General features: G+C 46.0%; 1 protein-coding gene across 1 annotated transcript; it reads left to right on the top strand.

Annotated features, from left to right (window-relative positions):
• The first annotated feature begins 4,704 nt into the window (after window positions 1-4,704).
• Window positions 4,705-15,862, top strand: Cmpk2 (cytidine/uridine monophosphate kinase 2). The gene is made up of 5 exons (XM_028883166.2): window positions 4,705-5,820; window positions 7,205-7,319; window positions 9,946-10,147; window positions 12,556-12,789; window positions 13,984-15,862. The coding sequence occupies exons 1-5, from the start codon at window positions 5,146-5,148 to the stop codon at window positions 14,099-14,101; spliced, it is 1,344 nt and encodes a 447-aa protein (XP_028738999.1). The 5' UTR covers window positions 4,705-5,145; the 3' UTR covers window positions 14,102-15,862.
• The last annotated feature ends 46,527 nt before the right edge of the window (window positions 15,863-62,389 follow it).

The raw sequence follows: 62,389 nt of genomic DNA, 5'->3' as shown, positions 1-62,389 counted from the left end.
TAATGAAGCCAATTGTGCCAGGGTTATCTGACCCAAGTCCTTGAAACCCGAGGAAATAAAGATGCTGTAATCTCTGGCACAATTGGAGAAATGCCTTCTAGGAGGTCACATGCATATGACGTCAGTGCAAGAGCTGGGGAAAGGTTTCAGCGGATAAATCCTAGCTGAGCTGGAATCACACGCTCTGGGATAGATTTCGATACCTCGCAAGATCTATTTTATGTCATTCTTTCAGGTATTAGAGCCTGTTTACATCATGCTGTCTTCCTTTCTTTGAGGCATAGTGATTGAGAGTGCCCTGTGAAGCTGTCATATGTAAATGTCATCAAGTATGAATGAAATAAGAATGTAGTAGTTAACTTCACTGTCCACTTGACTTGATTTAGTATTATGATGGGAGCATCTGTTCATTGTGTTTAGGTGAGAGGTAGGTCACCTCTCAGCTCCAGACCCAGCATTCACCTGTCTGAACTTCTGATACATCTGGGAAAAACAGATAGGCGTGCCTGGCTCACACATGGCATCATAATATCACACGTGGCTTGGTGCAGGTTAAGCATGAAGGGCAGTGATTGTCATGAGAGAGAGAGGAATGTCTGTTCCTCTTGTGAGCCTGGCGCTGTGTGGTAGTTTGCACGCTGATTCATGCTACAGCTTGGGACACCTACCTCACTCAGGGAACAAGATCTCAATGGGTGTTTAAACACTGGCCACACTGCTCCATAACTGACTGCCATAATGCTATTACCTTATCTTTGCTGGTAAGACTTCTCTGTGCAGGCTGGTTTCTTCCATTCATTTCATTCATTCATTCTTCACTCATTCAGGTATCAGACATGCTTTCATCTTTCTTTCCTTCTATGTGTGTTTCTGAGCATGTCCATGACTATATCCTATAACCATAGCTAATATGAATGAAGCTTGAGTGTGTGATAGTCTTCTTCAACTCTATAGATTTTGATCACACGGGAAACACTTCTGTGTGTGTGTATTTCAGGATATATGGGAAGTTTAAGAAGGAACAATCAATTTCTGAAGGTCGATGGAACCTTCCATGGACAGAAGGCCCAGACTGAATAAAGGAGGAAAAGGAGAAAGAGATTCGAGCCCCAGAATGCATCTCTTTCTGCTTCCTGACTGCAGACACAATGTGACCAGCCCCAGACACAATGTGACCAGCCCCAACATGCTCCTGCCTCCATGCCTTCCCTACTATCACCCATCACACCCTGAGCCAATAGGAATTCTTTTTTCCTAAGTTAGTTCAGGTCAGGTACTTAACCACAACAGAGGGAACAGTAACTAATACAACTGAGGAAGTGAATCCCTGGTGTCCAGAGCTCACAAGTCAGTCCTTTGCTGTTTCTGAGTGCAGGCCCGGTCTCTCCTAACTCCTGTTCCAGCGGAGAGTAGAGATCAGGAGAGGGCACATCCTGTTTCTGTATAATTTAAGGAGTTCGTGTGGTTGTGGGGGTCAGAATACAGCCTTGGGTGTTGAGCCTTGTCTTCCACCCTGTTTGAAACGGGGTCTCTTGTTTCACTGTGTACTTCAGGTTAATATGTCCACAGATATCTGGGGATTCTCTAGTCTTCGCTTCGCATCTCCTTTAGGAATGCTCACACACACACACACACACACACACACACACACACACACACACAGAGAGAGAGAGAGAGAGAGAGAGAGAGAGAGAGAGAGAGATACACACATACACAAGTACGCACACCCCACACTACTTGGTTTTGTGTAGGTTTATACTGTTTTGGCAAGTGCTCTTTATCCCTAGGCCTCTCCCCACAACTCCAGACTTCCTGTAGAACTTATGGAAGCATTTGCCTTGAGCTACAAGACCATGGTGGGTACTAACCAATGACCTGCACAGACACCTGCAACTTGTAAACTTGACCTTTGGGCTCATTTACAGTCCAGCTGTTGGCAATAGCTTGAAGGCCAGTGCTGATGATGACGGCTGGATTCTAGATCTGTTCAGGACTCTCCCCAGACCCCCTCACACCATTTTCCTCCTCCATATTCTAGCAAAGGCTGTCACATGGCTGTTGTTGCCTTCCCACGAGGAAAACAGCAGCCTTCAGGGACTGAGATTCACTCCTAGTCATGGTTTGCAAAAGCCAGGGTGGGTGAGCAGATCTTCTGCAAACCTCTGAAGGTGGGAGTGGGCCATGGCTGACATCATGGGGACCCTTGTTGGCTCTTCTCTCCTTGGGAGTCTCACACTGAAAACAATTCAAACACATTGTAACAGCAGCCAGAGGTTCCAGCATCTCTCCTTAGCCAGGGATCTTACCCCTGAGCATATGTGCATTCCTAACATGCCCCATGCACTCTGGTGGGGATAACGCTCCAGCAGGGGCTGTGATGCTTTGCTGAGTTATGGAATCTGTCTGCTGAGTTGTGAACGTCATTGTCTCTAGGAAATCTGCCATGGAATTGTCACAGGGAGAGCAAACCTGTGATCAAAGCACAGCTTCGGGATGCTTCACCTTGGTGTCAGCTGGGCCTGGCTTGGAGTCACCTAGGAGACACACCTCTCTCCTGGATATTTGGTACTTACATAACCGCTCTGAGCTTCTTAACCCTTTCATTGTATTCGACATGAATTTGGACTCTACAGCCAACATTCTTTGTGAATCTGTTTTGTTGACTTTGGTTTTCCGACTCCTTTATATCATGACAACTAATTCATTAATATGTAATTATGTAACATGTTCTCTCTGTGAGGAGTCCTTGACCCTCTGTGGCTCTGTGTAGTTATGTGTTCTCACAGCTCTGATTTCTTTTGTCTTATTTCTTAAACTTAACTGACTAGCTAAAGCATAGGTAACCAGTGCTTCAAACCCTGAGCCATTTTTCATTTTATATTAATTACTCTATTTAAATGTCTTGAACTTACTCTCCTTGTCTCCCTCCCCCGCCCCTCTTATCTGTGAATGCCTAGAATGATTTCATCTTTCCCTTTGGTCTGACACCAGGAAGTTCTGAGCATGGGCCATTGTTGTGAATGGAAACAGAAGGTACTTTGCCTGCTTTGGGAAACTGAAAGCAAATTCTCTAAGTGCTGAAGGCAATAGGTCTTCCTTAGACTACATGCCTGCTTTCTCTGAGTTCGAGGCCAGCTTGGTCTACAAAGTTACACAGAGGGAAAAAAGGAAGAAAAAGAAGAGTAAAAGAAGATTACATGACTGCTACTCATTAATTCATTCACTCATCCATTCAGCTTCTAGTTTCTCATCTGTGTGCCCCCATGGGCAAATTGCTACAGGCACAATCATTCAATCCAAACCAGATGGTGCCACCAGGTTCTCTTTCCTAGGAATCTTAAATTGGCACTAAAAATTTGACTTAAATTGGCCGCTGTTGTCTATTCAATAACCATGTACACAGAAACCAAGAGCTGCAGTTTCTATTGTAGCCTTGGCAAGCATTCCCTCTGAAGGGTCTCTCTGTTGGTGGTTAGAGATGTTGTGTGTATTTGCATGCCTTACCAGCTTATTCCAATGATTCCACACAAAGGTCAAAGGTCAAAGCTGATCACCTCATTCTATGGAGAAGAACCTGGCATGTTGTTATGGGTCCTGGCTTCAGTATGTCAGAAATAATTTTTTGTTTTGCTTTCTATCAAAGGTCACTAAGCTAGCTCACTAAGGGTCAACATTCTATAAATCTCTCAATTTTGTTAAACTTTTGTGCAAAAGCATTCAAATTGTTTCATCTTCATGCAACTTTTTAAAATGAAAACCCTATCCTCTACATTTCTGGAACCTGATGGCCTGAGACACTGATTCCTTGCCCCCTTTTCATTCCCTTTGCCCCCCCCCTTTTTTTTAAGTTAGCTAATCTGGAAAGGTTGGGCACCAGTCAATGGGAAAAAAGACACAGCTATCACCTTCATTAAAATGACTCCAAGTAACTTCTCTCCTTGGTGTGCTTCCTAGCCAGGGTTAGGGTCTTGGTGCACCCCCCCTTTTTTTTTTTCCAGAAGCAAATTGTCTTTCATTGTGTTTCTTTGTGTGACACCCAAACTACTTATTTCTAAGAATTACAACCCCACACTCTGATACTCTATCAGGTGTCCTGGGCTATGATTTCACAAAGCTCACCCTTGGAGGTGATGTGATCCTTGAACAGCCCACTCCAGATTCTATTGCACATCACATCTTCCTGCTCTACCAATTCTATTGATGGTTCTCACACCATGACCTTAACCCCTCCTGGTGGGGCAAATCCTAATTTGGGAACACCATTGAGACACACATCTTTATTGTGAACCAGCAAGGTGAAGGTGATCTAAAACACAGCTAGTACACACACACACACAGAGAGAGAGAGAGAGAGAGAGAGAGAGAGAGAGAGAGAGAGAGAGAGAGAGAGAGAAATTTGAAAACACCAGACATCAATGCAGGAGATTTTAATTGGCAATTATTCAATGTTTCAACCTGGCCACACATCCCAGTTTGCAAGAGGATTCCATGTGAGTACGGAGCCCACTGGAGGAGTCCTTCATTTGCAAAGCTGAAAAGCTGCCCAAACTGGTTGCAGGACTGGCTAAGTGGGTACTACACGGTAAACTGAGGTCAGATACCGCTAGGCACCTACCTGAAGGTCTCCGGATCAGGTGCCTGAGTACGGGTGGGTCATGAAGCTGTGTGTGTGTGTGTGTTGTGTGTGTGTGTGTGTGTGTGTGTGTGTGTGTGTGTGTGTTTTCTCTGAGAGGAGATCCCTTTGTGCCTCAGTCTCCAGCTTTCCCAGTCCTCACCGATCAGGAATTAAGTAGCCTGGAAGAAGTTTAAAACTCGGACTGGGAGCACCTGCCCCTACAGAACCAAGCCACACAAAGCTGATGGCTCCGGAGAGGCTGGAATGCTCAAGGGCAGGCGTTGCCAGGGGACCACAGCGGCGATAGCAACGCGCCAGAGTCCCAGGGCCGGGAGAATTTCCTAACCGCCCGCCGGCGGTTAAAAGCGCGGCTGGGGCGGGAGGCGGAGAAGCCCAGGCGGAGAGTAGCGCGGCCACACCCGAGGTCCCGCGGGCAGCCGCCTTCGCTTTCGTTTCTCAGCGATCCCGGGTCTGTGGTCACCCGCAGTTTCGTTTCCGAGGCGTGGCTGAGGGCGCGGCCCGGGACACCCATGGCCTTAGTGAGCCGCCCTCGAGCCCCACTGTGGCTTGGGCGACTGTCGCGGCGGCTGTGCGCGCGGCACCGGGCCTGCGCTGGGACCATGGCTCGGCCGCGGCGCTTCGCGGTGGAGATGCCGGATTGCTCCCTGACTCACTTCGTCCTAGGGGACACGGCGGGCCACCCGGACCCACGCCTGGCAGCGCTGCTCGGGCCCCCGGGGCGCAGCTACGCGCTGTGCGTGCCATTGGCCCCGGGCACAGGCTGCGGGCCCCGGGTGCAGGCGGCCCGGATGCATCAGCGTCTGCTGCTGCAGCTGTGCCGGGGCCCTTGGCAGCGGTGCCGGATGAGTAAGCTGCTAGGCTACGGTCCCGGCGACCAGGACGGTGAAGCCCAGCATGGCTTCCTGCTGCGCGACCCTTGCGACCACCCGGACACTCGGAGCGCCTTGCTGCAGCTTCTGGGCTCGTGCCAGGAGGCGGAACACCCGCAGTTAGCCGAGTTCCAGGCCGACTCTCAGGGTTTGCTGTGGCAGCGCATGTGGGAGCTGCAGGGAGACAGGCAGGTGCAAGTGGACTGCGCATGCGTCCTGCCGGCCCCTGAGCCTCATCTGCACCCGTTGCTGCCAGATCTGCTTAACTCTGCGGTGTTCCAAGACCGGGATGCTGCACGGGCGGTATTGGAGGAGGTAAGTAAGAGGTTTTTTTTTTTTTTTTTTTTTTTTTTTTTTTTTTTTTTTTTTTTCTCTTCGGCCCTGAGTGGAGCTGGGTGTTCTGCCCCAGGCTGGCCAATCAAGTGCTTTCCGCCTGGTTTATTTATTCTTATTCATGAGTCAGCTGGTATAGACAAGCTGTGCAGGCTCTGTGTTAGACACTGCCGTTGCCTTCAATATTTCCTGAGCAGGTTTCTGTCAACCGAGTGCTGAGTGCATGCAACACCTGGTTGAGCAATGCTTGCTAGGAAGACATTCTCGAAGTCCTGCAGGTGGAGAAAAGAGTCCTCTGGGAATTGGGGAGAACGAGGCCAGCTAGTTAAGGGGACATTTTGCTGGATATTTGCTTCCAATCTGGGATCTTGGGGGCGCAGAAGGTATACTATGTGGGTTAGAGGATGTAAGCATTTAACTGGTTTGTGGACCGTATGCGGTCCCTCACTGCTCAAGCGGGTTTTTTTGCCTTTATCTTTTCCATCATCTGTAAATGTTCCTGTGAGGGAGGACAAGAGGTTTCTGGCAGTCTCCAGGGAAAAACCTAAGGTTCCGTTGGTGCCTGGGGCCGGCAGATAGGGCCTGCTGGTCTGTGTAGTTAACATTACTTTTTACAAGCTGTCCGACAGGGCTAGAGGATGGTGAAAAGCCCGTGGTCAGCCAGGGAGGTGATGAGATTCCTGGCATTTATCAAGAATGCACTTCCAGCTTGCTTCTTCTCTAAGGTGGTAATAACAGAAGCATTCGCACAGACTGGCTGGCCCACTAATAAAGCTCTTGGGTGCTTGCCTTGCTCACAGGAAGCGTATGTATGCATGAGAGCGGGCCTCAGATGAAGGTCCTAGGGGCATGGGGTGTGGTGATGGAGAGTAAGGAAGTTCCGATTCTCAGCAGAATCTCAGCTTGAAGCTGTACCAGCTTGGAGCACCGTTGTCAGCTTTCTGGGCCATTAGGAGGATGTGTGTGTGTGTGTGTGTGTGTGTGTGTGTGTGTGTGTGTGTGTGTGTGTGTGTGGTGGGGATGCAGGGTAGATGCGCTTACCTGGTTACATCTACAGGGTGGTTCACATACCTCCTGTTCTCAGCAGGGCCTGGAGTTCTGTTGTGGCTATGGTTGGAATTGTGTGCCCTTCCTCTGGGGTAGGCTAGCCAGTGAAGGATTGAGGTTGTGTAACACAGACATTTGCAGCCCCCCCTTTTTTTAGTGTGTCTCAGCTTCTAAACTCTAGGAACCCATGGGCCAGGCATTATGTTCAACCTAGAAAAGGTCTCTTTAGCACCAGGCAGTGCTGTCTTTGGCAGAGTCACAACAGGTTCCCAGAAGCCCCAGCGCTTCCCTGCTTATGCAGTTTTTCCTCCCCCTACAGTGTACATCCTTTATCCCGGAAGCCCGGGCAGTGCTTGACCTGGTTGACCAATGCCCCAGGGACATCCAGAAAGGAGAGTTCCAGGTCATTGCCATCGAAGGACTGGATGCCACAGGTAAGTGAGCACTGCTTTCTAGTCTCTAGTCAATACCATGGACCGCACGGTTGCAGGAGATCGTTCTTACAATACTAAACGCCACACAGAGCCTTCTGTGAGTCTCTACGCCAGACTGACCATGGGACGCAACTGTTTTGTGTGTGTGTGTGTGTGTGTGTGTGTGTGTGTGTGTGTGTGTGTGTGTTAATGGGCCTCTTAGGAGGTCCTGTTTTGCTGTAACTTGCAGAGAAGACCCAAGGTCATACCCAAGCTGTAGTCTAGGAACAAACAAGAGCAGTCTGGGTGGTGAAAACCTGGAAGGTGGAAGCAGTGGCTGGGCAGAGGTCCAGTGCTTTAGCAAGCAGCTTACGTCCAGGAGCCACAGGACATCTAGAGGCCCCCGATAGAGCAAACTGGGGAAGAAGGCCACGGAAGCTTCCTGAACTACTCAAGAGGGGTCAGAATATAAAAATGTGTTAACACAGTAACTAGAACACTCAAGCCCAGGAGAAGGCCGATGGAGGATGCTATTATCTTTGGGCCTCTCCTGCATCCCTTGGAGGGGTGAAGACGGCTGTCATACTCTTTGTTTTGGTGGTTGCATTTGAATTTTTTTTTTTTTTTTTTTTTTTTTTTTTTTGTCAACTAGACACAAATCAGGGTCATCTGCCAACAGGAGACCTCCAATGAGAAAATGCTCCCATCAGATTGTCCTGTGGGAACGTTGGTGGAGACATTTTTTTCTTGATTGATGATTGGTATGGGAAGACCCTACCCACTGTTGGTGGTGCCACTGAGGGCAGGTTCTGAGCTGTATGGAAAACAGTCTAAGCAGCACAGGAGGAGCGAGCCTTACCCAGCATTACTCCGTGGTCTCTGCTTCAGCTCCGGCCTTGAGTCCCTAACCGGTTTTCCCTCAGCAATGCAGCATGACCCGGGAGCTGTAAGATGAAAGAACTTCCTGATGATGGTTTCAGTCAGCACTTTATCGCAGTGACAGAGAGCAAACCACGGTCACAGCACCGATGATTGAGTCTAGGGATTTCTCACATGCTAGGTAAGGGCTTTACCACAGATCCATATCCCTGGTCACAGACTGTGATCTTTAATAATGCCAAAGGTCACTTCCACGTGGAAACTTCTGTGTCTCAAGGAAGTGGCACAGGGGGATGACTGTGACCTGCTGGCCTGGCTCTGCCTGAAAGTCAAAGTCATCAGCGGGAGAAGCAGTGTGCTCAGCATTCAGCACTTCTCATCACCACGCCAAGACCTAGTTGAGGTTCGTTTTTAGCCACGGCTAGAATTTTAACATCAGCTGTCCATTGTGGTTTTTTGGGTCATATTTTTTTTTTTTTTGGTCTGGTATGTCTTTATGGTCATCTATTTTTTTCACTTAGAGATAATTCAGATAATTCTGTGGGACAAAAGGAAAATACAAACCTTTAACCTCAACACACCTATGCCCGAACATGTGAAGTTCAGAAAGTGATAACAAGGAGAGGAGAAAGGGATAGCTTCTATTGCCACAGCAGCATCCTGTGTCCAGCCCTACCAAGGAGGCCACCGTGGATGACTCCATTACCTTCTCTGCTGCTCACTGACTCGATGAGTACTCTTGTGTAGAATAGGGCATTCTGAGCATGCTATCTGTTAGCGGTGTGCTCATAGCACAAACACCAAAATGGTCAGCACTGTTGGGATCTGCCTAGCAGTAAATAAGCAGTTGGTGATGAAGTCTTGGTACCCTGAGTGTTAACTATGACAGAGGGAAAAGGCCTTAAGTGTAAACAGTGGGTGCTCAGTGAAGCCAGTGAAGAACATCTGTCTAGAGTAGATTATGCCTTATCACTGTAGTCCTGTGCTCAAGGCAAAGGCTGGGACATCTGAGATGGGCCCAGGAAGTGGCTCCAGGCAGTATGACACCCAGGGGTGTGCAAAAAAGAGTCCAAAAATATACTTAAATGTACCCTAAAGGGGGAACTTGACCTCTGACAAGTCAGTCTTAGGGAGCTCCAAACTCCAAGCCAAATGCCAGGCACAGAGTAGCAAGAGTGGGGGTGGGGACAGAGCAAGGTGGACCTTGGAGGGGAGTTGAGCAGAAGTAGAGTGAGCTGGACCAGGAGCAGGTGGAGAGGAGCTGAGAAGTGGAGTGAGCTGGCGCAGGTGGAGAGAAGCTGGGCAGACGTGCTGCAAGGCTGGAGCAGGTGGATCTCGAAGAGAATGAACAGACATGGAAGGAGAATGTGAAGGGGCCCTGAAGGGGGGCAGGGAAAGGAGAAGGTGTCTTAGTTAGGTTTCTGTCGCTATATAAACGACCATGATCAAAAGCACCTCAGGGAGGAAAAGGATTATTTCTTCTGACAGCTTGCAGCCCATCATGAAGCAAAGCCAGGGCAGGAACTCAAGTAGGAACCTGGAGGCAGGAGTTGAACCAGCGGCTGCCGGAGGGATGCTGCTTGCTGGCTTTCTCCTCAAGGTTTTGTTCAGCCAGCTTTCTCATAGAACCCGGGTGTTATTTAATCACTCCCATCGAATTACAGATTAAAGACATTTACTCTTCCTTGGCTAATAGGTTAGTGTTAACCTTTGGGAGGACTGTGGAAGCTTCAGCTAAGAAGTGGTCTGTTTTGTTTACGTCCTGCAGGTAAAAGCACCTTGACCCAGTCGGTGTCAGAGTCTCTCAAGGCTGTCCTCTTGCAGTCGCCACCCCCCTGCATCAGCCAGTGGAGAAAAGTCTTTGACAATGAACCTACTATCATTAGAAGAGCATTTTACTCTTTGGGCAATTACCTTGTGGCTTCTGAAATAGCTAAAGAATCAGCCAAGTTCCCTGTTATTGTAGACAGGTGAGTAGCAAGATGCCTTCTCTGTGACACATCATTCTCTCTGTCTCTGTCTCTCTCTCCTTCTCTCTACATATATATTTAGGTGCTCAGTTGTGAACATGCATTATGATTACAAGAGGAATATTGAATTATGAACTACACACATCACACCCTGACATTTTATACTAATATCTGAATAGTGCCTTGGGTAGGTTGGAATCAGACAGTCTCTACAATTAACGAATAAGGAATGTGGGTCTGAAAAGATTGTGTCATAACCACCAGGCATCATTCTTCTTAATATCATAACCAATGGTAATTCCCAGGCTAATGCAGTGGACCTATCATGTGGTCCCCACTGCGCTAGCCCTCTGACAAAAAGTTCCAGAACTATTGAAAATTAAAGGACTGAGGAGTAGCTATGGTCACACAGGTTAAGCTGTCAGCCTTGGAGAATCTTCAAACCTAGAAAGGGTTTTCTTTTTCCTGGGAACCTCAGTTTATATGATAAGTACTTGCTATAGGTGATTCTCCTTTGATGTTGGATATGAAGTTTCATATTTATTCACTTTACATTAGAATGTTGCCTGAACAGGGCAAGAATCTGATTGTAACACAGGCTTGGAGGGTACCTTCCCTAACAACACTTTGCATTAGGACCAGCAGACCCCCCCCCCCATGCTCATTAATGCCTGATGGGTAACTTAAAAAAGAAAGAGAGGGAGAAAGAAAGGAAGAAAGGGAGGGAGGAAGAAAGAAAGGGAGGAAGGAAGGAAAACAAAGAAAGGAAGGAAGAAAGGAAGGAAGGAAGGAAGGAAGGGAGGGAGGGAGGAAGGAAGGAAGGAAGAGAGAAAGAAAACAATAGAAAAGATAATGCTTGGCATCTTGGTCTCCTTTGCTCTGAGTCATTCTGTCTTGTGGCCACCTTTGATTCCAGGACATTGTCTGTATCATGGGTGAACATCTTCCAACAAGGGTTGAGTCTACCCACTCAGCAACAGCAACTCTTTCATGGGGACCACATCTCACCTGACTGGTCCTGAGTTTGTGATCAGCCAGGTCACATCCAGACCGAGACTGACTAGCTATGTGTGTATCTTCTATCCCAACATTTTTACCCTTTCCCTACTTAATCTTGGTGCTCATATCAGTGCCCCCAAGGACAAAGCTAAGAATACAGGTACCTTCTGTCTTCCTGGTGTGACTGCAGTGACGGGAACCCCTTTCCTGCTGGTCACCATTGGTTTCGGTGACAGTGGTTGGACTTGGATTTTCTGGGACACACATAGTTAAGTTCCTGTTCTAGTAATATCACACACTTACATTAGAAAATATTATCTATTGACTTTTGCATGCATGTGTGCATCAATAGCTGTAAGGAGCATTATTTATTACATGCTAATAAATTTCATTCATTAATAGACATAAGAGGCATTCACCCATTGCATAGCTACCATGTGCTGGTTTTGTAGTTTTTATGTATGAAAATACAGAAGTGACTAAGAAGCATTTCCCACTCTGTGGAGAAGACAGGATCTCCCTCCTGAGACAATAGCTGTGGTCGCTCCCCAGTGAGGGGCTCCTCAGTAGAGTCTCCTCCAGGGTATGAGGAGCCAGAGGAGGAGCCTGGATTCTGTATGGGGCCTTCATGGGAGCAGGACTGTGAAGGCAGAGGTGGGACTTCGCTAGTTGAGGGTATCACCCTTGCTAGGAGACAAGGAGTAAAGATGGTGTGTGGTCCAAGCTGGGAGGAAGTTCTATGCCTCACCAGGAGACAGAATCCTTTCCTGTGGGTGGTAGACAGCTGTTGGGCTTCCAGAAACAGTGTGCTGGGTTCTTTTCCATTTATTGCCATGACTGACCTTTCTACAGCTGCCCAGCTTGGTCTCCTCATTGTCTAATCACCGCTGCACAGTTAGACAACTGGGTTTTGTTTTTTATGAAGGGAGGGAGGGTGGCATTCTAGCCTCTGCTCCATGAACATGGATTTCATGGGCAGTTTGAGTTTGGCACTATGAGAAATGGCTCAGGCCTGCCTGATTTCACTAGCTCAGGACATAGTGTTAACTAGAAAGGCACTGCTGAGCCAACCAGTCATCCTTACCCTCATGGCCACATAGAAGAAGTTAGTGTACGTGAAGAAGGGCCAGAATGGTTTGACACCTGTCCTTACGGTATAGGATAGTTTCAGTTAGATATATGATTTCATGTCTAGCCCACTTATTACTACTGTTGTTGACTCTGGTTTTTTTTTTTTTTTTGTGTGTGTGTGTGTGTGTGGTGTGTTTTACACATTAATAATAAATCCAAACGTAGTTCATTTGTGTGGTGCTGGGAAGACTTTAGCAGAGCCAGCCTGGTTTGATGGTTCTCCAATGGTACCCTGACTCCTTCCATAGATGAGAGCTCACGGCTGCCTCGTTTCCCAGGTACTGGCACAGCACGGCCACCTACGCCATAGCCACAGAGGTGAGTGGAGGCCTGCAGTACCTCCCTCCTGCCCACCACCCCATCTACCAGTGGCCAGGAGACCTGCTGAAGCCTGACCTGGTCCTGCTGCTCACGGTGAATCCTGAGGAGAGAGTGAGGAGACTGCAGGGTCGGGGTGTGGAGAAAACTAAAGAAGAGGCTGAACTCGAGGCCAATAACGTGTTTCGTCAGAAGTAAGTGTCCCCAGGGTGATGTGAATGGTGGGGAGTCCCTCTCGTCCCCGAGCCAGGATCAGAACTGCTTTAGGACACAGTTCCTGTGCTTCAAGTGCAAGAGGCAATGTCCCCTAAGACACCCCAGTCTCTATCACTATGCCTGTTACCATCTGACCTTTAGCATGACCAATTAAAAACAATGGGGTTGCTGTGTCAGAAATGGTAGGACTTGGATTAGAACCCAGAGTTTCAGGACTGGGGACGTACTCTGTCAATAATGTGCTTGCTGTACAAGCAAAAGGACCCAGGTTTGACCTTCAGCATCTGTCTTAGTCAGTGTTCTATTGCTGTGAAGAGAGACCATGGCCACAGCAACTCTTATAAAGGAAAGCATTTCTTTGGGGCTGGCTTGCGGTTTCGGAGCTTTAATCCATTATCATTATGTCGGGAAGCATGGCAGCAAGCAGGCAGACATGGTATGGTGCTGGAGAAGGAGCTGAGAGTTCTATATCTGGACTCATAGGCACGGGGAAGGGAGAGACACTGACCTAGCTTGGGATTCTGACACCTCAGAGCCCACCCCTAGCGACACACTTCCTCCAGCAAGGCCACGCCTCCTAACCCTTCCAAGCTGTGCCACTCCCTCCTGACTAAGCATTCAAAATCTATGAGCCTATGGGGGCTGTTCTAATTCAAACCACTACATTCCACTCCCTGGCCCTCATAGGCTTGGAGCCATTTCACAGTGCAAAAAAAAAAAATGCTTTCAGTCCAACTTCAAAAGTCACCATAGGTTGTCACAGTCTCAGCGCTGTTCAAAAGTCCAAAGAGTCTCCTTAGAGACTTGTGGCACCTGTGTAGGGGACTCTGACTGTAGGGTGATCTTGGGGGATGCAAAGCGGGCCTTGGCTGGACTGCCTTGTCTGCCATGAGAATGAAGATGGTCTTTCCCAGTTAACTCAGAGTAGAAACTGAGAAGAAAGGACCAGGAGACCTGATTGGCAGGTAATACGTTGTCAGTTATTATGCATCATGGCTGACTCATTCTTCACCGAATGAACGTCACTGAATCTGTCTAGAGACAGTGATGGCTGCCAAGGTGAGTTAGATGGGGGTTTGCTCCGAGCTGCCGTGACAAGGTAAAAAAGCTGCTTTTTCAGGATGAACTGGGTAGGAGAGGAAGCTGACTTTCCCCCTTCTCTCTGTATCCAGGGTGGAAATGACGTACCAGCGAATGGAGAACCCAAGCTGCCACCTGGTGGACGCCAGCCCCTCAAGGGAGACTGTCCTACAGAATGTTTTGCAGCTGATTCGGAGTGCTGGCCATTAACTGTAGTTCCTCTGGACATGTGCCTCACTGCACAGCACAGAAGAGAAGTTGTGTGCTGCACACAGACAAACACTTGTCATGCTGCTTCTTAGATTCAGGTTGCGTGAGAAAACGGAGAGGAGGAAACTGGAGAATGGGCATTTTTGCTCTATTTCTGACCAACAAAGCCAGCCAGCCACTGCTGGTTCTTTTCTGCCTGGCCACGTACCATCTCCTTGGGATGTGACCACCTAGAAAGATCTTCTAATCCAGTGGTGAGCCTGTGGAGGTCTTCCTGCACCTGGAAGCTGAGGATGTCAAATGTGGCCCACAATGACCAATTGTGATGGGCTAGCCTCATCTCCTCTCACCCCAAATCCTATAGCTGAGTATTGTCCCAGAGTCTGGCTGTCCCATCCCATTTGCTTTGAGCCATTTATGGGTGGGGACACTCTCAAAGAAGCCATTGATCTTGTTCTTTGAGCTCAAAGGCTCAAAGAACACCTTGGACAGTTCCCTGAGGGAGCGCCTCAGACCTGAATAGACACATGCCCCTAAGCTGCTAGCATGCCACCCCCATCTTGTTCTCCTTTCCTTGTCTGTATTCCGTTTCTCTCCTCTGAAATCCAGTTCTGCGTGTAATGAGCCGTCTGCGCTGAGCTGGATGCGTTGCACTTACCCAACACACTGATTTGTTTATATTGATGTTTACGTTGTGTGTTTCCTCAGTGTAGGAGCTCTGAGTCACTAACCAAAACCGAGGGCAAGGAGCTAAACGCAGTGTTGGCTGTGTGTTTTCACAACACAGATTTAATTTATCTTAATAAACCCTGTAGATTCTGAAATGAGATCTCATAGTAAATTGTCTTGCACTTTGAATGTCTCCTGATTGCATGTGAAGTCAGCATTAAGGCCTCTTCGGATAGAGGAAAGAGCCGTGGAAGAGAATCCCGGTGGCTCTGTAGCCTTGACTGAGGCGTTTCACATCAAGAGCGTCAACAGTTTGGTCTGAAAGAGAACAGTTGGTGGGCCAGGTGGCATAACCAACCGTCTGGTAACATTTACTTGGGAGGCTGAGAAAGGAAAATGGAACATCCAAGGCCTTCCTGGGCTGCAGCATGTGTTCAGGGCTAGCCTGGGCAATGTAGTGAGACCTTGTCTCAAGATTAAAAACTACGAAGAGGACTGGGGGTGAAATCCCACAGTAGAACACTGTACTGGACATTCTATCCCTGGGTTCCATTCCCAGTATCATAAAAATAAAAATATAAACAGAAAAAAACAAATAAACATGAATGAGCAATTAAACAATAAAAGGAATTAAGTAATTTTTGGTCATAGGGAGGTGGCTGGCTCAGGCTATAATTTAACATTCCAATTCTGATGTAGATGCCTCTCTACATCATTTTGATCCCTCATCCTATTTCTGAAGAAGAATTCATCCCCAAGTAATGACATGTAACGCCTTAACAGGTTTACCCTAATCTTAAATTATAATAAGATTTAGTATTAACTTAGTAAATATTTTTTTTTTTTACTTTTGGAACTATGTATAACTTATAAATAATGTGTCTATTATCTAAATACATTGTTGGCTTCAGTAGAGCATGTTTTTAAAGCTGATAAATAACGTTAGGGCTCTCTGTCATGTGGCAGCTACTTCCACAAAGGGTTTTGTTCAAGCCTTTCTGAGATGATTGTGACAGAGGCTAGGAAGAAAGTCTTAGTGCTCTCTTCATGAAACCTGTGGTGAATAAACTTGCTGTGACTTTCCTAACCTGATCTGTTATTATGGCTGTGTGACATACTTGTCTGAACATCCCCATGGGTTTGTCTTTCTATAGTCTTATAGTTTATTAGTCTTATAGAACTTTCCATAGTTCTTATATACTTGAGAAGGTGGAGGGTGTGAGTTTGGAATCTGTGGTCAACGGGCTTTGGTGGGGGAATGTTTGTTTCAAACGTTATTTTCATACTATAAATATGGAAGGGATTTTAAAAATTCCATTCTCTGTACGGCTGATAGGTAGATGATTTACATCAGAAAACTCCGTGGCTCTTACCAATGCCAAGATGCATGGCTCTGCTCACTGCAGGATGGGACTTGATCTTATTACAGGGTTCATTCTTTGTTCTCAATAATGGAAGTTCAGCTCAGCATGTTGCTGGTAAGGCCACAGTGTTCAGGTCTGAGTTTCTTGTACACTTAGATGTGTCTGGCTGGCTGGATCTGGCAAAAGGAATGTGAGGAATGTCAAGTGAATATGTTCCCTTTCTCCTTCTGTCCCTGCTGTGATCAGGTAGCAGCCAGGAGGAGATCCTGCAGAGAGGTGACCAGCAGGATAGGTGGGGGTGTGCAGAGTGAGAAGGTCTTTGCTGATTAGGGATATACAGAATAGATGGGATCCGATGTTCATAGGTTTCATGTACCTAAAGCATGACTCACCATGGTTTGCTCTCCCATATTCCTATGCAACCACTTGCCTGCTGTGATGGTTAATATTGATTGACAACTTGACACTATCTAAAATCCCTTAGGATACAGCTCGCTGGGCATATCTGTTGGAGTTATTTGAAGCAAGAACACCCACCCTTAACCATGGTGGTATTATTCCACAGAATGGGGAAAATGAGCTGAGTACTCACAGTCACTGGCCTCTGCTTCCTGACTGAAGATGCAGTGTGACCTCAATCTCTTACCATGCCTTCCCACCAAGGATAACCATCCATCTTCAACTGTGAGCTGAAACGAGTCTCGTCTTTGTTACCTCGCTCTGGTCAGGCATTTTTGTCATGATGATGGGGAAAGTAACCCGTGAACAGTCTTACAGGGATGCCCGGTCCTCCTTCCAGACATGATTCCTTATCTTGAAATCCCATGTAGCTATGTGAGCCTTAGAACCTGGTCTGGCTGGTGGGGTGTGACCAATGGGCATTGATAATAGCATTTCAGGACTGTTGTTTGTACAGAGCCATGCTTGGGTCCTTTGTGCTTTTCTGTCGTCTGCTGGGGGAGGACAATCAGCACAGGAAGAAATGTTTTGTCTTCAGAGAGGGAAGCTGGTCGTGAAGTCAATGATCAAGTGAGTCTACCAGCCGAGACTGTTTACCCTGGAGCTCTATGGGAGAGCACCATGCATTTCATTGTGTGAAATGGTCTCTCATTTTCACTCTTACTCTTTTTTAAACATATATCCAGTATGTTCATTTACTGTATAGTGGGTTGGTATACTGGATCTCTCAGCTGCTTCTAACATTATAATTCACAAAGTAAATATATAATAAAATGCTATTTGATGTGCACTAGGCAAAGAGGTGGTATAAGAGACAGAGAGGATGACTAAGCTTAGCTTTGAGAAATGAATGGTCCTCCTTCAAAATGACTTTTATCTTGCCCATTTGAGACTGTAGATAAAAGGATAGTGTTACAACGAGTCCAAAATACTTGTTCTCTTCCCAGTGTGTGTGTGTGTTGGTGGTGGTGGGGGGTCTCTTGATTTACGTGAGTATTATATTGATATTTATTTTCATCCTTGATGTGACCTTGATTTCCTCGATCTTTTGCAATCCCTGGTATAGAAGTGGGAAAGGCAAGATGTAACTGATAGAGATTCACAATACGCCCCCATGTCCGGCGGACCTAGACACTTCTGCCTAGCCATTTCCTGGGCCAAAATAGCCATTTCTGGGTCAAAATGTCTCACATGACCAGGACCCCGTGGCTTTGCATGGTTGTGTAAAGTGTGCAGCGCAACCATGTGATCTATGCGCATGCGTGGAGTAGCCATATGAGCCTGTGTACACAGGCACGGCCCAGCCTTTATAAGCAAGCGCCATATTCCCTGCGTCTCTCTTTAATCATGTGTGTTTCCACAGGCCTGTCACATCTGTCTCTCTTTCCTATCTTAATAAAACTCTTGTTGGTGGATTCTGTTTCGTGACATTTCCTCTCAGGGTAAGAGCTCACAAATAACTAACAGTAACCACATTTCTGGTTGCAGATAATTTGTTACTTTTATTCTCTGTTTTTTTTTTTCTGGGTTCTGTAATGTCCCTATGTAACAAGAAAACCTTAGTTTTTGGCAAACATGCCTTCTCAAATCATCTGTAATGATTGTGCTCCTGGAGGGCTGAGCAGGCTCCTTTCATATCTGAACTTCCTGGGCATGGCAACTGTATGCTTTGGGGGAAAGGGTGAAATGTTCTGAAAGTTAAAAAAAGGAAGATTCTAAAGATTCCAAAAAATACTTGGAAGAAATGTGGGGTAAAGAATGCCTCTGGCTTTTATCAGAATGGCATGCCAACAATTCCTTCATTTGCTGTAGAAAACCCATAGACCTATAACTATGGACTGAGCCCACTAGAAAGTAAGGGGGCAATCTTATAAAAAGATAGCCAAAAGCCACTTGGTGGTTAAGTGGACTTGTGAACTGGGTGGGATTTGGAACGACTTAGGAGATATCTCTCCAAGCATATCTATGAAGGCATGTCTAGAGAGGTCTCAGTGAGGAGAGAAGCCTGCCCTTTGGTAGGGAAGAACCTAGTTTCCGCCGCTGGTCCAGATAGGCAGCGATCTGAGGAAAGAGCCACGCTGTCCAGCTGCCTCCACTCCTTCATGAGTGGGTGCTTCCTTCTCTGCCACTGGCACCCTCAGTTGGTGTCAGACTGAAGCTTCCCCAGCCTTCCGATGTGAACTAAATACAAGTGTCTCTCTGGGAATCTTCCAAGTCTTGATCAGCCAACTGGGATGGCTGAGACACCCAGTCTTTTGGACTCAGCAGCCACCAGGCTCTCAGCCTCTTTCTTCAGCATGCAGATGGCCACTGTCGAACAACCTAGGCCCTATTGTGTAAGTCAACCCAACATATTACACACACACACACACACACACACACACACACACACAGTTCTGCTTAACACGTGGGAAACCTGATTTATTTTATACATACTTTAAATTTCAAGATAATCTACAAATCATACATGGACTCCATACATATATCCCAGCTAAGGGCAAGATAATTACACTGACCTTTTAAGCCCAATGAAATTACTTGCCAGCTAAAACAACAATAATGAGATTCCTATTGCCTTTAAAGGACTTAGAGGGAGCCCAGAGCATCTACAACATAATGCTCCTCAAATCTAGGATACAGTAAAAAATGACCAAGCTTGCAACAAAGGAACACCCATGTATATTGTTGAAGAAAAAGGAGACAAGTCGTGGAGAGCACCTCCAAGGTGACCTTGAATAGATGGGAGCAACTGGGAATTTAGTGTAGCTTTATACCTGTGCTTGAGGATAGAATGTGGACATGCCTATCACATATCATGAAAAGGTAGCACACACAAAGAGACAGACATTCTGCAGAAGTAAGTCTTGCTCTTAGCTAGAATATATGTGGAGAGTTCGTGTAGGGTTTGTAGATTACCTTGAAATTTAGTTCAAGTACATATACAAAATCAGGGTTTTCCTCATGTGTTAAGCAGGGTTCTCTAGAAAAATAGAGTCAATAGAAGAATGTGTGTGTGTGTGTGTGTGTGTGTGTGTGTGTGTGTGTGTGTGTAGAATATTCATTAAAGTGACTCATACAATAGAGGTTGGGTAGATATTACTGAGTGGATATTATTCAGTGAAAAGAGTGCTATCTAGAAAAACAGGCCACTGATGGATTGAGTTATTAGTGGAGCAAGTGTGTGAAGGGTAGAGTCCAGATACTTTGATGTATAAAAAGTATTCAGTCAGAATAATGCCAGAAATATAAACAAAGCTGTGGAGACCTGCAATATGCAAGTTTGAGTCCTAGAAGAAAAAAAGGAGAACAGAAAAGGAAACATCATATAAAATTAAAAAAAAGGTTTTTCTCCAATAGGATGAAGTATATGTGTACAGATTCAAAGATCTCAGCAAACACCACATTCTAAACACACAGAACACCAGGGCTATGTTCATCGTGGTTATATGTGTAGGACCCTGAGAGTCACATCCTTCTGGGAAACCCAGACCATCCCCTCACGAGGACATAGGATCTTTGTAGATATTGTCATTTACCAGAACTTGGTAATGGAGTCAAGTTGTCTGGATTCTGGATGATTAATGCAGTTAGAGAGAAAAGGTGGAATTGATGCCATATGATGAGTAGCACATGGGTTAGGATGATGCAGCTGATGAACACCAAGAAATGATGGCCAACAGAGGCTGGAAGAGACAGCAGAGAGTTCTACCCAGGACCTCAGAGGGACCACAACGCTACTGACATCTCCACTGTAAATTTCCAGATTCTGTGGATGCAAAATATTGCACTACTTTAAAAAAAATTGTGTGTGTGTGTGTGTGTGTGTGTGTGTGTGTGTGTGTGTGTGTATGTGATGTGTGCACCTCCACGTGTAACACAGTGTGGGTTTCCAGGTCAGAGGACAACATTCAGGAGCTGGTTCTATCCTCCCACCTTTATGGGAGTCTCACGATTTTGTGTCGTGTGCATTGGTTCCTCATTTTGTTGGTTTTGTTATGTTATTATTATTATTATTAAGAAATTTTTTCATTCATTTTACACACCAAAGATTCCCCCTTTTCCCTCCTCCTTCTCCCCCAGCCTCCCCCTCCCAACCCATCCCCCACTCCTCCCCACAAGAAGGCAAGGCCTCCCTTGGGGAGACACATCCAGTAGAGGCAAGTCCAAGCCCTTCCCCCTGAGTCAAGGCTGCACCAGGTGTCCCATCACAGGTAGTGAGCTACAAAAAGCCTGTTCATGCACCAGGGATGGATTCTGATCTGACCGCCAGGGGGCTCTCCAAGCAGATCAGGCTACACAACTGTTTCACCATGCAGAGGGCCTAGTCCAGTCTCATGCAGGCTCCACAGCCATTGACCCAACTTTCATGAGTTCCCACTAGTTTGGTTTGGTCATCTCTGCAGGTGTTCCTATTATGATCCCAACACACTTGCTCATAGAATCCCTCTTCTCTCTCTTTGACTGGACTCCTGGAGCTCTGCCTGGTGTTTGGCTGTGGATCTCTGCATCTGCTTCTATCAGTCACTGGAGAAAAGCTATTTTTTTTTTTTAACATCCTTGATTCAATGTTTCCTCCTTTATTGTTTCTGATGAGAAATAGGCTGTCAGTCTTCTCTTCATTGCTGTGTGTGTGTGTGTGTGTGTGTGTGTGTGTGTGTGCCATTTTTCTGGCATCTTTTCTCTATATGACTGCTTTAAATAATTTGATTATGCTTTTCAAATTTACTTATATGCTTGAAGCTGAGTATGTAGATTTATAGTTTTACTTTCTTTTGAAAAAAATCCAAATAGTTTTTCTTTTCTTCTTTCTCTCTTTGTGAATTCTCTCCAATCATATTTGCATTAGATCATTCAAGGTGGCCACCACCATTTGATAATTCCATTTTTCTTGTAATTTTTTTCTCTCTGCACTTTCCATTGGCTGATCTCTATGCTATTGTCTTGAGGTTCACTGGTCTTTGCTTCCACAGGTAATTTGTTCTCGTGTATTGTATGTTGGTGAGTTGTCACGTGCTGCTTAATTGCACTGAGAAGTGGGAATGCCCACCTTGTCCCTCGGCCACTTCAGACACAAGCATGTTTTCATTGAAGTGTCCTCCCAATCTTTTTGTATGAGGATGGCCCGACCCTCTAACACTGTTACAGGGAAGACAGAGAACATCAGAACAGCTGTTTTTAGGGTTTCTATTGCTGTGATAAAACACCATGACAAAAATTGTAATGTGAGGAGGAAAGGGTTTATTTCAGCTTACATGTCCCAATCACTCTTCATCATGAAAGAAAGTCAGAGCAGGAGCTCATGGTAGTAACTTGAAGGATTGTTACACCCCAGGGTGTAACAATCGAAGCAGAGACCAAGGAAGATGCTGTTCACAGGTTTGCTCCTCATGGCTTGCTCAGCCTGCCTTCTTACACACTCCAAGAACCACCTGCCCAGGGGTGGCGCTGCTCAAAGCAATACGTGCTGTGGGATCCTATATGCTGTGAATATGTGTTGTTCTCATTGGTTGATAATAAAGGTTGATTTGGCCTATAGTCAGGCACCATAAGGCTGGGCAGGAAAGCCAAATGGGAGATACAGGGAGAAGAAGGGCAGAGCTGGGGCAGACATCAGCCAGATGCAGAGGAAGCAAGACATGTAAAAAATAAGGTAATAAGCCATGAACCACGTGGCAAAGCATAGATAAGAAATATGGGTTAATTTAAATGTAAGAGCTAGCTAATAATAAGCCTGAGCCATCAGCCATTTGTAATTAATATAAGCTTCTGTATGTTTATTTGGGATTAGGCAATTGGGACAGAAAGGCGCTGCCTCTGGTTACAGATCTGAGCCCTTCTACATCAATCATCAATCAAGAAATGCATCACAGACTTGCTCACAGGCCAATCTGATGGAGGCATTTTCTCAACTGAGATTCTCTCTTCCCAAATGACTCCAATTTGTGTCACGTTGACATAAAATAAGCCAGCACACAGCCCATGAGTAAAATCACTGTGTCTTTGAGGACAACTAGACAGTAAACCACTTAAAACAGACAATACCAGCGCTTTCCCTGGGGTGTAAAAGCACCTGCATCAGTGGAAACCAGAAACCAGAAGTTCAGCTAAGAGAGAAAATCCTCTTGGAGACTTCAGCTGACTGCCTCAACTTTCTTAGTTGGGTTCTGTTGGATGATTGTACAGCTCCCACCCTGAGGATGTATGTCTACATCTTCTTGACTTCTACTTTTTAACTGGAAGCCTCAACCAGGAGACTATGTTCTACCTGGGACTCTCAACTGGGAAATCCTGTCTTCAAAAGGCTTCCCTGGTTGATTTCTACTGGATGGTGTGAATGTCAGGCTCAAAAGAAACTCAGGAACAAAGGCTAACTGTGGTGCTCATAACATACCAAAATGCATGCAGGCCTCTAGGTTCTCTCAAAATCACAAACACCTGTCACAGAGTCCATGCTGGTATCTTTGCTCTTCTCTGCTCTTTTCATACTGCACCCTACCCTTAACTTCTCTATCTCATGGGCTTCCCTTCCCTCAGATTCTGACTGCCTTATAACCCTGCCTTTTTGGCCATGCTCTCTCTTGGTCCTCTCTTTCATCTTCCTCTTTCCTCTCACGGCCCCGTTCATTCTACTAGTGATGCTTGGTCTTCTACTTTCTACATTCTCTCCCTGCTCTGGACTCCTCCAGAGGCCTCTGACTGAACTCTCCCTCATATCTACAATAAAATCCTTCATACCTTGGAGCAGTTATATCTTTATTTATACAGTGAGTCCCCAAATTGATGATCTCTCTCTCTCTCTCTCTCTCTCTCTCTCTCTCTCTCTCTCTCTCTCTCTCTCTCTCTCTCTCTCCCTCTCTTCCCCTCTCTCTCTCTCCTTTTACTTTGACTTACTCAATACTTAATAAATTCTATCATCCAAAATCAAAACCATGGATCATTGTCAGGACCCCACAGAACATCACTCCTCACGGATTTTCCTCTCAGTTACTGAGAGGTACAACTTTCAAGTATAACATAGATGAAGGAAATCAGAACACTATTTTTCTAGCATCCAAAAGACATACAACCCTCTGAATTCAAGGCATTCCAGTTTCTGGAAAGGTGCTATGAGTCTTATACTATCATGCCTCTCCTTATCTTTGCCATTTTTGGCAAAGCAGCTTGGATGACTGTTTCAGCATCCATGGCAGTTCTGATTAATTTCCCCCTGACTCTAGGTCACATTTTTCTGCTGGTTTCGGTAGACCTACCTAAGATTGGATTCCATCCATTCTGAATTCTACCTTGTTAGGCAAAAGATGCCACTTTTTTTTCTATTAAAATGTCTCGGCTCTGTTTTGGGTTGCATTTTAGGTTCATTCAAAGAGGGGTTGATCTATTTGAGTGTTGGATTTAAGATTTGTTAGATGATACAATTAGAATCCTAGCGTCGACTGCCCTTCACCACCAACACCCCCCCCTCCGGCCCCCCATGCTGAGGCAAGCCTCTTGAAGTATTCTATCAGATCCCTATGTATCCTGAAGCCTTTGAGTCTAGTCAGAAGGTACCACAGCAGCCCTGTGCCATGCTGGGTTCTGTTGCCTCTAATGTTCAGGATGGTCCCCCAAGGCCAGCATCATTCTCTCTCCCCGAGGAGTCCTTATTGTGGGCTGGGAATAACTTTCATTTTCTGTCTGTGTCTTTTTACCAGGTCCAGTTGCCTTGGTCTTGTTTAATTACTGCAGAATGTGTCCATCTTTTTGAAATTTTTTTATATCTTTGTTATCTTCCAAGTAAGAGGCTTCTTTCAAATTCTAGCAATATTTGCCAACTGCTTGTGATTAAGGTGTGTGGTGATTCAATATTATGGAAACTTCTCATATTCCAAGAGGTTGGAACTGACGCTGGACTTCACAGCCAGAGTTTATAATACAACTTGTGGTCATTTAAGACCTAAGACTGTCATCCCACTGTGTGCTCAGCCTGTTTGTTTAAGTGGCCTTTAAGAGAACGTTGTAACAATCAACCTCGCTCGCCTTGGATTTTCCATGGAATCAACTGTTACAATCTAATGTATAGCTGTCATTTTAAGTTATATACTCTTTTGTGCTCCTGACTCTGAGCAATGCCTTTGTGTTATGATAATCATTTGCTGGAACTAGCAAATAGAAGTTGAAAGCAGTCTTACAAAATGAACACTCAACACAAATGTTGAAAGCAATATAAGGATATTGCTTTATAAACAATGATGTTTGTAATACTGTTTGTTGTCCAGGTTATTTGGGGTTAGTTGGAGTGAGTGACTTAATCCCTTGTAAAACCCTGTTAAAGATTTCTGTAAAGTATCCTTTGATGTTTCCCAAGTGATGCTTTCTATGCTGTTCAATAAAGATAGAGCAAACCTCTTTGTTAGGGACAGACGCAGTCAGACTCAGATAGAGGGAAAGATTAACAAGACAGCTTTCAGCAAAGCAAGGCTTCAGATTCACACACTACACAGAGAGGATGGAAGACATGGGGGGTGTAAGACGGAATTCAAATCTGGGCGCTCTCTTGGTTAAACGACACCAAGGGGAAGTGCTTTGATTTCTTTCTGGCACATTCTTGGTGACTTGGAGTTGTTTGTAATACATTCAAACCAACTGCAGAAGGGAAGAAGAAAGCCTTCCCATAGCTTCTCATTTTTCTGATGACAGCCCTCTTCTTTCATATCTTTGCATGGAACACCCAGACGACCCCCGTCTAGAGTCCATTTATCTTGTCTATTCTCTAAAGTCTTGCTGTAGCACGTCCTTGTAGAAAACCTTTCAAGCCCTTCCAGGCCAAGCAAGGCTGTTAGAGTGTCCACCAGGAGGATTCATCCAGGGTGATTGGATTTTACTTTGGAAACTAAACTGTCCAAGCTAAGGATGTGATTCGGTAGGTAGAGGGCTTGTCTAGCGTGCAAACATCCCTGGGTATCGCTTCCTAGTGCTGTGTAAAGCAAGGCCTTGTGGTGTATCCCTGTGATCCCGTTATTTTGGAGGCAGAGGGAGGAGACTCAGAAGTCCAAGGTGTGAACAAAAGTTCCTCCAAAGAAGCTGTGTCTGGCTGTGAACAACAAAATCCTCCTGGAAGGAGTTTTCGTGTCTGTAGAGACTGGTCAGAATTTCACTCCTGTAGAGAGATTGGAGTTCTGTGGGTCCCGAGGCTAACAACTTTACCCTGGGCCAGTTTTAGCCTCTGGAACAGCCATTCCTTGCCTCACTCTGTATCTGAACCAACGCTTTGTGATAATAAATAAAACCCTCTTTGGTGCTGTTAACTTAGGGGAACACCAGCTTCCTTCTACCAATCCGAGAGCTGGGAAGGCCACCAGACAGCATCTTGGGCCTATAAGCAAGCTTTCCTCATTTCCCTCTCTGGGGCACCCACTGATGTATTTAAACCTGCCTTGCCTTATCTTTGTTCTGTTCATTATAAAAAACCCCAGTGAAGCCGCATCCACATTGGAACATGGAGTTTGGGGTCACCTAAATCTGTGTTCCCAGGCCATGGTCACTCATAATGGCTCCAGAATAAGCTCTCTCTTGTCCCTTTAAAGTGAGAGCTGTGGCTTTTATGTCAAATTCTGACTACATTGCAGGTTCTATGTCAGCCCTGTATACATGAGACTCTATCTCAAAACGAATGAATGAATGAATGAATGAATGCAGTTTCCAGCATGGCAGTTACCAGACAACTGTCACCCATTGTGTCCCACTCTCTGATGCTATCTTTTTCATCCCCTCAAACTGTAAGGGGCAGATAATCGAGCTCCCTCAGTGGGGAGGCAGACACCGGTCAGGTGGGAAGAAGAAGCCTTCTTCACTATGGTCCTCCTCTAATGGCTGTAGATTTGTGAGATTAAACCCTTGGTTTGGGGTGTCTGCTAAGGTTCCATAGAGGTAAATTCAGAAGACCTCGTCTAGGATATGCATCATGCATGGAGAACTGAGTTGAAACTAGCATCTCTCCCGCACGGGTCTCTGATGAGTACGCTCCTGTTTCCCAGAGCGCTAGGATCTGCCCAGCCAGTATTACTTGTAGGCGTCACCCATGCGCTCTGCGCTTTCCGTACAAGAACCAATTTTAAGACACGAAAGGATAAAACTAGATGCAAACCATCTCCTTTGGCCTGTGAGTTGTCTTTGAAGACCATGCATCGGCCTAATTCTCCTTTGCAGTTTTTCCGTTTGGAATCAGGAGCTCCTTCAAGGAAGCGCTGTGTGCAAGACGACTTCATGGAAAACCTTCACTCTGGCTCCACGTCGCTTGGCTTGCCTTTTTGCTTGTGGTCTGAGGAGTGATTGGACCCATGAGCGGCAGTCCACTCCATTCCCACTAGAGGGAGGAAAAGCGCAGATTTCCCTCATTTCCAGGGGAGCCGCTCTCTTCGCTGAATAACCACTTCCCTCATTACACAGCCTGGAAAAACAACAGTAGTTCCTTTCATTTTTATTTAAATGTCGTCTCTAATGGGAAAACAAAGGACAGACTGAGGAACATTTCTAGGTCAAAGTAGCAAGTCTCTCAAAGTGGCTAATTTCGTGCTTCAAGAATTCTAAATACAGCCCCGAGGTCAGAAAAATATTCAAAGAAAGGCCATGGTGATCACAGGGTTCAATCTCCTTAATAGTTCTGGAAAATGAGGCCCAGAGAGGGACCTGCCCTGCTTTGGGTCATATAATTTGTAACAGCAGATGCATTCTGGAGTAATAAATTCTTCAACTCTTTCTCTGGTGTCTTTTATAACTCCATGGCTTGTGTCAGCATATTGGAGGGGGGGGCAGTAAATTATATACAACCATACTTATACACACACACACTGTGTGTGTGTGTGTGTGTGTGTGTGTGTGTGTGTGTGTGTGTGTGTGTGCATATTTTCCTCCTTGCGAGGTTTATGATTTGGGATCTGGCATGAAAAAACATTCTCCACTTTTATGTGACCTTGATCATTTGTTTTTAGAATGTCCCTCCCCTGGTCCCCTCATTCCATGCTGCTGTGTGTGTGAATGGTCCTGCTTAAGTTGGATTTTGCTAATGGTGCCTGCAAGGTCTCTGCTCTTGGAATTACTGAACAGCCATCAACATACCAGGGTTTAGAAAACACATCATAAACCTTTTTTCCCTGTGGAGTTTTCAGCATTTTTATGAACATCCACGATTTTAATGGCTGTGTTTGTTTTGACATAATTGAGGATGTGTCCCATTTCTCTAAAATAAGGGTGACATCAAAGTTCACTCTTGGCTTACCTGGTGTGTTGGCTCTTTCAACCTAATTCATTCTTGGTTTATCTCTTAGGTGAGGCAGATTACTTTCTGAGTTTTAACTCAGAGTTAACTGGGAGTTTTGCTCAGAAAGCAAAAACTAAATGAAAGCAACAATGCAGAGTCCCCTATAGCCTGGATGTTGTAACCTGTATTTTTGGCTATTTTTACTTGCACAGAGCTTGCACTAGAAGTGAAGGGTTTAGAGCTGGTGCATTTGAAGATGCAGTTTTGATGTGACATGTGGGCAGAACCATTGAGGTTTTTTCCTAATTAAAAATTATGGATGGCCCCTCTTTTTTTGTGTGTGCATAAATACAAGTTGATGGATGAAGGAACTCCAGGCTGCAAGCAGAGCTAGTATCTTTCTCAACTAGGTGGATATGACCTCGAAGACATCATTCTTTGTCTCTAGGCTTCAGTTTTTCTATTTACAAAATAAGACCAGGCTCCAAGAGGTCCAAGGGCCCCTTGTTTATGCCGGACCATTGCTGCATCTGAATTAAAATGGGATTCACTTCTTCCGTTCTAATGGGTAACAGGACTGTAGCACAAGGTGTAGGTGTTTTTCAAGAACTTGAGAAAGTGTGGATTTTGAATTTTATATTTTCTATACACATCTCTTTCCACAATACCTTTAAATAAGTGGGTATTTTGCATCAATATTCCCCTGTGAGTTCCCTAGGGACAGCGAAAGGACTAGGTGACCACTCACCTCATTCCCTCTTAGTTCTGCACCTTGACCTCCCTGGGGGGTTAATGGAAATCATCTCTTCCCTGTTGGCATGACACTCTACTGCCCCCTCTTGTGGAATATTATTTTAACTAGGCAAAGATGTGTGACATTTGTTTATGCTGTAGAATATTACTTTAACTATGGAAAGGTGTGTTACATTTGTTTATGTAAAGATGTGTTGAATTTGTTTCACCTTGCCTGCCTAAGGCATCTGATTGGCCTAATAAAGAGCTTTATGGACAATAGCTAGGCAGATAGAGAGAATAAATAGGAGGAGAAATCTAGGCTCAGAAAGAGAGCAGAGAAGGAGAGAGAAGAGGGAGAAGGAGAGGGACATGCCCGGGGCCAGAAGCCATGCAGCTACCAGCCAACCAGACATCAGAAGCAGTGAAAGTAGGACATACAGAATAGAAAGAAAAGTAAAAAGCCCAAGGCAAGAGGTAGATAAATAGAAACAGGTTAATTTAAGCTAAAAAGAGGTTGCCAGACATGAGCCTAAGCTATGCTGAGCATTCCAAACTAATAAGTTTCCTGTCATGATTTGGGAGCTGGTTGGTGGCCCAAAAGAAAAAGCCTGGTGCAGCCGCCTATAGTCTAATCATTGAACTGTGTGCAATGGGATTCCTTCAATATTTAATTCTGATCAATGCCCCCACCTGTTCATCTTACTACTCATTCAGTTCTCCTTTTAGCATCACTGTTCACACAGACCTTCATTATTCCTCAGTCTACATTAGTACCTCTCATCAACCGAGTTGGCTCAAACTCATGAGTATTTTTCACATCTATCTTGCTTATATCTGTACTCTATCTACATCCTGATTAGAGTTTCACTGATACCCATGATCAGGTGCATTCCTATGTCCCACCTACACCCATGAGCAAGTCTCTATCTTCTACAATATCTTTCTATATTTTTATCATCTGTATCTCTGTGATTGTTACCTGTCTGCACAACGTGTTGATTATTTCTATTTCCTCAACTCACTGGCCACCCAGCAACTTTATGTTACACATATCTATAATTTCAGTTTCTACATAGCAGCCAACACCCACAAAGCACTTAATAAATGCTTGTCAATGGAATGGACGAGTTTTACATCATGTTTGTGAGGCCTGAACTGAGGTTAGGATTTAAAATCATATAAGGAAGGTGATTGTGGAAGAATTATTTAACATCAAAGTGACTTTTTCACTGGTTTCTAAATAAAAATATCATCCTTTCCTCTGAGATCTGTTTGGAGGATGAGCTGAGATGATGTAATAGAAAGGGGTGACACCTATACCCGGAGGAAAGGCTCCAGGTCTGGTGTCTGACTCCCTCCTCTTCCTACCTCCTTGAGCCAATCAAGGGGATCTGCAAGATTTCCTAGCCCCACTGAAAGTACACATACCAATATTGCTGCTGTGTTATTTTGAAAGCTGGCATATTGAGATTTCCCAGGTTAAACATAACCATTATTTTCCATGGGAGGAACAGTCACAGTGCACAGCAGTTACCTAAGAGTTTGTGATGGTGGCATGTAAGTTCCTTTTCCCATAGCCCAGAACATCGTTGGTTAACGACTTAATTTTACCAAAAGACAACTGTTAAAGTGTTATGAGCCAATTATGTAGCCATGGAAGCATTTTCCTTAGTATCCAACACAAGCAATGCTACTTCATAAATGAGAAACCTTTCAAGGTCTCTTTCTACAGTTCAAGATCGAACACTTCCAACAGTTAAGTGTCTACTCTGGCCAATAAGATGATTCCCACTCAGCTCTGGCCAAGAATACCCAGGAGTCTTGAGACACTTCTATCACAGTTGTTCTGAACTTATGTCATCTGCCCAGGGTTGTGAAGTTGGACAGCAATGATTCTTGGACATCTCATGTGTGTTTGTCTCTATAGACAGAGAAGGAAGGCTGTAGCTGAGATGTCATAAATCAGTGGTTCTCAACCTCCCTAATGCTTCGACCCTTTCATTCCATTCTTCATATTGTGGTGACCTCCAACCATAAAATTATTTTCATTGCTACTTCATAACTGTAATTTTGCTACTGTTATGAATCATATGTAACTATCACAATATGTGGGATGCCTGAGAAGTGACCCCTGTGAAAGGGCGATTTGACCACCAAAAGGGTCACGACCCACCAGTCGAGGGCCACTATCATAAACATTGGGAGAGCCAGCATCAAGTTAACATTCTTGCAGAACAGAGAAAAGCCAAACCAAACTGAAACCCCCGGATCCTTAGAAGAGCACAGCAGCACTGTGTGGCACTCTTTATTGTTTATATTATTATTATTATTATTATTATTATTATTATTATTATTATGGCTCTGGTCTAAGTCAACTCCACCTATTTATCCAAGAATAGCTCTGCTCATTCTTTCCATTCTCAAGAGAAGAGGCCGCTGACAACTCTCCTGGGGAGCACTGGGTCGTAAGAACTAGATCCCAAGTGATTTCAAATCTTGGTTCTTTCCTCACAGTTAAAGACCTATTAATCTATGAATAAAGGATCTTCTTATAGACTGTGTGTGCATGTATATGAGTATGCAGATGGGTGTCTGCATGTGCATGTGTGTATGTGTGTACAGATGTGTGTATGTGTGTGCATTTGTGTGTCTGCTGATGTGTGTATGTGTATGCATATGGAGGCCAGAGGTCAGCCTCTGTGGTCATTCCTTGGGTTCTGTCCACCTTATTTTTTTGAGACCCGGGGCTAGTTAATTTGGCTGTCTATAAGCTGTCTGGCCAGACAGTCCAGGAACATTCTGTCTTTACCCCCTGGGCACTGAGATTACAAGCAAGTGCACACCACTGCACCTGGATTTTTCTTAGTCTCTGAGGAAGGAGTTCAGTAAATGTTTGACTAATGGACCCATCTCCCCAGACGCATAGCACATCTTCCACCCACTGGCCACTCTGATGCTGTCGGCAGAGTACAGGGCTTGGACTAACAGGGGTGATGCTTTATCTTTGTTTGGCTTTCCTCCTGGGCTACAGAGACAGATGGGAAACAGGGAAGCACGCAGAGCTGGTGTAAGCATCTAGATGTGTGTATCTGGTGAGGGATCCCAGACAGGAGCAGTATGGAGGTGTGACACTGGTTGGTGCAGGGACACTGGAGGATGTTCCAACATCAGATGAAAGTGAGGAAACCAGATAGATGATCGTGAAGGCTTCAGCAGAGGGCCAATGCAAATGCAAGACCCTAAGGTGATGGGAAATATGGGTTGTATTCAAAGAATTGCAGCGGGGTGAGAAGGAGGCATTAGAGACTTGCCCAGCTGTTTTGAGAAGTAAATTCTGGGGTTGGCTCCTGTGTGTGTGTGTGTGTGTGTGTGTGTGTGTGTGTAACAGTGGGTGAGGGCCATCAGTAAATTCAGGTGGTGTTGGCTTCAGGGCTACAGAAGAGTAGACTTTGAAAATTAAATAAGAAACAAATGTGATTCAGGCACATGCATGCCTCTTACATCCTCAAACACATTTCCTTTAAATAGATGATTTAATTTTCTGAAGCAAGCAGCTCTGGGTAGGAGTTGAAGTCTCATGTAGCAAGGGTCCAGCTAGCAGCTGTCAGTCATGTTGGAAGCTAAGTCCTCATCTAGGCTCATGCCACCTTTCAACTCTGGCATTCTCAGAAATGGGATTCCTGATCCTGTCTTTTCTCAGAGACTTGGGCCAACTGATCTTTCCAAGGAATGGAAGACTTCCTGGAAGTCATCACTACTCTCTTTTTTTTTTGGTCACATTTCCCAGAAAAGCCCGACTTCTCAGGCCCATATATGTGAATTATCTATAGTGCTAAGAAATGTCAAGAAGAGGCAAGAGCCTCCGTAATTAATCGGCTTCATAAGCACTCAGCGGAAGTCGGGTGATGGGATCCATTTCTCTTCCTCCTTGACATTTACGTAACACACTTTAGCATTTAAAATATATGATCTCATTTTATTGTCACAACAAGCCCATTAACTAGTTAAACATAAAGGACGGCCCTTCCCTGCCTTCCCTGTCCCCCCTTTCTTCAAAGACTGAAAAGTAAATGGATTTGGTATAATAGAAATTCCTATAATCCTAGTGATGTGTGTGTGTGTGTGTGTGTGTGTGTGTGTGTGTGTGTGTGTGTGTGTTTTAAATAAAGAGACATTTTCCATCTATCAAAATTAATTAGTATTTAGGGCCGGGCAATAACTCAGTTAGTAAAGTGCTCGCTTCATGAGCATGTGGATCAGAGTCTGATCTCCTGAAACTACATTTAAAAAATTAGCATGGTGGTGGTGCTTATAATCCCAGCACTGGGGGTGAGAGAGACAGGGAGATCTTTAGGGCTCACTGGCCACCCGGCTTCATGAGAGCCCCAGGCCATGAATCACCTTGTCCCAAACAAACAAGATGAAGAAGGACTGAGAAAGAGACTTGAGGCTGATCTCTGGCTTGTGTACATGCACCACACACACATGAACACAAACAAAATTAACAAGCATTCAAAGAAAACATGTTAACTGGTGGAAAAAAATAGAAAGCAGCAGCCATGGCTATGGGAATGGACAGATACCCAAATTATGGAAAGTTGCATTAGAAAATGTACCAAGAGTTTTAAAACATGTTTACCTTTTGACCTAGAAATTTATAAGCAATTTCCCTAAAGACATATTTAGAACTGCAATAAAAAGCTAATAAACTGAAAACACACGAACACATTGTTAAGAGTGACATCTTGAATAAGGCTAAATGTCCTTGACAGCAGAGCCAGGCATCAGAGAGCCCCGGAATAGTACTGGAAGTTAGCTGTTCACCTGTGTTGCCCAAAGGTAATGGTCTTCTGGCCTCTGACTGTTTGCAAAGCCATTTCAGAATCCCAGAGTGAGGACCAGATAAAGATACAGCTGTGGATGGGCAGAGTCAGCTGGCTGCCATTGCATCTTCTGGAATCCTGAGGAGAAACGGCACCCTGTCAAGGACTGAGGGGAGATGGGTGGAGGGTGGGCTCTTGCTGGCCTACAATGAATTCTTCCCGGGTTTTCTTGCTCCAGAGGGTCAGAACCAGGTTCCTGAACCTGGAGGATTCAAAATAAATTTGGAGAAACTATTTTGACATCCTGTCTGCCAATTTTTTTTCTTTAAAAAATTATTTTAAAATATTTAAATTTGTTTTTTTAACATTTGCATGCATGTATAAAACACACTCTGATTACTCTGACCTCCCACTTCGGTTGGCTCTACCAACCCACCCCACCTTCACCTATAAATCCCTTTCCCACATCTGTCTTTCTGTTTTGAGATCTGCTGAGTTTAGCCCAGGTTTGTCTGTGTGACCATTTTCTCACCCCTAGAGGGTGGATGAAAACTGGAGTTAAGTAAACAGTATTTCTGTGCCTCATATTTCTTATCAGTCAAGGTTCTAAAATTGTTGCTAACTCCTTTGTTTTGAAGATCTGATGGGACAGGGAATGCCATTTTGTCCCTTTTACACACAGGAACTCAAGACTAGATGGGTTAGTCATCAGCTCAAGGCTGTGGTTTTAAACCCAGCACTTCTGACCCTCCCTGAAAACTCCCCAGGTCCTGCCTAGCATTCTGTCCATTGCCTGGAACTCTTTGGTTATTTTAGATGGGAACCTCTTGCTCTGCTTGTGGTCAGGCAGCAGTCACGTGTGTTTTGATCTCTTAAGGTGGGCTTCTGCCTGAAGTTGCCTGTCTGTTCCTTCATAGGAGACATGGCTCATGCAGGAAGCCAATATTCAGGACCCCAGTGTCCTGGGTGTCATTGAAACTTTATGTTTTCAGCTCCTACAGGTCATCAGGAGCTCAAGTGGAATGGGGCTGCTACCTTGGAGCTCATTTACCCCCCTTGCTTCTGGTCACCTCTCTCCTCTGAGGACCCCAAACCACACTTAGAGCTCTTGGTCACTCAGCTTCTCCCTCTGCCTGTGTGTGGATTTGCATAGCTTCAGGAGCTCATCCGTAGAATAAATTCATAACAGAAAGTCTGCAGAGCTCAAGATTATATTTATTCTATTCATTTCTAATTTGTTCAAATTGGATAACCAGCATTGGCAGAAAAAAGCGCATTGGTTTAATTATGCCCACAGTGTAGAATACTCTCATGTTTAAATGTGTGTGAGTCACATATGTGAATAATTTTATTGCATTATATATATATATATATATATAAATTGAGCTTGAGTATCTACATTTTTTTTTCTGGGTCTATTTCTGTCTCTTCACAAATATGCTGATTGTATCCTATTGATTCTTGTCTTTTTAGAAGTTCAAGGCATTTCTTTATCCATGTATAAATGTGGGCTCTGTAGTCCTGTGGGCTATACATATATTTTTCAGTTCAGTGTTTGGCTACTGATTTTCTGAAAAACGGTCTCCATTTGTGTACTGAAATTCATACTTCTGTGCTGTGGTGGTTTGAATGGCCCTCATAGGTTCATATTTCAATACTTGGTCCCCAGTTGGTAGAACCGTTGGGGACAGAGGTGTGGCCTTTTTGGAGGAGGTTGGGACTTGCTGGAGGAGGTGTGGGCTTGCTGGAGGAGGTGTGGTCTTGTTGGAGGAGGTGTGGGCTTGCTGGAGGAGGGGTGACCTTGCTGGAGGAGGTGTGGGCTTGTTGGAGGAGGTGTGGGCTTGCTGGAGGAGGTGTGGCCTTGTTGGAGGAGGTGTGGCCTTGTTGGAGGAGGTGTGGCCTTGTTAGAGGAGGTGTGTCCTTGTTGGAGGAGGTGTGTCCTTGATGGAGAAGGTGTGGCCTTGTTGGAGGAGGTGTGGCCTTGTTGGAGGAGATGTGGCCTTGTTGGAGGAGGTGTGTCACTGCAGGTGGGCTTTGAGGCTTCAGAAACTTCACAGTTTCCATTTAGCTCTCTCTCTCTCCCCTTCTCTCTTTCTCTCTTTCTTTTTCTCTCTCTCCCTCTCTCCCTCTCTCTGCTTCATGCCTATGGATCAGACATGAGCTCTCAGCTGTGTTTCAGCGCCATGCCAATCCTCTGACACCTCATCTCTTTATTTCTACTTTTGTTGACCATTTACAGTGATTTCAGTGTTGGGATAAAACGGACATTTCCAAGTTTGTGACACAGCCAAGACTTGTTGCAATCAGAGGGTCATGAAACACAACCAAAAGGTGTGGATGTGGAAAAGGGGACTTTTGGGGAGGAGGTGGGGGATGACAGGAGTCAGAGTCAACAACGCATTACGTATTTGTATGAAATTGTCACAAATTCAATCAATTTTAAAAGAGATGTGTCTTTTTTTTAAAAAAAGATATTTTTAAAATCACGTGTGGGTCTGCGTATGTGCACACATGTGAGTGGGTGTTTGCAGAGGCCAGAAGAGAGGCTCAGAATCCCTAGAATTGGAGTTGGAGGCAGTTGTGTTGTGAGCTGCCTGATGTGGGTGCTGGCAGCTGGATTGCGGTCCTGGGGAAGAGCAGCCTGTGCGCTTACCTACCCAGCCATCTCTCCAGCCCGTTTTTCTTTTCACCTCTCCTGTGAGCTACGGATGCCAAGAGCCAGGTTTTGCACTAGAAGGCAAGGAGGAAGTGTTCTTGATGGACGTGATACTGAACGCCCCGATGACTGCCGCCAAGATGCGAATTTGCCTTCACAAACATGGGACAGTACCAGGACCACGCGGTGCTGTGCATGGTGCTCACCTTGTGAGCTGGCAAAGGCTCTGGACCCTTGGCCACCAAACGCCAACCACCCAGAGGGCACACACACCGCTGTCTGCAGCACTGCATACTGCACTGCTCGTGAGGTCACACCTCTTAGTGGCAACACGAATCGGACTTGAACCCAGGTTAGTGTGTGTCTTAACACTCCAGGGCCAGGACTAGGGAGGCGCCGGCTCAGGGAGTGGTAAAGGGGGCTTGCTGTGCACATAGGAGGACCTGCGTTCGGATCCTGAGAATCTATATGAAGGCAAGCACATTTGTTCAGTTCTGCTAGCCAGGCCTCCAACAACAAGATGGGATGTGGAGGCAGAAGAACACCGGCAGAACAGGGTAGGTCGGCTTGCCTGACATACATTGCGGCGGTGGTGGTGGCGGCAGTAGCTGGGGCGAACGCGAGACCCCGTCTTAAGGTGGTAGGTGAGGAGTGGAACCCAAGCTTTGTCCTCTGATCCTCACCCACTCACAGATCACACACACATCGCGCACACACACTCCAGGACTTCCTGAGTTGACTCCGGCTGTCAAGGGTAGGAGAGACTGAATGATACAAGAGTATCTAAAGGGACCCCTCTTCCTGACCCACTAATTATAATTCATAATCCTAAAGTTTCAGGCTTTGCATTAACTATTTTTGTAGAACTGGATTTAAACTTCCTCACCACGCACTGAAGCTGATGTGGTTAAGACTCATGAATGTTACATGTTGGCTTCTGTCCCAGGGCATGAGATAGGGCACTCCACGGTGATAATTCCCTCCTAATTGGTTGTAAATAATGCATTGCCATTCTGGAATTTGTCACTTACCAAAATGGACCTTAGCAAATGGACCGTGTTCTCCATCTAAATGGAAATTCACACACACACTAAAACACAGCTCCCTGAGAGGCGGTGGGGTCAGGAGGAAAAGGTAACAGGCTCACCTGTCTTTTTTCTGATACTGGGGAAAGGTAGAAAGAAGCCAAATTATTATTGGAGGGCCTGGGACAGACAGCCTGGCTCAATGCTGTGTGGGTCTCCTGAGTATGTAGGTATTCTTTGAAAGTCTGCTTTCTTATCAATATTGTGAAGAGCCATGGGCACATCCAAGCTTCCCACCTTCTGCTCTGGGAGATCCCTGCTGGCCATGTTGGAGGAGATGGTCCTGAGACAGTGTGGGTCCCAGTGCTTCTCTGTTCAAGCCCACAGGTTCCCATCTTAACCACTGCATCACCTCTTAGTTCTTGGATGACAACATTGTAAACAGTAGTTCAACAGTTTCACCCCCAGGTTCCTCTAGCTCTTACACTATGAGATATGGCTTCCCAAACCCATCTTCAGGGTCACCTATTGGTGAAATTATTAAGACTACTCCATGTAGTTAAAAGGGAGATTTATTTAGTGGCATAACTTACAAATGAAGGGATAGGTAGGTTGCGGGTCCTGGGGAAGATGTAGCGCAGTCAGGCAGTGTTCTCTGGAGAACTCTGCTCGGTCTACCTCTAGCATCCAGGGTCCAGGAACCAAGAGAGACAGTGCATCCAGATCTTGGGGCTTCAGGGTCCTCTCTTGGCCCTGCCTTGTAGGCGGGACAGTTACCGAAGCCTCAATGGGGTTGGAACTTCCAGATCAAACCTGGAATGGCTACCCACTACAGTCACCCTCCTGCAAGCATGTGCTGCAGCCAGGTAGGAAAGCATGAAGTCTCCCCGATCTCTTGCTCAGTGAGGCATGGGAGAGCCAGATCCATGATGCTTTCTGGCCTCATGTTCTTCTCACCAGATGCAAAGACTGCAGAGAAAGAACAGTGTCAGAACTCCAGACTGCTTCGGGACTCCACAGAAGCAAATCAGCATGCCTCACAGGGCAGCAGGCCCATCCCGGGAAAGAAACTGACACAGAAGAGGATAGCATGTCCCTGTGTGAGACTTCAGGGTTGGCCAAGACTGATGGTATAAGAAGGTGCCCACATGACCCAGCTGGCTTGAGTGGACAGCTGATCTGGGCCAGGAAGCCACCACCAACTCACAGGTATGCATTCTCAAAGGGCAGATTAAACACACAGGAGGCATGGAGATGTGTAGAAATTTCCAGATAAGAAACATCTTGGCTTTCTTTTTCTTATACAAATTATCAATGATCTCTAATCTCCCTTGCTCCAAATCCAGTTCATCTCTCTTTTGTGTTCTTCTGAGCTGTGATTATTACTATCTTTTTTAAAGAACTCCAGTAGTCATAAGGTTTCCATCCCAATGCAGTCAATTTGCATGAAAAGTATTGATTCAGAGGAATTCTGAATTCTGGCTGCCTGGGGGACTGGCGAAAGCCACAAGACTCTGGAGGAGAAGCATGCATGCGAGAGAAAGAGATACATGGAAGAAGAGACACAAGGGTCCCTAGCTCCGCCTTTCTCAAGCTGCTGAGCAATCCTAACAATGACCTAAGCTACCTGTTGCCCTCTCCTGCAGTTGAGGATGGACAGACAACTCAACAGCTAAGAGCGTTTGCTGCTCTTGCCCAGGACCAGAGTCTAGTTCCTAGCACTCATGTGACATCTTAAAACTGTCCATAACTCCAGCCCCAGGGAATCTAATGCCATCTTCTGACCTCTGTGAACTCCCAGTACACACAGGCTTTACATTCATACATTCAGGCAAAAACACTCATACACATAAAATTAAAAAAAAACAATAAATCTAAAAAAATGAAAATAAGAGATGTTGGCTAGTTTTAGATTTCAAGTATCTGCCCTCTAAGTGGGTTCTGGAAACTGCTAGCAAAGGGATGGTCTTTTCTTATCTAAGATGTTTGTTTATAGAGAACAGCTATTAATTCACAAAGGTTAAAGCATGCCCTGGCTGCTGTGTAGGTATGTGCTGCTGTTGCTGTCAGGATTTTGTTTTGCGTTTGGCTCCCTCCAGGCAGACAGAATCCATCATGCACACAGTATGGGTTGTCAGCCTGTAATTTTCCTGCACTCGTGGAAAAGTCAAGAATATAATTTTGGAGAGAATGAATGTAAACATTTAATTCTCGAAGGGCAGTTTTCTAACCTCGGATTCCTACCTTTCCTCACTACTGTTCCCAGCAAATCCTCAGCCCTTCCAAACCACACAGAAGTCAGTGCTGGCCCCAGCAAAGGGCTTGAGTTCCCTCACTCATTTCCTGCTGGTTCTGTAAATGTTGCTTCCTGAAGGGTATTGCCAGTGGCGGGATGCCATGCTTCCCACATCCATCTGGAGTCTCTGGAGTTTTGGTGATTCTTCTCACTGCATCCCAATGCCTTTTGTCTTAAGGTTTCTATTGCTCTGATGAAACACCATAACCAAAAGCAATTTGGGGAGGAAAGGGTTATTTGGCTTACACTTACTGTCCATCACTGAAGTCAGGACAGGAACTCAAACAGGGCAGGAACCTGGAGGCAGGAGCAGATGCAGAGGCCATAGATGGGTGTTGTTTACTGGCTTACTCCCCATGGCTTGCTCAGCCTGCTTTCTTATAGAACCCAGGACCACCATGGGCTGGGCCCTCCCCCATTGATCTTGAATTGAGAAAATGCCTTGCAGCTGGATCGCACGGAGCTTTTTCCGCATCTGAGGCTCCTTCCTCTCTGATGATTCTAGCTTGTGTCAAGTTGACACACAAAACCAGCCAGTACATCATTGTTTCCACACTACAACCAGAGACATGCACCAGCCCCAGCTTATGAGGGAGAAAACGGCAAGAGATGTTTATAGTCCGCTAAAGTGGGGCCTCTCTGGAGCTTTTCTATTGTCTTGAGTTCAGTCTCCTACCACATCTGAATGGCCAGCTGGCCTCATCTCTTCTGGAAATGTGACATTACTATTTTCCAGTACCTCTTTTCTGGGCAGTGTGGGATAGCCCAGCTGAGTTGTGATATTCTATGTCCCTCACAAGGTAGGCCTTGGAGATACACACTAGGGCTCCGTTATGAATTTCACAAGGTTCTAACGACAGATTTAAGACATGGCACTTGTTTCTGGTCCATTTTAAGGACACTTATTATATTTCTTACATTAAACATTTGATTTTACTCTTTTGTTCTTCCCTCACATCTTTACTTTTTTTTTCATTTTTATTTTAATTTCAGGAGCAGCAAGATGTATATAGCTTTTTACTATCTTTACCCATTTGTTCCTGACACTCATGTTGCTGGTCCACGTTCCTGTCAGTCTGCAAAGCTAAAACTATGCTCCTTAAGCACCCCCCTCTGACTTTCTGCCCCAGCTCTTGGCCACCATGACTCTACTTTGTACGTGTGATTGGACACTTAAGAGAAGTGGAATCACACAGTGTCGACCTCTCTGGGCCTAGCTTATTTCACTCAGTGCAGAGTCTCAAAATTCATCCATGTTGCAGCCAGTGTCAGAATTTGCTTCCGTCATGTGAACACACCACACCTCCATTATCTGTGTATTTTTTTTAATGAACACTTGAGTGGCTCCCACTTTTGGCTTCTCTGTAGAAAGTAACAACTCTGATTGAGAGGGTAAGATAATGTCAGTTCTGAGCCAAATATGGGAGCATGGCTAAGCAGGCAGGATCAGGTTACCTGGATGCTTGTCTTGCGGAGAGAGGTTACGTGAAGTTTGACAGCCTAGGCGCAGAGAAGGTCCTGGAGGAGGCAGTGCTCCCGGGAAGTATATTGGCAGGGCGTCACGAAGGCAGCTGCGGTACAGCAGAAGAGTTTCCGTAGATGGCAGGTGACCTCTCAGAATGTTCTGGGGTGTTGGTGGAGACAGGCTAAGCTTGGCAATGCGTTGTAACCCGTTTGCCTAATAAGGTGTTAGGTCAAACGGAGAAGCCGTGATAAACTATCCAGACATAAAACAGCACAGAAGAGACAGGGTTTGTTCCAGCTTGATGTTCCAGGAGGGACGGAGTCTATCATGGTGGAGGGGTAACCATAGCAACCAGGCAGAGAAGGTCACTATGACCCATGCACAGCACTTGGATCTGGATAACGGATGCGGCATCTGCCTAGCCCGTTCTCATTTAACAGAGGAGTCATGGTCTTTTCTGTATTTTCAAAAAGATTTCTCCTTCCCTCCAATCAGTTTTTTTTAATACTCCATTATTTTTTTTCTTCCTTTTTCATTGTGATGGTTAAACTTGGTTGTCTACTTGACACCAACTAAAGTCACTTGGGAAGAGGGGCCCTCAGCTGAGAAATTGTCTCCATCAGATTGGCCTATGGACATGTCTGTAGGACATCCTCTTGATGGCTAATTGATATAGGAGGGTCCAGGCAACTGTAGGTGGTGCCATCCCTAGGTAAGTGAGCTTGAGATGTATAAGAAAGGTAACCAAATATGAGCCCATGAGCAACCAGTGGACATCATTCCTCCGTAGTTCCTGCTTGAGTCAAAGCCATCACTTCTCTCAGTGATGGACTATGACCTGGAAGTAAAAGCCAAATGAACCCTCTCATCCCCACGTTGAAAATGTTTAGGGTGCTTCATCACAGCAGTTGAAAGCAAACTTGAACACCTGCAGTGAGTTGAACAATGCTGGCCATAAAGATGTGTCAGAATCCTAACTGTGGGGTCTGTTTCTGGATGGGAGATGGGTCTGGGAGAGATGAAGGCATGGATTTCAGGGAGAGATGACCATGGCTTTCAGAAAGAAAGAGCCCCATGAAGACACAAGCAAAGACTGGTGTTAAGAAATCAGAGCCACAGGAGGCCAGCAGAGCTGGGGGTTAGATCTTCCTCTGGGACTGTGGGAGGGTGCCTGGCCCTGTCGCCATCCTGGTTTAGGACTCGCAGGCAGTGAGTAAGCACCTTGCTTTTGTTTAGGTCACTGGGTTTGCGGTCACTTGCTACAGTATTCCCAGAATTCCTCCCCACTTTCCTGTTTTCCTTCCTTCCCTCCTTTCTCCACATGGCAGATTTCCACTAACGGAAAGGGTTCTTCACGTGACGTGTTGTATAGATCAGGCCGAACAAGCCGGGGGGAGCTCTCAGGGAGCTTGGGAGTATGTGTGTGTGTGTGTGTGTGTGTGTGTGTGTGTGTGTGTGTTAGGGGCTGCTATGTGCTGTTATGCTGTTCCTTGGGTAGACAAGTCTTCCATCTGTTTTCTTGTCCCTACAGTTAGAGAGCAGAGCTGACAGAGACCTCCTTAGTCTGCGAGCAGGCTGGCGGTCTTGGGATTCCTCGAGTTTGGGTATGGTTCCTTTCATGCTATGCGGCTGGTGACCTGAACTTGGGGTCTTTCCCTCATGCTCTCTAGCATGGCCAGTCTTCCATGAGTGTAGGGATTACCAGGTCCTCATGGAGCCGAGACAGGAGGGGGAGACTAGAGGGGCCTTTGTTTTTGTTCTTTCCACTAATTTCTAACCTGTTGCCTATTTCTAGCCCTCCTTGATTCTTGACTTTGTCATCTCCAGGGCCCGAGCCCTTCTGAGGCACCAGAACCCCGGACAGCTATTGCTGGCTGAGGCTCTCCAACTCCATAGCTTCTATTCCTGCCCCTCCAGACACTGTCCGCACTTTGGTTCTCCTTGCCCTTTTAAGCCTGTGTCTTTTGCTCTTTCTCTTTACTGACATTTTAATGGGGTTATAGAGAGCAAAGAACATGGGCTCTGAATGGATAGAAATACATCGCAAACAACTTGCTGACAAAAACTCACTTTTGGGGATAGAACCAGCGTCCACACACTGGTGTTCCCAACCGGGACACATTGCTCCTGGGGTGTGTAGCTATCTAGACACTCTGTCAGCTGGTCACCTCTGGCAAGGCCACGGGCTGTGTCTCTAGACACATGGGACAAGGCTGGGGGAGCCAGCTTCCCCCTTGGAGTCCTGGACCCAGCTATGTTTGAGCTGTCACACGCTGTCGACCCATCGAGAGACAAGGAAGTCCCGCCCTCCCAGCATCCCAGGGGAAGCTCTGCTCTCTGCCCTGTGCTTCACCCTGTGAACGATCATCTAAAGATTGTGCTGCCGCGGTCTTTGCACTCTGCGGTCCCGTCCACCTCAGCTGCACCCGCTCAGCACACTCAGCTGCAGTCAGCCTCCTCCTCCCTCCTCAGGAGGCCCACACAGAGTCTGAGAGAGGTTGTTGGGCCTCACATCCAATGATGGGATGAAATGTTTTAGGGAGATCGTGGTCTGAGATGTATGGAAAGGGCATTCTGGTCAGCTCCTACCCCACTGTCTGCCAAAACCATAGACTTGGGCTCGGTCTTCTGAGAACGCGCTTGGATGAAGCTGCTCAGGACCCTGTGAGGCTGCAGAAGGAAAATCTTGCTGGCTTTGTCTAATGTGTGGTCTGGCTCAAGTTCTAGGATACAGAGGCAAACTCGTCCACTCATTCATTTGCCGTATTTAAAAACAATTGTTTGTTTTTATTGTGTGTGTCCAAGCATCTAGTGTATGTAAGTGTACCATGTGTGTGCAGTGAGTAACCGTGGAAATTGGAAGAGGGAATCCAACTCATAGAATTGAATAACAGACCATTGTGAGCTGCCATGTGGGTGATGGGATTGGAACCCGGGTCCTCTGGAAGATCAGCCAGTGCTCTTAACCACGGAGCCATCTCTCCAGCCCCAGCAGACATTTCCTAACCAGCCATTGTATCAGGACCATAAAAAAAAAAAAAAAAAAAAAAATGGATTTGCTAAAATAAAGTAAAATGGGCAGGGAAAGTGGTTGGTGGGTGCTTGTCACCCCAGAGCTGAGGAGGCTGCAACAGGTGGATCCTTGGGACTCGCTGGCCAGCTAGCTGAGCTTATTTGGCAAACTCTAGAGCTTAAGAGCTTATCTCCAAAACCAAGAAGGATAGCGCCTGGCATTATAGTTGAGTTTGACCCCTGGTCTCCAAGTGGGCATGAACACATATGTGCACACATGTACATATGGGTGCATGCACACACACACGCACACACAGTCCCAGATCTCCAGAATATACCCATAACAGAGGGTGTCAGGAAAAGCAAGTACCCAGAAACTATTGAATAGTGCCACTTGGTGCCACTGTGACAAACAGGTGATTCAGCCATAGTTGTATGTGGAAAGGAAAAGGAAGAGTCATAGGTGTGTGTGTGTGTGTGTGTGTGTGTGTGTGTGTGTGTGTGTGTGTGTAGGGGTGCTCAGTGTGGAAGGCCCAGAGTAGGCAGGGCAGAAGAGGGAGTCTGCAGAGCAGGAAGACTGTATAGAAGGTTCTGGAGTGTTCGCCCCAAAGGGAAGCTTAGGTGAAGAGGCCGCACAGACAGGCAGGGAGGGAAGCAGGCTCCAGAGCCTTAGAAAACCCACAAGTGAGTGTGGGCCTTGCTCCAGATGAAGGGCCTCCTCACTGAGAGGAACGGCTGTGTGCACTTCCACAGAACTCTCTGGTGTGAATGTGAGTGAGTCGGGTGCAGGGGGTTTCTGAGGAGCCGGCACAGAACGGGTGGAGCAGGCTCAGGAAAGATTCTCTAACAACAAACAGCATACATCCTGATCCTACACTTTGGAGGGATGGATCGAGCATTCCAAAAGTACGGGCTCTATTTTATTTTTCTGGATGGAAGCCCTTTTGGCTCTGGGCAACCAGGAAATGAGGGAGAAGCAGGAAGCTGATACTCTTGATGCACCGCAAGAAAATCTCATTAATTTAGACGACAAGTGATTCAGTGAAATAGACCCCAAATTAATTAATTAGGGTTGCAATCTGTGGAAGTACTGCTAAGAAATATAGGACATTCTGCTGGCCAAGGAATCCCCATTCACCCTGTCACCTGATGCTATCTCATGCCAGTTCACTGTAACAGTGGGATTTCCTAGATTTGGCGACCAACGGAAGGTTGTTTGGAACATCTATTATTTAGCTCATTCAGCTTTAATATTGAAATCGATTGCGTTCCTGCCTGTGGCCACAGCCCATGGCTGGATCTTGCAAGCGATTGATTCCTATACTTCAAAACGCTGCTTCCCACACACTGTCATGGTCTGCCGCATATCCTATGTTGTGGTGCCCTTAAATGTATTGATTAATAAATGTAGAATATTCTTCCAGCTTTTTTTTTTTTATCTGTGTCTTTCATCCTTCTGTCAAAGGTGGTTGATGCTCTTTAGAACATTCTTGACCTTGTAATACCTCTTTGTGTGTGCCTGTATGTGTGTATACATGTGTGTGCTCACACACACATGTGTATACGTGGTAGAACATGCACACGTGGAGGCCAGAGGTGGACACCAGGTATCTTTTGTTGGTCATTTTTCATTTTTTTTTTTTTTTTTTTTTTTTTTTTTTTTTTTTTGAGACAGGGTCTTTTTCTTTTTCCTGGAACTTACTAGGTTGGATGCCCGGCAAGCCTCAAGGATTTCCCCTTTCTGTCTCTGTTACCTCAGGGGATGGAGAATGCAGAGACAAACTACTGTGCCTAGCTTTTGATGTGGGAGCTGGAGCTCAGGCTCAGGACCCCACGGCTGTGGGGCAGACATTTTACCGACTGAGTCGTCTCCCCAGCCTCATTATTTCTTACGGACTTGCCGCCTCCGTTCCACTTCTAACCGGTATACCTGCTCTAGCAGTTTCCTGTGACACAGCTCCCACTTGGGTGTGTCCCGGCACCTCCGCCTGACAGCTTCTGCTGCTGTAGTTGACTCACTGGGAACACAGGGAGACACACAAGCAATCGCCGTGGCTGGGCTATCTGATCTTTTCTTTCGGTGTTAAAGTTGGCTTAACCCGGGGCTCGGCTGTGATTAAGCGGTAACGAAGCACTCGGCATCATGGGAGGACAGTGTCAGGGGAGGAACAATGTGGCTCAGAGCAGAGGTGGTGTTGAAGAGCACCTGCAGTTGGGGACTGCTCCCCTGTCCTGTGGCTGGAACACTCCTCCCTCCTCCCTCCTCCGTCCTCCCTCTCCCTCCTCTCTCCTCTTGCCTCTGTCTATCTCTGACCTTTTTTTTCCTCTTCTCCACATCTCAGAGATTGAGAATAACAAGGCCTTTCCTCCAAGGCTGCCCCTCAGGTAGGTGATATCACCCCCCCCCATGTCTTCTCCTGACTGCCCTTGGGTAATCTTTCTATTCATAAACATGAGCCCTCTGTTAGACAGGTCATATCTACCACGTCTATGTCTGCAGCCCCCAGAACTGGGCTTGCTTCTGAGTCTTTGCCAAATAGTACTTACGAATGCTAGGGAAGACAGAAAGCCATCCTGTATACCCAGCAGAACCCTATCTTCCACGGGGCTCCTTTGGCTCTTCTCATGGTTAAGGGCCTTTGCATCTTAGCTGGCAGGAACAATTTAACGAAGGAAGGGTTTATCTTGGCTGTATATGGACCAGCCGCAGCAGGAAGAGGAGTGTCCCACCCTGAGTTTCAGTCTGCTGATAAAGCAGGAGGGTCACTTGTAGGGCATGCCTGCTCTAAGTGTCCAACTCCCCCACCCCCAGCCAGCACCCTCAGCTCTGTCCTCACTACCTTCAGAGACCTTGACTGCATTTCCAGAATCAGAAAGAAAGTGGGAGAGGGGCTGAATGTCGCTCAGTTTGTAGAATGCTCACCTAGCATACACAGCACCCTGGGTTCCATTCCCAGTACTGCATGAAATGGAGAGATGTAATGCCTGTCTACAATCACAGCACTGGAGAGTCAGAAGCAAAGAATCAGGTGTTTAAGATCATCTCTGCCTACAAAGTGAGTTCAAGGCTAGCCTGAGTTACCTGAGACCATGTTTAAAAAAAAAAAACAGGTAAGAAAAGAGAAAGAGACAAGAATCAAGAATCAAGAATCAAACAGAGTTAAAGGTGGCCGAGAGGAGCTAATCTTTGTGGTTGGAATTGAGGACTGAGGGAATCAAAGAGTTTTGTACCATCAAGGAAATGTACCGAGAGAGGGGAGGAGTTAAGCTTCTGTCCACTGAGATTGGAAGAAACATCCAGAAAGACACCGGAAGGATGGATCTGTGTTTATCCAGAAGGTGAGGTGAAGAGGTGAGGGCGGCGGCAGGAACACATATTCTCCTTACTGAGGTGGGAGAAGAGAGTCTTCATGCAGAGAAAAATGATGTGTGCGCGCGTGCATGTGTGTGTGTGTGCATGTGTGCATGTGTATGTGATGTGTGGGTGTATGTGCATATGTGAGCACATGTGTGTGCGTGTGTGTGCATATGTGGATGTGTGTGTGCATGTATGTGTGCATGTGTGTGCATGTATGTGTGCATGTGTGTGCGCGTGCGTGTGCATGTGTGTGCGTGCGTGCGTGTGCATGTGTGTGTGCGTGTGTGTGTGTGCGTGCGTGTGTATGTGTGTGTGTGCGCGTGCGTGCGTGTGCATGTGTGCGTGCGTGCGTGTGTATGTGTGTGTGTGTGCGTTCTGTGTCTTGCTTGAATGCAGGATGCTTACAGCACCAGTTTCACTTGTGCCCTCTTTCGAGCAGAACTCAGACTCAATTTCAATGTTTTCCTTTCTTTTTGGTAGCAGTCTGTCTTGCTGCAGGGCACCCCCTGCTGGCGAGTCTGGGCTGCTGAGGAAGAGATACTTTCTCCCCCTAAGTCTTGTTGAATACCTCTGATGGATTTGGGAAGGGAAGCACAAGCAGCAGTGTTACCTGACAAGAGCAGGGGCTTTGTGGCTGTAGACACTGTCTAATTAAGTGCAAATTCCCCATGACTTTTCAGGGCCTGGAAATAATGTCTAATGAAGGTGGAGAAAAAAAATCTATTAAGCTTTTCTGAAGGATATTAACCAAATGTGCACACACTCAAGCTCTCCCTGAGGAAGCACGGTGACCAACTGGAGTGCAGGGTGGCATTTTAGTTTAGTCTATACTATGTTATTGGGTATGTCCTCAGCTTGGTGTGCCCCAGTGTCCCTCCTTGGTGAACAGAGAGATGCATGGCTGAATGGCATTCTTGCCTGCCTGTCATTGACTGGACCATCTTCAGCCTCCTTCCAGCAGAAGGACACTGAACGTCTGCTCCAATTTACTCTGAGAATAGGCTTAGACTTTCTAAACCTGTGACTGATGAGGGGAAACAGGCACCCAAACACATCCCCACTCATCAGTCCTCCTCGTCTTCTCCCTCACCCCCTCATTCCTCGTGGCTCCTTCTGGAATTTGCCATTCTGTAGGTTGTATCTACAGTTTCAGCTTTCCTGTGGTTCCTACTGATGTCAAAGCAACTGTCCCCAGACTCTGGAGAGTGTGCGTTGTTTACTTTTCTCATTGTTGCTGTGATAAAATACCCTAATGGGATGGCTGATTTGGGGGAGGGACAAAGGGGTAGAGCAACAAAAGAGATACCTTGATAGAGGGGGGCATTCTGGGGTTAGGAAGAAAGCCAGGGAAGCCCCCAGGAATCCGCAAAGATGACCCCAGCTAAGACTTCTAGCAATAGTGGAGAGGGTGCCTGAGCTGGCCTTCTGCAATCAGATTGATGGCTACACTAATAGCCATCATAGAACCTTCCTCTGGTAAATGATGGAAGCAGATGCAGAGATCCACAGTCAAGTACTAGGCCAAGCTCTGGGAGTCCAGGTGAACAGAGGGAGGAGGGATTATATAAGCAGCGGGGGGGGGGCGGTCAAGATTATGACAGGGAAACCCACAGAGAAAGCTGACTCAAGCTCCTGGGAGCTCATGGACTCTAGACCAACAGCTAGGGAGCCTGCACGGGACCTACCTAGGTCCTCTGCATGTGGGTGACAGTTATGTAACTTGGTCTGTTTGTGGGGCCCCTAACAGTGGGACTAGAATTTGTCCCTGGTGTGTGAGCTGGCTTTTTGGAACCTATTCCCTATGGGCCAATTTGAATGCACCAACAATGCTGAGAAACATTAGGTGACTGTCCAGGCTGCCAGCTGTCTTGGTCTACTCTTGCAAGATTCCCGAAAGTTGCTTGCATCCGTCTTCCATTTCTCAGGTACCGTTATATTCCTTCTCAGGTCTTTGATGGGATTGAAGACTAGCAGTTATAGTTACAACTTAGTATATATAATATCTTAGATAGAACTTATTAAGTATTAGGTTCAGGTTCTTTAGGATAGGACACCTTTGAATGATCTTTATAATATGCTGTTTACCTATGCTCTATACTTCTCTGGATTTTAGTATGTGTTTCTTGCTTGATATTGTTTGCATTGGTTGTAGTTACATCTTATCTAGGTCATTATCTCTCATTATTTCTGGACAATATTTGATAACCATTCCTTTGTATATAGTCTTGTATTAGTTTAGAACCTTCTTATTTAGACAAAAAGGGGGAGATGTAGTGGGTAGCCATTCCAACTTGGTTCTGGAAGTTCCAACCCCCATTGAGACTCTGGCAACTGTCACGCCTACGAGGCGGGGCGAGGGGAGGCGCCTGGGGACCCGAGAGCTGGATGGGCCAGCGCTCGCGCTGGGCGCTCTCTCGTGCCGGGACACTGACCAGTGCAGATTGACTGTGTAGAGCTCCGGAGAACACCGTTGGACTGCATTACACCTTCCCCAGACCCTGCGACCTACCCATTACTTAATTTGTGAGTTTCGCCATTAAATAAATATCCTTTTAACTACGTGGAGTGGCCAAAATAATTTCTCCAATATGCCATGCTTTGTTGACTCCCATGGGAGGCCTTACCCTTTCTAAGGAATGGATGGAGGGGGTAGAAAGGAGGTGGGGGAGGGAACAGGAGCAGAGGAGGGAGGGGAAACTGTGGTTGGTATGTAAAGTAAATTTTAAAAACATAAAAACAAACAAGAAAAGAGCAACCTCAGAAAGGAAGGGATTTATTTACTTGGATCAGAGTTCAAGGGTACACAGTCCATCATGGTGGGGAAGGCATGGAGGCAGGAGTTTGAGGCAGCTGGTTACATTGCATCCACAGTCAGAAAGCATAGAGGGATGAATGCTGGGACTCAGCTCAATTCCTCCTTTTTATTCAGGCCAGGATCCCAGTGCACGAAATGTGGCCATCCTCATTTAGGGAGGTCTCTCCACATCTGTTATCCTAATCTAGAAAATCCCTCACAGACGTGCCCAGAGGCTTGTCTCCTCCATGACTGTAGACAGTACATACTAACCCTAATACCACCTGTCCTTGTGACCTGTCTGTGTCATCCTGTAGCTGCACTCCACATCGCTCTCTGAAGTTGTCATTTTGCCCTTCAATATCAAATGCCTGTTGGAAGAAGCCTGATGCTGAGCAGGTGTGCAGGATGCCTCAAAACCCACCATTCACAGGGAGTTCCAGCCAGAGAGGTGTTAGGATCTAGGTTAAGGCAAAAGAGAGATGAACATTCTTTCTAGGTATCAGAGTGACTTGCTGTGGAATAATCCTTTTGCAAACTGGGAAGATTTGTCACTCAGATTGGTTTAATAAAAAGCTGACTGGCCAGTAGCCAGACAGGAAGTATAGGAGGGACAACCAAACTAAGGGCTATGGGAAGAAGAAGGATGGAATCAGAGAGATGCCAACCAGCCTTGAAGGAATCAGGACATGTAGAAAATGAGGTAACAAGTGGTGAGCCACATAGCAGAGGGAAAATAAGAAATATGGGCTCACTTAAATGTAAGAGTTAGCTAGTAACAAGCCTGAGCAAATGGCTAAGCATTAATATAAGCCGCAGTGTGTTTATTTGAGAGTAGCTGTGGAACAGAAAAACTTCACCTACAGCTACTGTTCCCCTTTTTGGCTTGCTGGGGGTCCAACTCACTGAGTTTCTTACAAAGACCTGTCTTGCTCTCTATTTAATGCTATGAAGAATAGTAAGCAAACACCCCCCACCTCCCCCCTACAGTAACTCCTTGTCTTTGCTCCCAGTCTTCAATGCACTCAAATCTTTTCCTTTTGTTCACGCGACTCAGTAAGAGCTCCAACCTGCATCACTATACACAGGGAGTCCCAGTGGCGTTGCAAGTGTCTACACTGTCAGTGGCTGGGGAACCACAGGAGATTTCCATCTAGAGCCCCAAATGAGATGATTCCTCAGAGTTCTTTGAATATGAAAATCTTGTTTTCTGAGCAATCAGGAGAACCGGAGAGACAATGTTTGCTCGTGTGGCAGTAGGCAGAATGCCTGCAATCAGCAATCTTCCAGAAAGTCCTGAGATATTGCCTCTGAAAGCCAGTTGAGCTGGATGAAGGAGTGTGCAGAACAGAGAGAAGAGGCAACTCAATGAAGGCATGTTTTGGAAACAGGTAGCATTTGGAAACAGGAAGACACAACACCAGATGGACAGCACAACACCACAGCCTCTCCACTCCAGGTTATACTGTAAGAAGTCCTTGTGGATGCTAGCACTGATCTCTACAAAGCCACATCCTGGATACTTACTAGCTGCCACCTCTCCCTGGAGCTCATAATATCAAGTCTCCATGAAGTGATTGGCTCAAGCAGATTGACAAGATTCAGATCTAGGAATGACAGGTGACAGCATTTGTGTGTCTGTCCCATTGCCACATGTTAAGAATATGCCCCCATCTAATCAGTCTCCTTCCCTGGACCAAGTCATCGCTGCTTAGGACCATGTGACATATCATCAGAAGTGTCCAATGCAATGAGCGTCAGGTATCACAACCTCCAGAAGGAACTTAACAGTTTTCTATTGCTTCATTTGTAACTAAGTTTTTTTTTTCTCCCAAGATTTTCTTATCTTTGGGTTTTCTCTTTGATTCCTTCCTGCCTTACTGTGTGCTGTAGATACTCTTGCCTTGTCTGGTCTCATTCTTGATGGCTTACTCTGGAGGTTCTTGTTGGAGCCCACCCACCGAGGTTTCCTAATGTCTGTACCCAACAGGACTGCGTGAGAGGGTGATTGGACCACAGGCCTGGGTACCAGGTGTTTGGGAGGGTCTACACTTGGTTGTATCTAACAGGGGGAGTCTTTTTGCCTTGCCCCTTGGCGTTGTTATAAAAAGCCTTTTAAAATAAAGTTCTGGGCTGGTGGAAAAAGATCCAGGCTCACCTGAAGCTATTCTATGTTTCTATCTGTTTCTCTCCCCTCTATATTTCTAAGTCTCTTATTCCTCTCTCCTCAAGAGTCCCTGGGGTAAATAAATGTGGGAGCTGGTCTCCACAGGTTCTGGCTTCTCTTATCCCAGCTATGTGCCCCAAGGACTCTTCATGTCGTTGTACATGGTATTGTCCAGGCTCTCCATGTTCTTTTCATGGGAGAATCCTGTGGTCTCAGGAGATAGTAGACATGAGGTGAATTCACTCCAGAAATAGAAAGAAGAAGGAGAAAAGGAGTTGAGAGGAAGGAGCTGTTTGGAGGCGTTATGGTCAAGGAGGGATGATGCTTTGGTTTTATTTCCTGATTCTGTGATGAAATACTCTGACACACACACACACACACACACACACACACACACACACACACACACAAACCCCAAAAAACCCCACAATAACAACAACAACAACAACAACAAAAACAAAAATACCCCCAAACATCAACAACAAAAATCAAACAAAAACAAAAAAACCCCAAAAACTTAGGAAGAGTTTATTTGGCTCCCAAGTCCAGGTTACGGCCCATCAATGTAGACAGTCATGTTGGTGAGAACTTGGAGCACCTAGTCAAGTTCACAGTCAAGAGTAGAGAGCAGTGCATCCATACATGCATGATTATGTTCATCTCGTTCTCTCTGTGTTAGGGGGTTCGTCAATGTGACTCAAGCTAGAGCCATCTTGGAAGAGAGAAGCTCAATTGGGAAAATGCCTCCATCAGACTGCCCTGTCTGGGGGCAAGTCTGTGGGGGCAGTTTCTTGATTAATGATTGATGTGGAAGGGCCTGGCCCATTGTATGTGATGCCTCCCCTGTGAAGATGGTCCTGAGGGGTATAATAAAGTGAGTTGAGGAAGCCACAGAGAACAAGTCAGTAAGCAGCATTCTTCTGTGGTCTCTGCTTCAGGTTCTGCCTCAAGTTCCCAGTTTCTATTCCTGCCCTGAGTTCTCTGTTTGAGGGTCTGTGATGGGATGTGTAAGCCAAATAAACCCTTGCCTCCCCCAAGTAGCTTTGGTTCTTGTACCCACACACAGCATGGCTTGATCCTGGGGTGCTAGGGAAGGAAGAGAAGGGCAGACATAGACACACTTACAGTAAAACCAGGGTCAGGCAGGCCATGCACACCCTGATGGAGGGCTACACAGGGAACCTTAATGCATTTGATATGTACCGCACAGGAGGAGGAGTTAGCTAGTCTTGGTAGGAGGACCCTACAGTCTACCAGTCTCATGCTGTAAACATCTGGAGGAGGAAGCTGCAGGTGCTAGTCTTTGCTCACACAGATCAATGGTTCACCAACATTCATGCTTGCACATACTGTCAACATTTGTACTCAGACAAGAGGAAGGCTTCACCATCCCCCTAAGACTCACGGATCTGGGATAGGGGTTGGGGAGAGCCTGGTGGGGCTTTCCCAATTTCCCACTGCTCTGGGCAGTGGTTCTCACATGCCCATGTCAACAATACACAATCACTCAGGACTTTGTCTGCTTTTACACATTCACTCAAGACTTCCTCTACTCCCCACAACATCTATCACAGCAAAAGAAAGCAAGCTCATACTCTCTCCCTTCCGTTCAGTCCTGGGTTGTACACAGGGAATGGCCCCACCCACAGTGGGCAAATCCTCCCACCTCAGTTAACGTAATCAAGATGCGCCCCTTCCTGACACACCCACAGACAGTCCCTCCTGAGACTCCTTTCCCTAGGTGATTCTAGACTGAGCCAAGTTGGCAGTTAAAGCTAACCAGCGCAGAAATAGAGGAGGCCACTCAACTCCTCCATCGCAAGCAGCCTTCAGTGCCAAGAGTGACGGTAGGGATGCATTGCACCTGGAAGACAGCCTGAGCCACCTTAGCGCTAGGTTTTTATATCATTGCTACGTTGACTCTCCATCCCATCGAGTGGCTGCGACCTTGAGACCCCTGTTGTGCCCTTGTAGGCTACTCCTCCTGTGGAGCCTATCAGGTTATGAATGGATTGCCCTGGATTTGACCTCTTAAGTGCTGACTTCCAGTTCATGCAATTTGCCTAGTAGAAGCCAAGAAGACCAGCTATTTCAGAATATGCCAATAAAATGGCTCATGGGACGAAAAGAACCCTGGGCTCTTTTGATTTACATTAATGTGCACTGGTGTTTGTCAAACGTGCTCTGAGGTTCTCCTCTTGAAATTTCAGGCTGTAAATAAGAGGAGCACCATTTGCCTAGAGAGTACCTGTCTCTGTACACCTATTCTGATAATTAGCCCAGTGAGATCAATATGGTGGAAACTGACCGCCTGGCAGAATGAGCAATGGCATGGCTGGCCCTTGGATTTAACCTTGGTAAACAACAGCAAGGAGACCGGTGGGTGGCAAGGGAGATGCGGTTTTGATAGCTATGAGCAAATAGCTGATAGATTATTCTTTCAAAGTCAATACAGAGGAGTCTGCTTTTGGATGCTCCAATAAGAAGAACCAAATCATGTTTTGCCACCATTGAGGGTAAATTAAAAAAAAAAAAATCTCCACTGTCTCATCTCATGACATTTAAGAACATTATTTTATATTCACATTCAACTTTTGATTTTCAGGTGCCTGCTTTGATTTTTGTTTAGTTGTTTTGTTTTTGAGATAGATGAACTCAGGTAATGGAAGTTGGTCATGAACTTGCTCGCTAGCTGAAGGTGACCTTGAACTTCTGATCCTTCTGTCTTTACCTCCAGATTGCTGGGATAACAGGCACTAGCTCCCACCATGCCTGCCTTGGATCCCTGTTATTGTGCAGTCATAATTATGGACCATAGATGTTTGGTAAGAATCATGCTTTTGAATTTGGACCCAGATCTTTAGAGTCCTTAGATCTCATGATGACAGATGACATCAATGTGTATAAATAATGCAGTGTTGCACGCAGCAGAGTTATAAATTAATAACCTTCACCTCTAGATTAATCAGATACCGACATAACAGTCACATGTGACATTTTTCTGCTGGTGACCATTTTGGGCCTCATGCTAAGTACCGTGTACTTTTGTAGACTGGAGCTTCATGGATGCAACAGATCTTTGCAAATGCATACAAATTCTTGCAAGAATCGAGTGTGCTGTCTCTTTATCTCCAGTCATAGAACACAACCTTTTGTAAGTTCCATGAAGTGTCTTCCCACTGTCACTTAATAAACCGAGGTGCGTTGCTTTCCACCCCATTGCAGACCTCAGTTTCCTTTCCCTTTATCATTGGTTCTGATAGATTCTATTGATTAGATGCATTCCACGCTCTCCCCATAACTTTCTGGAGAATGTGAGGTAATTGTGCCATCACAGGGTATCTAACTGGGTGGAATTCATTTGTTTGGGAGCTTTTACAGAGCAACCACACTTTAAAAAAAAAAAAATCTGGCCAAAACAACTGACATCTTCTGCATGCTCTCTTGCTGCAGAGCTTGGCCAGTGTTCTCCGGGGAATGAGTGCAGGGGAGGGAAGAACTCAGCAGCAGTGGGGATTGTGTTGTCGGTGGGTGGCTGGGGTGTTAACCACAGCTGGGGAGAACCGAGCGAGATCCAGTGCACAAGACAAACCTGGTTATCAAGCAGCTGCACTGCTTACTGTGCACAGGACAAACCATGCATTTCTTTGTGTGTGTGTGTGCATATGTGTGTTCATGTGTCTACGGTTGCATGTGTGTATACGTGACTATTTAGGTGAGAGGCCAACCTCGGTACCATTTTCCAGGCATTTTCCATCTATTTTACATCTGAAGACAGTCTCATTATGTAGCCCTGGCTGGCCTGGAACTCACTGTGTGGACCAGGCTATCCTTGAACTCATAAACAACCCCTTGTATCTAATCCATGAATGCTGGGATTAGAGGTGTGGGTCATCGAACCTGGCTATCTTTGTGATGTTGAGGTGGAGTGTCTCACTGGTCTGGGGATCCTTAAATAGGTCAGACAGGTTGTTCTGTTGTTCTGCAAGCATCCGAGATTTGGCTGTCTCTGCCTCCCCAGACACTGGATTACAAGTATATGCCACCCTGCATAGATTTTTTTTTTTAATGTGGGTTTTTGTTACTGAATATCCATCTAGAACTTGCACACAGCCTTACTCTACCCATCTTACCAACTTCTATGCCCCTCCTTCATTTCCCTGGTGTGATGATTAATTGCTAATTTGTTGATTGAGAGAGGAAGTCGGTGTCCTAATGTGAACAGTGCCATTCTGTGGGTTAGGGTCCTAGGCTGAGTAGAAAGGAGAAAGTGAGCTGGATGTAAGAATTCATCCCTCTTTGCTTCCTGACTGTAGATGCAACGTGACCAGTCATGCTGAACCTGTGGCCACACCTTTCCCGCCACGATGGGTTGCATCCCCAGTAACTGTAGGTCGAAACACACCGTTCCTTGAGTTACTTATGGTGCTTATTTTGTCATAGCAACGAGCGAATCGACCCGTGCACCTGAGGAGCAAGAACAGCCAGAGATTGCATCCCTGTGTCTTTCTCCTAGTGTCTCACGTCACACAGGCAGCATGCCACTGTGTTTCCCCCGATCTGTGAGAACTTGGGAGGACCACCATAATACAAGATGGACTTCAGTCTGAAGGGGGGGGGTTCCACAGCTCCTCTTCTCAGAGACATGCAGAGAATTTAACTCAGAATTTGAGACCTCTAAGTCTAAGAAGGTTGATCTTTTGAGAGGTCTCTGGACCTCCCACAGTGTTTCCACACCTCAGAGCATTCTGGGAAATATGCTTTTCCAAATGAATGTGCAGCATGACCACTGGCCTCAAACTGGGCTTCTCTTCCTCGCTGTGTCCCTCTGATTATGGACCCCACCTGGCCCAAGCTACACCATCTTTTTGCTTTTATTTATTTATGTGTTGTCTCAAGTTTACTGTGTACCACTGTTGGGAGAATCAAGGGAGATTTTTAGTAAAGCAGTTCACTGAATGTTTGACAATAAATTCTAAAAAATGTCAGTTGCTATTTCTAAGCTTCCTGTTTTTCTGTTCCAGGTGTTGACCATCCAAAAGGGCCCCATCCCAGGAAGGTGTTTAGATCTGCTTTTCAAATGCCAAGCCCCCTGAAAAGGTCATGTTGTCCATGAAAACACACAGGAGGAGAAGCCCACAAGGGCAGCCATGGGTGCCGGCTCCTCTGCTCTGCACCAGTTCTGACTTACAGCTGTCCTGATGGACAGGCTCAGTGGACTTCCCTCGCTTGCTCTGTGCTGGCACAGCACTGCCTCTGGCTGTCACCCCACACCGTTATCTGCACCCCACTATGCTGGAAAGACGTAGACCACCAGACAGACTCCACCTCTATGACTGTCTCTGTCTCCCACACAGATGATGAACATTTTCTCATCCTTGGAGGACCCATGAACAATCTCAAGATTCTCCACCAACCAGCTTGCCTCCTCATGCCCTCCATGTTCTCAGATAGAAGCCTGGCCAGCCTCTGGAAGCACACTATTGGCCCCACTCAAGGAAACTGACAGATATGTTTGATTCACTGTAAGGGACTCCCCAGAGATCCAGGACCAGGAACCCACAGTCCCCTCCATAATTTATTTCTGTTTCTATCTGGCTAAGTGTGTGTGTGTGTGTGTGTGTGTGTGTGTGTGTGTGTGTGTGTGTGTCATGTGTGTGCATGTGCTTATACATTGTGTGCATGTGGGTGGAAATCCTCACCTTTGTGTGTGGATGTGGTGGCCAGAGGTTGACATCAGAGTATTATTATTAATGGAGCTCACCATTTCAGCTACGCTGGCTGGTTAGTAAGCCCCTAGGGTCTTCCTGTCTCTATGCCACAGCACTGGGGTTTATTACACCCTGCCATGCTGTTTCTTTATATGGGTGCTAGCATCCAAACTCAAGTCTTCATGCTTATACACCAAGCATTTTGTCATCTGAGCCATTTCCTCACCCTCTCAGTTGGTAAAATCTCTTCTGTCTTGGTGACTCAGCCGCTTGGTCTCCCATGGAGTGTGTGGTATGAATAAGGCACACTAAATCGGAGTTCTGTAGGGGGAGAGCTGCATGGGATGTGTAAACATGTAACCACGTTCCTCTGCTGCTGCGTGTCTTTCTTTTAATTCTGGTGTTGAAAAGCCCCCGTTACCATGGGTAAGGTAAGTTAAGAGAGGGGACCTTTGTGAATTTCATACATTTTAAAGTAGGAAGGGGCACATCTGGTGTTTCTGGTGTAATTAATATAGAGAAGGTCTTATAAAGATCCTTGTTATGGTTTGAAATCTTAAGCATTCCCTGCAGGCTCACATGTTGAGTGCTTGCCCTCTGGATAGACCGTGGCCTTTTAAGGCAGTGGAATCTGCCTGGAGTGTGTAGGTCACTAGGGACTGACCTTGGAAGGCCATCGCCCAGCTGTTTGGAACTGGCTCTCTGTCTCGTGGACTGGCATCTGAGGAGCTGCCACTGGGAATTCCTACAGCCATGAACTCTGCAGCCTTCCCCACAGTCATGGATAGACACCTTTCAGAATAATGAGCCACAATAAATCTTGCCTCCCCCAAGTTCCTGTCAGAGAATTTTGTCAAGGTGATGAGAAAAGTAGCCTGGACAACCTCCACATATAGGAATGCTACGTCCCTGAGGGTTTTTAAAAGAAAGTAGTCTTTAAAATCACTTCCAGGAGAGGGGGTTGCTGTGGGAGAGGGTAAGGGGAGTTTGGTTAAGTCCTGGTCTTCAGTGCGCATGCTCCCAAGTTCTCAGGCTCCAGGAACTTCCTGTCACTAAGATCCAAATGCAGCACACAAGCCTGAAGCCACAGTCTCCTAGAGAGCCTTCTTGCATCAGGACTTGGGGACACTCTCATGTTCAAACCGTCAGATTCTACTGTGACCGTGGAGTACCGGGACACATGGCTTTTCCTGTTGACGTCCTGTAGCGCGGTGACAGATTATTATTCTAATATCATAATCATCATGTTCTGCCACTACTTGTGGCAATAATATGAAATCACCACCAATGAGAAGACAACCAAAGCATGCACCTGGAGGCTGACTGACTGAGTCTCTCCAGGGGCAAAGCATCCTCGGTTCTCCCGGTGTCTGCTCCCTCAGTGCTGTGCTTCCGTTTGACATGAAGCAATGGCCAGCAGACAATTCTCGCGTGTGCTCATTTCCTTTGTCTATGGGTCTGCAGACAGTCTGCCTCAGTTCCTGTCGATTCTCTGATGGAGGAGAAAAGGAAAAGGGCACCAGTGTTGGGAACTGCTGGAACCTGTGCTCGGTTATCCCCCCCCCCCCCCCCCCCCGAGACAAATGCTTCTTCGGGGGATGATGTCATTTCCACCATTTATCATTTTACCAATTTAAGAAACTAAAGTTCAGAAACTTTCGCTTGCCCAGAGCCATGGATCAGGAAGTGGGGGAAGTGACATTTAAACTCTGGACTGTCTTCATGACAGATCAGAGCCATTTCCCAGTGCTCTGAAGGCTTTCCCAGGCCCCCGTGGTGGTTGGGTTTTAATAACGGGTAATATTTATGAAGCCTTTGCCATCCACACTCATTGTATACACTGTGCCTTCTCAATGATCCCATGGGGGAAGATTCCTTAGCTACTCTGCCGACTCATTTTATAGACGAGAAGATTATACTGAGGGAACTGTAAGGAAATCGCTGGAAGTGATGTAGTTAATAAGAGGCGGAGTTTGAATTTGTAGTAAGCAACTGCCATGCCGTATAGAACACCCCTTTCCTTCCAATTTTGACTCCCATCTTAGTCTGCTCATAAGTCTCATCCCTGTTGATAAAGTAAAGCAATTATCCAGAGTGTTTTTGCCCCAGATTTTCAATAATTCATGCATTCCCCTCACCCATATGTTACTGAGAACGCATTTGCCATGTGGAAAATGAAGTATGAGTCCATTCTTTTAAAATATGGGCAGCCATGATCAAATCCTAAATCCTCTTTTCTTGTATTCATCTAGGCAAGACCTGGGGGCAGTGAGGTCCTCTTTCTAGGACCTGTTTATTAACCTTGTCTCTAGTCTCTTGGTTGAATCAAATTCCCCATGGACCAGACTTCTTTTTCTCTGTCATTCCTCAAATCAGAGCGTAGCAGCACTGATTGCATGCAAGCCTGGAGTGGAAAGATCCTCACTTTGTGTAATTTAGAGGCAGTGTGAATGGCTCGCTGATTTAATTAAAGGATGTAAAAGTGGGTGTTTGGCTGACGGCTGATGGACACCTCTACCATGGATCCTTGCTTGGTCCTGGACTCATTTGCACAAATCTCAGGTGAAGATTCTGTTGTGACCACAGTAAACAGTCTTTGCTGTGACCACTCAGGTCAATTAGCAGGTAATTTGGATGAAAACTTGTGTCAATACAGCACACTCTCTTTCTGTCTTTCCTTATTTTTTTTTCCTCCCTACTCCTTTATGTCTTTTAAGACAGCTCCTTGGCAGGAATACTGGGGAGGGGGGAGGGGCAGAGAGTCTTTTCTTTTACTGAAAGTGTTCTCAGCATGCAATTTCTCAAAGAGCAGCTGTGTTGCACTTCTAAGCAGGTTCCTAGGACCCAGTGTGGCCCGCCAAACAGAGTGTTTGACAAGCCAGTATGGGAAATGTGTTTCTAGAGACCTTTCCAATGATGCTCAGAGTAACCTCTGGTTCAGCAAGTCAGATACAAGGTTGCAATTCCTTTCTGTCTCTGTTTGCCCTTCACCTGGGTGGGTCTACTCAATGGAGGCAATAATTTCAGATAGTGGAAAGAGAAGGAAAACTGATCTCACTTCATTCTGGAAACTACAGCAACGTCTCTCACCAGCCACATCCATTTCCTGATCTCTCTAGTCTGTGTATCTCATGGGGACCACACTAGACCCCAGGGCTGCAGACAGTTCTCTATCACACTTGGTTGGCAATCTCCACTAAGGAATTCCTTAGCAGCAACTCAGAGTGGGTCCTCTGTGTCAGGAAGACACAGCTCTAAGGACCGCCTACGAGTCAATGGCTATGGAAATGGACTCCATGGCTCATGGGTGAAAGTGTCACTAGTGCCAAGGTTAAGCATTGGAATGACCCAGTGGAAGGACTTTTCAGTGAAGTTGTGACAAGTCAAAAGCCATTGTCCTTTCTCCCATTGTGCCTTCACTAGCAGAGCCCACTAAGTGTCCACCGAAGCTGCCTTACCATTTCAGTAATGCTCAAAAAGGTTTTTCCCCCAAGTAGAAATTTATAAACCAATAGGAGAAAGGAACAAGCATCAAATGACTGTTACCCTTTGGGTAGTGTCACGTGTGCATATGCTGGTATGTGTGTGCATTTAATATTTTTTTAAATATTTATTTTTATTGTATGCGTTGGGGTGTTTGGCTTGCATACATGCATGTGTACTATGTTTGTGCCTGGTGCTCATGAAGGACAGAGGAGGGCTTAGGATCCTCTGTAACTGGAATTACATACAGTTGTGGGTCACTATGTGGGCACTGTGAAACAGAACAGTTTCTCAGCAGGAAAAGCAAGTGCGCTTAAACCACTACGCTATCTTTCTAGGCCCACTACCCTATTTTTCGAGGCAAGCTGTCTTATGGAGCCTGGGGCTCAGCAATTGTCTAGGCTGCTTGGCCAGAGAGCACGGGGATCTCCCCGACTTTGCTCCCCCAGCGTTAGGGTTGCAGGCGCATGACACCATGTTTGGATTTTATACGTGGGTGTTTGAGGTGATCTCAGACCCTCATGTGCCTGCAGCAGACACATTACCCATTCGGCCGTCCTCCAAGCCTCTGAGATTTGAATTCTAATTTGAATCTTGGTATTTTTATTTGCCTGCCCAACTCCTTGTACCCAAATGCTTCAATGATTAACGGTATTAGGGTTGTCCTTTAAAAAAGTGTTAGCATCATCCTCACTTGTGATCAGGTGATAGACCTCTTGCATTTCTCAGGACAGGACCACAGCCATGCATGCTTCCTGCAGGAGAGTCACAGCCCAAGTTGCTTTTGTTTTGCCAGCAAAAAAACAGAAGCAAAGCAAGCCTTGTCTCTTCTCATCCTGTTTAATTATCTTGGCTGAATATAAATGTGTTGTTAGACTGTACCTTCTCTTGGCTCATATTTTCCATCTTGATCCCTCAGTTAGGCATTTTTCTGCCCCCTAAGTAACTCTTACATACTTCAGTGCTTTAGAAATGGCCTTCTCCGAGCTGATGACATGAAAATAAGGAGTAATGCATACTCAATTGTACATAATA

The sequence above is a fragment of the Peromyscus leucopus genome, chromosome 22 (assembly GCF_004664715.2).
Source record: "Peromyscus leucopus breed LL Stock chromosome 22, UCI_PerLeu_2.1, whole genome shotgun sequence".
In the NCBI taxonomy this organism is placed as follows: Eukaryota; Metazoa; Chordata; class Mammalia; order Rodentia; family Cricetidae; genus Peromyscus; species Peromyscus leucopus.
This window is presented reverse-complemented; position numbering and strand designations above follow the sequence as displayed.

Excerpts from the sequence above, each read along its gene's own strand:
- Cmpk2 (XM_028883166.2), top strand. The coding sequence starts at position 5,146 with ATGGCCTTAGTGAGCCGCCCTCGAGCCCCACTGTGGCTTGGGCGACTG. Across the intron at positions 7,320-9,945 it reads CGAAGGACTGGATGCCACAG|GTAAAAGCACCTTGACCCAG; the intron begins GTAAGTGAGCAC and ends TACGTCCTGCAG. Across the intron at positions 10,148-12,555 it reads TTCCCTGTTATTGTAGACAG|GTACTGGCACAGCACGGCCA; the intron begins GTGAGTAGCAAG and ends CTCGTTTCCCAG.